At 40.8% G+C, this 71,615-nt stretch overlaps 3 protein-coding genes across 5 annotated transcripts; 2 read left to right on the top strand and 1 right to left on the bottom strand.

Moving 5' to 3' along the window:
- Window positions 1-15,857: 15,857 nt before the first annotated feature.
- Window positions 15,858-27,004, bottom strand: gss (glutathione synthetase). Its single transcript, XM_069660308.1, has 13 exons — window positions 26,920-27,004; window positions 26,049-26,190; window positions 24,730-24,875; window positions 24,494-24,569; window positions 23,375-23,514; window positions 22,834-22,950; window positions 22,280-22,360; window positions 22,042-22,119; window positions 21,835-21,904; window positions 20,110-20,304; window positions 19,853-19,934; window positions 19,378-19,567; window positions 15,858-17,763 (listed from the first exon to the last, which is right to left on the bottom strand). Exons 2-13 carry the CDS (start codon window positions 26,178-26,180, stop codon window positions 17,640-17,642), a joined length of 1,431 nt encoding a protein of 476 aa, XP_069516409.1. The 5' UTR covers window positions 26,181-26,190; window positions 26,920-27,004; the 3' UTR covers window positions 15,858-17,639.
- A 1,034-nt stretch (window positions 27,005-28,038) lies between these two features.
- Window positions 28,039-30,599, top strand: LOC138590134 (U8 snoRNA-decapping enzyme). Of its 3 annotated transcripts, XM_069660702.1 has the most exons (5): window positions 28,039-28,060; window positions 28,246-28,377; window positions 28,605-28,645; window positions 29,716-29,965; window positions 30,086-30,599. In XM_069660702.1, exons 2-5 carry the CDS (start codon window positions 28,246-28,248, stop codon window positions 30,329-30,331), a joined length of 669 nt encoding a protein of 222 aa, XP_069516803.1. In that variant the 5' UTR covers window positions 28,039-28,060; the 3' UTR covers window positions 30,332-30,599. The 3 variants fall into 3 exon arrangements, with proteins under 3 accessions (XP_069516803.1, XP_069516802.1, XP_069516804.1); XM_069660701.1 differs by having other exon boundaries at window positions 28,056-28,377; window positions 30,086-30,598; XM_069660703.1 differs by lacking the exon at window positions 28,039-28,060 and having other exon boundaries at window positions 28,327-28,382; window positions 30,086-30,598.
- A 1,727-nt stretch (window positions 30,600-32,326) lies between these two features.
- LOC138589334 (SLIT-ROBO Rho GTPase-activating protein 3-like) lies at window positions 32,327-70,876 on the top strand. Its single transcript, XM_069659575.1, has 24 exons — window positions 32,327-32,456; window positions 41,916-42,274; window positions 45,744-45,915; window positions 46,020-46,182; window positions 50,460-50,522; window positions 50,625-50,798; window positions 51,340-51,468; window positions 51,684-51,905; window positions 53,004-53,105; window positions 53,283-53,468; window positions 54,848-54,932; window positions 56,224-56,251; window positions 57,052-57,079; window positions 58,665-58,725; window positions 58,875-58,952; window positions 60,634-60,762; window positions 61,375-61,480; window positions 61,571-61,798; window positions 63,668-63,723; window positions 63,892-64,063; window positions 65,818-65,907; window positions 66,165-66,272; window positions 67,599-67,704; window positions 68,372-70,876. Exons 2-24 carry the CDS (start codon window positions 42,205-42,207, stop codon window positions 68,573-68,575), a joined length of 2,760 nt encoding a protein of 919 aa, XP_069515676.1. The 5' UTR covers window positions 32,327-32,456; window positions 41,916-42,204; the 3' UTR covers window positions 68,576-70,876.
- Window positions 70,877-71,615: the final 739 nt, after the last annotated feature.

The raw sequence follows: 71,615 nt of genomic DNA, 5'->3' as shown, positions 1-71,615 counted from the left end.
AGCAAAAGCAGATTGAACGTAATGCACCGTAATGACATAATCTCTATAAACAGACATTTGCATGCTAACAGTTAACAATCTGTTCTAGATCTAAAATTCAACTTGAGATAAATTCCCTGACGCGATGCCATGAAAGCCGTTCAGGGTTCAGATTTCCCGACTTCCTCAAATGCATCAGAAATAATCGATCCGACCTCCATTCAACAAACAAGCATTTTAAAAATAGTTTTGTTGTCCTTTTGAGGACAGACCTGACAAAGGTTCGTTTTTACTTTTTACTAATCTGCATCATGATGTTGAAATTTCAGCAAAGGTAAGACGCGTTAATTAAAGTCAATCACAAGAAAAACAGTTTCTTTGTCTGTGAAGAGAAAGTCGTTTATGGCTAAGTCAAGTAATCCATTATTTAGTTACTTTTTGATAAAAAGTAATACATTAATGGGGGGAAAAAATTGCCTTATTTCCCTTGTTGCCACAAAAAACAGAAAATCCTAGAAGCAATCACTCTGTTTCTCTCCTACTTCTTGGCAGGTAGCTGCATACCAGCTGAAGGTAAACACAGCTGTGTCAGTGCTCATGCGTAGCTAGCTAATTCAACCAGCAAGATAGCAGAGAGGACAGCGTTTATTTCATGGAAATATTCCCATTATTTTGAATTTTTGGGCAAAAGGGACAAGAACATCATCATGTAATTGTGTCTGGAGGAGTGCATCTCAGCTGTGAAGAGCTCGACATCAAATGTGAAGAAGCATCTGCAGCTAAACACAGCTCTGCAACACTGGTGGGGACTAAGAGCCTGTGTTGTATTATTGTCTTTGAAACAGCTGTGCCTAATACTCTATGCCTCTGCCCAATCCGCTGTTGGATTGTTAGCATGATGAAGAGCTGTAAAGGTTATATTGCTTCTATCATTCTTGTTATTAGGCTGCAGAGTTACAGATTCATATACATTCAAAGGTAGACATACAGTAGGCTAGACGCCGTCCTGACATAACCAACACGTGTAACAAGTCACAAAGGTGGTTTTTAATTTTTGGTAATGCAAAAGTAATCTAACGCGTTAGTAACCTACAACTTACGACAATAATTTCTACAATCCGGGAAGACAATGACAATGACATTAGTTAAAGAAAAAAAACAAGACAGACAAGAAGCAAGAGCAGTCGGAAAATCAAGCCAATGAGCTAATTATTAGTTTTAAAGATAGAAGCATCTGTTGTTATATTTGTTGACAATCTCTTTACATATTAACAATAATCAAATAATTGTAATGCTCTGACAAAAAAGGAACTCCCGTATCTCTGGCTGTCAGAAGCCTTTAATAAGTCAGCTAAATCATTTTTATTTCGGCAAAGTAAATGTAAATGTCTTACCTGTCTGAATACAAACATTTCTGTGATTTTCCACAATGTGTTTCTCACCCCATCAGACTTAAGACTCTAAACTGCGTCACTATCCCATTTCTGACAAATCTAAATCTAATTTACACCCCTTTTAGCTCAGTTTTTAGTCTCTACCAGCTCTCAAGGGAAATTTCTATGCAATATGTTCAATAGCAAGTCGCTAACTGTCTTTTGCTTGCTGCTGGGCTTGTAGTGCAGAGTGGGTAGTGTGGGCTTCTGGAAACAATGTTGATGCAAGTTGAGAGTTATTGATGTAAAAAAAAAAATGATTACGGCACCATAACATATATTGTTAAGCATTTGGAAATGAGGAAATTCATGACAGGAGACAGGAGAACAAATAAGCAACCACAGATAAGGTAAACATCCTCATTTAACCCCTGGAAGAAAACACACAAGACATTCAAGCTAGGTGGGAAATTAAGAGTTCTGAGCTAACACAGTCAACAGGCTAGTTGAAGCTTCTCACAGAACACACTTGAACAGCCTCTTCTCTTTTATTTGCCTTAGTTAAAACATCTTCAGTGAGTATTTTTCCCAGGCCTGGCTCGGAAGTGTGGGAGTCCAGGCGTAGCTCAGTGAGTCTATGTTTGTCTCCAGGATGCCTGCTGGGTTTCCAGGGTAGTGGGAGTAACTTGTCTGAGCCAGGGGTGACCCTAACTTTCTCTCTGACTAATTCCCTGAGCAGCTGATAGGCTGTGGGCGGGGGTGGCAGCGGATTCTTGAATCTAAAAGGTTATGGGAAGGGGAGGTTGAGGAAGCTTGGAAGAATGGATTTGGACAAAGTCACCAAAAAGGGTTCTGCTCTGCATTCATGATGAAGTTTGTTCCAGTTTATGTAATCCTTTTTCTTGCACCTATGTCCAATTACTGCACACTGTCACCATAAAGAAGTAGTTTTGTACAGCAGAGACACCCTCAATAGAGCTTAAGGATATATCACTCTTTAGTCTAAATGTTGGAGCAGGGAGGCAGCTAGCTTAGCTTAGCACAAATGCGGTAAGCACAAAATACAACTTGGCTAGCCCTGTCTAAAGTAAGAAATGTATCTATCTGCTTCTCAAATAGAAATTAACACGTTATATCTTTTTGTTTTAGCTGTAAACAAACATAAGTTTTGTTGTCAAACAGCAGAGACCCAGGAAGTCACTGCCCCTGGCCGCTAGCTTGACAGGCAAAGGCTACAGCATGTAACTCCCTTTAAAGCCACAGCTTGTCATCTTTACATTTTTTTCTTATAGACATTAAATAAACATGCAACAAATCAATATAAATGACGTATTGGTAAGATTAAGAGGTAAGGTTTTGGTGCAAGTCAAGCTAGCTGCTTCCAATTTTTTTGCTAAGCCATGCTTACTTCCTGGCGCTAGCTTAATAATTAGCATGCAGTTGTGAGGCTTTCGGCAAGACAGTGCAGTGTAGTGTAGCTTACACATTGGCTACATTGATGCCTAAATAATCAAGACAGAAACTCCTCCTTTCGTCAGAGTTGTTCGTCTCAACACGAGTAAACGTTGCTATTGGTATTTGGTTCCTGACTCGCCTAGCAAGGTTTTAGGCCTGAGGTTAAGGGAGTGGCTGTAGCCAAAAGGCTTAACAAGCAGGTTTGTGATCAGGTCGACCAGGTTGTCCAGGTTCAAATTACCTTGGGAGAATCTCGTTTGAGCTAATGACTTATGAGTTTCACCTGAAAAGCTGTTATTTTAACGGTCATGAAAACACATGCCGAATGAACAAACAGGAAATTGACGGTAAGTTCAAAGAGGAGAGCTCACAGTTTGTTTCCCAAAGTTGGCTCATGGTTTTTGGTGACTTCTAATCCTCTAAATGTTGGATATTCAACATAAATAGAGCAAAAACCTTAACTTATATTCTTTTATAGGGAAGGTGTCATCAGATGTAACTAAGAAGAGAAATAGGGTTTAGCAATAACAACTAGAGGGCTTGTCTCCGAAGACCCCCCATCTAAATTCTCCACCTCTCTGTGTGAACCTGTGTGGGGTTTCTTGAAAATTCAGAGGGAGTGCTGCATTCCCATTGGCTGACTCAACGGCTCACATACTGTGCCGGCTGCTGCCACGTCTTCTGAGGGAAAAGGTCAGCCTGCTTTCACCCACTGTGCCAGAAAGTGAGAAGATGGACACAGTACCATGAGATAAGGACCTATAAACACAATCTCAGTCACTGCAATACAATGCAGGGAGTCATGTGAGGAGACATCATGTAGTAACAGAAAACACAGCCTTTGTACACCGATCAATAATGTGGTGTAAACACGTGCATGTCACTGACCTCTGAGTCATGCTGTGTTTTTCACTGTCTTGCTGTGTTCTTTGCTTAAGATTTCCTTCAGCTGGAACATGTTTAATGAAATGTTCTTGATGTTATGGAAGGGAACACAGTGTATCATTGCCCCAAGCCACAATAATTCCCTTTTTGAACAATGTCTGAGTTTGCCAAATTAGACTCTGGTATGAAATGTACTTTCATAATAACCACCAGCTTTGCCAAGAGGCTGCAAGCAGTTACACAGCAACAGTGATAATCCACAGGCTGTGTGTGTATAAGACGAGAAATGAGATTACCCGGCCTGAAATGTAATTAAAGTTCTCCACCTTTGCACTTTGCCTTCCTTCTGTTCCCTCGCTTCCTGTCTGTCTCAACAAATATTTGTCATAACCTCCCTGCCCACATGCATTCCCATTAGCCCCTCCCTTTCACACTCGCTGGCTTCCCGTAAAGATGCTGCCTCACACACTTCCTCATTCCTGAAAAACCAATAAAGAACACTGATGTGGCAACGCTCAAGCTTCTGCTTGCTAGTACTGGCTTTACGGCCTTTGATGCTCAGAGAGTGTGTGTTTGGAAGTGATGTTGATGACCTGCATTTCTCAGAGGTTTTGTTGTGGATGTCACTCACGGGTGACTGATGATTTATGATTAACTTTGCTGGAGCAAGTGATGAAGCCGCAGTAAACAGGTTTTATGTGCTACAACCCGACGTGTCGTAATTCCTGTAAGGATAGGCCAAGTGTTGGAGAGACAAAGGAGGTAGAAATCTTCAGTTGTTGTTTGCTTACTCAATAGCAATATAGTTGAAGCCAGTTAGGTGTGATAGTGAGAAACTATAACAACACATAAATACAGGTCAAAGACAGAAAGAAAGACAGCCATCAAGAGAAGAGCTTGGTGATTGAGCATTAGCTACTTTCAGCAAGACTGAAGCTTGCTGACGTAAAACGGCTACGTTTTTCACCAACATTCACCACGACTGAGTGGGAGGGGAGCAAAACCAAAAGAGTGACACATAAGGAGATGATAAAAACATACGAGTTTGAAGAAGAAGGATCATTTACAAGATGCAAAGATGTCTGCAAATTGGAGAGAAGAACAGATTGGGTACTTTTAACAATGTAACAATGTTACAAATGAATTCAGGGGGTAACTCAAGGGTCAGTGCTCGGTCCCCTACACTTTTAACACCGTGTCCCGCCTCATCAGTGTTAATTTCGTTAACAAAAGTCATGAGAATAAATGTTTGTCAACGACCTCTTTTCTGCTGCCAAATAGCTGCCAAAATTAACAGTCCCTCATGAGACCCCCCCCAACATCATGATGTGTTTTCTTAATCTAACCATCTGTTTTTTTTTCCAAAATCTATCCAAGAACATTTTGTGCCTTAACCGAACAGTTTGTTTCATATTGACTGTGTTGGAAAGGAAACACAGACCTTAAAATGAGACGAAAGGGCACTTGAAACAGCTGCAAAAGAGTACCTTGAAAAAAACCCTGATGACACAACAGACGCGACCTTGTGCATCTATATGAGATGCCAAAGAGGGCTGTGAAAAAGCATCGTTATTTGGTTTCCTGAGGATGAGATAAATTGTGAATAACTTTTGTACGATATCATATGAACCTTGGTATGAGGGTACGTTAGATGCATAAATATCTCCCTTTTACAAGTATATCTTTATTTATATTTTATCAACAGACAAGTAAGGAGAAATGCCCCGACAAGAAGTCCTTTATTAGAAATTGATGGATGGTTACTCATTTCAGGGAAAGGCTGATATGGAGCCATCACATGAATTTAGAACAGTGAAGAGACAATTTCACCATAACTTCTTGGAAGGTCTTCATCATCAGGAATTGATTGACTCCCATCAGCCAATCAGAATCAAGTGTTCACCCAAACCGTGATTTAAGTGCTATGATTGTACAGGCTTACTGTAGCGGAGCACTCATCAAGCTGTATGAGCCAGCACATTTTAAACACCTTTGTTCCGCTCTTTAAATGACTCCTTTGCCAGCAGTGATTAAAATAATGTAATGAATTTCCCGCTCTCACACAGCGCAAGCTTACCGGCTCCAGCCAGGCTGACAGTAACTGCTGAGGAGGGAGAGCCTGTCAGTACGAGCTGCTGACCATCAATTACATAAAGCTCCCCTGCCTGTACTCCCTGAACTTTCCATTCCGCTGTTTGTTAATCAGCCATTAATAGCAGAGGAAACAGGGGATTGTGCGGCCCGCGGTTTATAGTAATGAAGAACTCGAAAAGGTACAAAAACAGGAACTGACCTTGACATTTCCTGCTGGCTGTTTGTGTGTGTGTGTGTGTAGGTGTGTGTGTGTGTGTGTGTGTGTGTGTGTGTGTGTACCATTCTACTTCCTCTGAGCCAAGTCAGGTGTACAGAGCTTAGTGTGTGTGTGTGTGTGTGTGTGTGTGTGTTGTTGGAATGTACATGAGAGTTCTGGGAGTTCCAATGTGTTGAAATGGTCTGTCACTGTCTTGAGTGCAACTGTCTCCATTCACCACAGTAGACAGGATATTATCATCGCACAGTGGTGACAGAGCAGAGGGTGATAATTAACTACAATCCTTGCAAATAGGCCTAGAAATCATATCACTACAGGTAGGAATGTATGCACACACATACCCGCCATACTGTGAGACTCTATTAACAGTGAATACAGAAACACATACAGAACATGCAGACGGTGATAATGAGACAGATGTGAAAGACAATACTTCTAAAAATAGACGTTAGCTGATCAGCACTTAGTTCATGTGTCAAATCACACATAAGCACAACAGTCTAATCTGTTGAGGTCCAAGCAGAGCACTAATGCAGATTATACAGGAAGTATTTTTTTTCAGATGTGAATCATACAGTTGCATAATGGTTTGATAACATATGTTACGCAGCAGGGTCACATATCAGGATCAAAAAGTTTCCTTATTTTTACGATCTGATTGTTATGATTTGTCTCGGGGGAAACTAAAAGGGAAACATAACACGTTTGCGGAATGAAGATAAAGAAAAAGCTGCCCAAACACTTAAAATATGGTTATTAAAAAAATGTATTTACAATAAAAAAAATTAACTAAACTAAAGAAAATGTAGCAAAAATCATGTAAATAGAAACAATAGACTTCAGAGGCCTGTGCTACGAAGCACAATTTGCAGTTAACCAAGTAACTTTAGCCTTAAGGTTCTCAGTAAAACAAACATGGTTTGGTCTGCCAGAGAGAGTAGGCGGAGCTAAGCGGCTGCTTTTCCGGTCTCTGCAAGTGATGCAAGTAAACAGTAATCTACTATGGCTGAACAAAAAAAGAAAAGATCGATGACGACAGATGCAACTTCAAAAATAAGTGAAAATCCAAAGAAAAGTGAAACACTTTCACTTTACTGTCTGATTTTTGATATGATATATACAGTATTCATCAAAGATATTCAGTGTGCTTTACCGATATACATCGAGCACAGGGAAGGATCGAAGCACTGAAGCCTTGTGCTTGTTGTACTTATAAGATATGTAAATAAGCCCTCTTGGGGTAGACAGTAGCTCAGTGGGATTTAGCTTGAGAACCAGCGGCTGGCTGGTTCAAGTCCTGGGACGGTCCAAGCATGGAATTGGGGCTGGTAGCTGGACGGGTGGCAGTTCCTTTCCTGTGAACTGTTGAGGTGTCCTTGAGCAAGGCACTGACATGGCGTGGCGTGACGGTCAACAGAGTGCAGAGACAAACAGAGAGCCCAACCACCCTGTTTGTCTGAAATCCAGCCACCTCACTAAACAGGTAAATAAAGGTGTTACTACCTAGGTGCTTATTACCAGAAGGAAATAAACCATGAAAGGAGTGCAGCATAAACTAATATTAACACAGGCATAAATAACATAATGGCTCCTACAGCCACAAAAATGCATCTATGCAACATATCAAATTTAATGTAAGTGGACTGCACTAACATTGCGCTTTTCTAGTCTTCTGACCACTCAAAGCTGCTTTCACACTACATGTCACATTCACTCTTTCACACACTGATGGCAAAGGCCTAAGTGCCGATCTCCAGTCAGATCTAAGCCCTTTCATACCCGATGGCTGTGCCACCAGGAGCAATTTGGGGTTCAGTGTCTCGCCCAAGGACACTTCGACATGTAGACTGCAGCAGTCAGGGATCGAACCCCCAACCTTCCTATTGAGTGACGACCCACTCTACCACTGAGCCACATCCACCCCCCACTGAGCCACAGCCACACATTAATTGTATTACACGGTAGTTATTATAGTCAATATTTGGTGTTCTAATAATGCAGCAGTGACATTATAGACTTCATTTGGGCATTTACAGTCTGTGATTTTTCTGCCAGTTGTCTTTCCTGCATTCAGTGGATTTCAGTCTGGATTACTGTAACTGCTTCATTTCATTTTTCATCATGGTTTGTAAAATATACTTATCAGCTGATGACAGACTTGTCCTTATGTGTGATTGATCATACGCTGCAGACTCCGCCCCTTTATGTGAACAGACTCCTAGAAACCATGGGTTGACTTATCGAATTGATAACCAGCGTTGTGTGGCACATTCTCCTTTGTTAGTGTTACTGTAGCCAGATAACCAAAAGACAACCTGGGTATGTTGAACTTGCTTCGTAGTACAGGCCTGTGATGAGTCTCAGGTGTGAGGAGTGTGAGGAGATCTCAGCTCAGAGAGGGTGTGGCAGACCTGCAACACACACACACACACACACAACACAGAGTGAGAGAGAGTAAGACACACACAGCTCCCCTCCTTTTTTGTAAATGTTTTATAGAAGTGATAATGAACCACCAATTGACACACAAAGCCATCATCTATCATGTTTTGCAGCCACTGCAGATGTGGCCTTGAATATGGAGGGTCAAAGTTCCAAGTTAAGTGCTGAGTGCTACCCTTTTATTTTCATACCAGTGTGAACAGCAGAAATTACATGTAATCTTAGTTTTTAAATTCTGATTTGTGGCACTTTTCAGTGCGTTCCTGACTTGAAAAGTCACACAGGAATTTATGCAACTTTTGCATCACTCTGCAACTTCTACACTTTCTCACGGAAATGGGTCACCCAAATTCAAGTTGTGAGAGTCTTGTGGTGGGGTGCTGCTGGAAGAAGTTAAAAAAAAGTCCTCAACTTCCTGAAATCTTGGATGACATCTGTTTGTGTTTCCTCCAGTTCTGGCCTGGACACATTCACGCACCCCTCTGTACAATAGTAGCAGCCATTGCCAGGAGTTACCAGAGCCTTTCAGTAGTGCCTTGAACTAAATTTTACTTAAGCATGTTCAAAATGACGATGTTGGTTGCATGGTTGTGCAGTGGTTAGCGGTGTGGCCTTAAAGCTAGGTTCCTGGTTCAAATCCCGTTTCGGATGTAGGACACACTGCATATGTTGAACTTGCTCTGTAGTACAGGCCTCTGATGAGTCTCAGATGCGAGGAGATCTCAGCGACATCTCAGCGGATGCAGGGGGCCTTTCTGTGTTCTCCCCGTGCTTGCGTGGGTTCCCTCCAGGTACTCCGGCTTCCTCCCACAGTCCAAAGACATGCTCCTTAGGTTCATCGGTGACTCTGAAATTGAAGTAACTCTTAAGAAGTGATTTAAAAGTAGGTAAGATGGGGGCCATCCTGACGATGGGGGGGGTTTGTTCCATAATTTGGGGGCCACTGCTGAAAATGCACAGTCACCCCTGGTTTTCAGCCTCGTCTTAGGAACAACAAGAAGCAGCTGATTAGCGGACCTCAGAGACCTCGAGGGGTTATAAACATGCAGGAGGTCAGAGATGTACTTCAGTGTTAACCCATTTAAAGATTTAAAAACGAAAAATAAAATCTTTTAAAATGAATACTAAAACGAACAGGGAGACAGTGGAGGGAGGCCAGGATGGGGGTAATGTGTTCTCGCTTACGATTGCCTGAAAAAAGATGAGCAGCAGAATTCTGGACCAACTGTTAGCGTGCAAGTAAGGTCTGTTTAACGCCAACATAAAGAGCAATACAGTAGTCCAAACGAGTAAAGACAAAACTTATCTGTTTATCCAATTTAAAATCACGGTCCATTTTGACGCCAAGGTTGGTAACCGTGGGTTTACTTTCATTACAATTAAGAACATTTAAGGCCAACCAGGCTTTGATGTCCTTCAGACACTCCAGCAATGACTTCAGGGAGCCCAATACCAATACCCATAATATGAGAATACCTAGTAGAACAAAGTCAAGGGCCACTGGACGTGTTTTAGATTCTTAAGCTTTGAATATATTAGGTCTTAAACTAATGTTGGACAGATTATTACCCGATGATGGCGCCAGATTTAAATTAACAAACAGTTGCCTTGAACTTCCAGTAATAATCAAACGACACTGACAATCACCGAACGATTCTGAGGCCATCCGAGTCTGACAGATGTAAACTAGGCTAATTGCCAAAATTCACGTCCTTTCACCTTGCATTCACCGCCTCTCTGGGACAAAAGTCATTACAACTCATCCTGAGGGGAAAATTAACATCTGTACCAAATTTCATGACAGCCCATTCAGTAGTTTAGAAATTTCACTCAAAACTACAAAAGTCTGACTCGAGGAAGCGCTGAAAGGAAAAGGTCAGGAGATCATCAAGATCAGTGGATTCATCACCTGGGGACCAAAAATGTCTGCACCAAATTTCATGTCTTCTTGGGATATGTTACTAAAAACACAAGCATGTCAACCTCATGGCTTTGATGTGAATGACATTTGTTTTTGGTGTCAACCTGAACTCAATCAAGTGACCAACACACTGACATCCCTGAAACCAAGTGATAAGGTCGGCTAAAAACAGCTCTATTTTTGCAGAGGATTTCCTTGTTATGACTTAATTTTGGCATACAATTACTTCTATGGGTGTTTCTTCTATTTAAAGGATACTATTTTATTTTAGCACAGCTATAAGTGTGATGCCAGTAATTCTGCTTCACTCATTACTGTTCTCTAGCATTCAGAGAGGAAACTGAAACACTAGTAGGAAATGGGAGTCGAGTCTTAGTGGAGGATGTAAATAGCTAAGGTACAATGACAGCCATGGGGCACATGTTCCAAACACTGACAGCGGTGCTTTTACTTCCAGCTATTCTTGCTCATAGGATGTAGTAAACGTGGTAGGAATGGAGGAGTGTGTGCTTTGTGGTGAGAAATAAACCCTCATGTGCTGCGTGTTTTCTCTTCGTCCATTTATGCAGAGCTATAGAGCACAAATGCACACACAGCAATGCGTTTTACAAGAAGCTGTTTTTGATTAACGACAGTCACACAAACACACGCAAATGTCCAAATCCTGCTGACGTCGTAGCTGCCCAGCCTTCCTCTCCGCGGAGCCCGGGCAGAGGACAGGGTGACTCTGACCCACTTCCATCCTGCCATGATGACCCAAATCGTGACTCTCTTCCGCTGCCCCACGCCTGAGCAGCACACGCTCTAATCCATACACTCTGCTTACACTTAACAGACAGAGGTCACTGCTTAAGTTGGCCAACGCTTGTGTAACTGGATTATTCCACTGTGAATGTTTGGTCTGGAGCTGGATTGTGAGCACTAAGAGCTGTGTGTCGGAGTCTCTAGAGATAACGTGGTATTGATTCGCTGGTTCCAAAGAATTTCTGCTGAGCTGCTTCCCTTTCCAGAACGTATAAATGTAATTCAAAGGAAATCAGGAGGCGCATAATGCAATCCATTAGCAGGCTGCTGGCCGCTGTCCTTGTTTGACTCTGGCTGATGATTTTTATGTGCAATCTCTGTAAACAATTATGTATGAACAGACACGAGTCTGAGAGTAAAACATGATGGCAGACGCTCAAGTCAGCATGTAACACAAAGAATTGAGGCTATCCACATTCGTCTAATCCCAACTAGGCTAATTGCCAGAATTCAGATCTGTAACCTTGCGTTCACTCTCTCGCTGGGACCAAAGCTTTGGAGAACAAAACACAGAGGTATTTTTTCTTGAGCTGTTCTGGCAGAAAAACTGCAGATTCCCGAATGTTTCCTGTGGGAGATCCTCGGGTGCTGACGGCTCTCACTGACAATGACCTCTGTCTCTGTTTGGTGACCTGGGCCCGGTGCTGGAATGTGTCACACTTTGCAAGATTTCTTATCATTAAGAAGACACAGAAAAACAGGAAGTTTTCTGGTATTGTTTGAAGCTGGATTGTTTTTGGATGTTATGCTCATTCCAGGATTATGATGGATGACGCAGAGGAACCACCCGCAGTAAGAAGCAGTGAGGCTTTAGGCCTTATGTGCATTATGACCACTGCAAATCGTAGATTCTGATTGGCTGAGAGTGGTATTTATTTTGTAACCACACAGTATAACCAGAACCAGTTATGATCAAGGTGTTTGATCTGTAGCAATACACACTTATTAATCTATATGTAACAGCAACAGTGAATCTGAAAAATGCATTTGAAGCAATACTTGAATCATAAAATCGTCTCAGGGCAGGATGAAAAGTTCTGCATGATTACTAATTAAGTAATGCACTGTTGAATGTGCATACACTGCTGACCTTCACAGTAACCAGGATGCACATGACTCACATGAACCCTGGTGCATTGTTGGCCTGGTATGAACTCTGCCGATCTGCTATGTTTATACTGGATAATGAAAATGCCTTTGGTTGTACTGCCACCTAGTGTTCAGCCATCTTTTCGACAACACATGTTTGGCTTAAAAAAAATAAATAATTGGAGCATTAAAAGCAGAAACTAAAAACTGGGATGTTACCAAATAAGATTATATGTGGGCAGATTATCACTGTGCAGCCAGAGATAGAAAGCAGACACATGCAGATCCTCAGACGGGCGAAGAGACCACAAGTTGGAAGTCTGAACAGGAAGACACAAATTATCGTGGCATCAAAGGGGAAATAGATTATGTTGTTAGTGTTTGACAAGCGAAGCTGAGAAAGAAATGTCCTTCTAAAATGTACTACATTCAATAACGTTAGGGACATTTACTTTGACCAATTAAACTCTGTCATAACATTACTGTTACATTTTGTGGCTTTACATGTATGTATTATTAAGGATTAGGAATTTATTAGGATCCCCATTAGCTGATGCAGAACATCAGCTACTCTTCCTGGGGTCCACACAAAACAGAAAAAACATGACAACAGATACAATACTGACGACAGAACAGCCACATGAAAGTGGATAGTTAGACAGAAACTTGACAACATTCAATTAGATCATTTCAGATTTAACAGCTAACATTCAAACTTATGAACACACACAAGTCATCTGAGTCATCATGCCTCAAGTCAAGTCAAGTGTCAAGTCATTGACTTGAAAGTCCAAGTCGAGTCTCATGTCATTTATTTTTTTGTCATCTCAAGTTGCAAGTCATCAAAACAGTGACTCGAGTCCACATCTCTGCTTAGTATGCATACAAAGTGAAATCCTACAACATATATATATATTTTTTTTTTTAAACAAAATATAACATACATGACCAATACATAACAAACATAACACACCAAGTCACATTAAAGTAAAGCACAAACACATAACATATTTATACACCAAATATTCTCAGGTCAAGCAACCCAAATTAAGTAACAATGTTTACATACTAAAAGAAGTGAAGATTGTATAGATAAGGTAAAAAAATAATAATAATAATAGTAATAATAATAATATTTAAAAAAACAAAACTCAATCCATACAAAAAAACAATTCTAATCATTATTATAAGAAATTTAGCAGTCTGTCAGAAGGATCCTGTCCAAAAAGGAAAAATAAATAAATGATAAAATAAAATAAATTACATTTCCTACAACATATTCTTATTGCTATTCCTATACATAGAATGTCCAAAATGTTGTTACAGGCATAGGTCCATTAGCAATTTGCATTAGCAATTTAAGCTGGAAGTGAGTTCTATGCAACCATGGCTCGATACAAAACTGTGCGTTGCTTTGATTGTGTTCTAGATTTAGGTAGCATTTAACTGTGTAGCGACCTCTGGTGGCATGTCTGGTGGGGTAGGCATGTGTGTTAGAACTGAACGTGAGTTGGCAAACAATTAGGAATTTTCTAAACGTGAATGTTTCTAACAAAAACAAGAAGTGATGCTCTCAGCCTCTCCTCAACTTTCAACTCAACTTTTCAAATGATGTATGCTGGAAAATTAGTCAGCCTCCATACACTCCTACGCGTGAGACAAAGTTAAAAAAGGCCCTGTTTGCCTCCCAAGGATTTAGTTTCACTATGTTTTGCATCACATCCTCTGCGTGCTGGTGCCACATGGCATACAGCTGGTGCCCTTTTTATTTTTATTTGCCTGTTCCCCTCAAACAGCCTGAGTACACCACTATCTGGGATGCTCTGAATGCTCAACATAAAGACAAGTGCAACACTGTACTCCAGCAGGGGGCAACATTTATGGATTCAGCTCTGTTTATTTAGACCCCAAACATCTGGCATCCAGGCATCTTTTAAAGCTGCTGTGAGGAACTTTCAGTTTGTGTTGATGTTGGTGCCCCCTGTGAACAAAGCCGTACCTCTTATCTTGTTGTTGATTTTGTCTTGTACATGCTAAAGTGGTGTTTTTTAACAACAAAAGTATCCTGCTTTCTTTAACAATCATATGTATCACTCACTTTAAACAAAGGCAACGTGCAGGTAATCGTTTCGTCTGACCCCTACCCCCTGTCTGCCGTTTCAGGCATTAAAATAACTATATCAAAATAATCAATCTTGTCACTGATGGTCTGGTTTGCTTTTGTAGGTCATATAGAGTGATCAGAATTAATTTCAGTCCCGTTTCATAACCAGCAAAAAACTCCTCACAGGGGCTTCAAGTCTCCTTTTCCATCTCAAGATGTAACGGCTATTAATGCTGGCATCACACGAACCCTGCCACGTCACATTCTGTGACTCAGACACTGCTGGTGTCAAAGATGACAGGAAGAGGAAGCAGCTTTCTCCTTCCAGGAAAAGTAAAAAAGATTTCCGACTTTGATGTCTGACATAACCCAGATTTCTGACATTAGACTCCACAATGCTCAGAGCACTCTGATATCTCCCCTAATGGACCAAGATGCATATCTAAACCCATCAATCATGTCCCATAATATTACACAGGGAACAGTGTGACATTGAGGGAATTACACTTTTTTTGTTTTAGAGTTCAGTGAGAAGATCAATACCACTTTTAGAATGTATGTTTATATGAGAAATACAAAATGAGTGTGCTGAAACTAAAGAATGAAAAACAAGCTCTTTGATCAGCACTTCTGAAGCTCACTATAAACTCGTTGTAGGGTTTTTATGTAATCCAAACAGTCATCTTTAGAGGTGCTAATCAGCATTACTTTCAGCTTGTGGCTCAGTGGTAGAGTGGGTCATCTCTCAGTCAGAGGGTTGGCGGTTTGATCCTCGGATGCTGCAGTCCACATGTCGACTTGTCCTTGGGCGAGACACTCCAAATTGCTCCTGAAGGCGTAGCCATCGGTCTGTGACGGTGCGTGAGATAGATCCTGGTGGGCAGATTGGCACTTCGCAACAGCCTCTGCCATCAGATTGTGTGTGAAAGGGTGAATGTGACGTGTAATGTAAAAGTGTTTGTGTGGTTGGAAGACTAGAAAAGTGCAATCCATTTAACAGAGCCAGCTATTTCCCTTTGCTTTCCATCTTTATATAAAGCTAAGCTAACCTTCTCCTTGCTGTAGCTTTATATTCATCACACAGACATGAGTGGGACAGATCTTCTCTCCGTCTTCACCCTTAAATATCAACATATTCCTGTAAAAGACAAGCTACTTCTTGGGCGCCGCTTTAGCTCAGCAGTTAAAACGCACGTCTCATGTATAGAGGCTCAGTCCATAATGCGGTGGCCCCGGGCTCGACTACCACCCTTTGTGCCCTTGCCGCATGTCCTGCCCACTCTCCCTTCCCCTGTTTCTGACTCCACTGTTCTCTCCATCTCTGAAAGGCCAAAAGAATCATCTAAAAAAACAAAAAAATAAGACAAGCCATTTCTATGAATTACATTAATAAAGAATCAGCGGTGGTCTAGCTACTGTGTTTGAAATGTTTGTGGTGAGGTTACATGAGTCGAAATGGAAAGAGCAGCTTCAAAGAGAGAGTTTATTCTTTTATTAACATGTTGAGGAATATTTTTTTGGTCCAGTGACATTTGGTTCTTTATTTGCATTCATCATATATTAACATTTTCAATAAAGGTCTTACTCTATTGCACACACAGTATTAATCCTAGAATGCAACCTGCCCTATAATAAAACAATTTCTTTCCAGTCTTAATAAAACCCTAAGAAACATATGAAATTATAAAAATAAACCATAAAATGGTGATTAGCTGCTGAGTTCTTTAAACCGTATTTCATGTATGAGAGGTGCCACAATAATAAATTATTAACTACTTCTACGTTAAATGATTATTTGTAATTCAAACTTTTTTTTTTAATGCTTTTGAAAATGACAGGGCTACTGTTAAACACTGGTTTTGTTAAAGCACCAAAGTGTTAAGAAATCACAGCAAAATGTCACAGTATCTGTATGTACACTACAGTTCACAGGTGTGGATTCACCTCTTTTAATGACACTTTTCTACCAACTTCAAAATAGATTTAACAGTTAAATTCAGACATCTTATGTCGTTTTGACATAAGAAATAGTTTGGGGCTTTAAATGAAGAATAATGGTACTGGTGTGATTGTTAAAGGGCTCTTCTATGACCTAAGAGCATTAAAGAGCATTTAAAAAAAATATATAGAGTAGTCCTCTCAGGCATCTTACTGTGTTGAATCGAGCTTTTGAGGCAGGTAATGTATAACATTAATGGTTTGTAAGTTGTCCAAATCATAATAGCTCCAGTGATATCGTCAAATAAAAGATGAACAGCAGAAACAGCTGCTTAAGGACACTTGATTTTGTTTTCTTGCCTTTCTTCTAAACTCAAACTGTTAAGAGATTATAACTGTTATTCCTGTTAAACCTGGACCTCCCCTTTAAAGTTTTTGCCATTCTAATAATTGATTTCCTTAAAGAGTTGTACATACATGGAAATCTGCACTGCAGTTAAAACTATGGCAACAGTTACAGAGTCTGATTAAATCCAATTTTCCAATAACACAGTCAAAATTGAACATTACAGTAAACTGTGTTACGGACTGTTAGGTTGCTGAAGGAGTGTTGGATTATACTGCAATATGTTGTAAGATGTTGAGCCACCGGTCAGTAACCTACTGGGAGCCTTCACTGCATCAGAGAAACCCAACCTAATATGTTGTAGTAACACAAGTGAGCCACAAGATGGCAGTTCAGTCCCGCTTTAAGAGGTTTGCAATGTTTTGCTTCTGTCGATGCAAACCGTATGTTGTATCAAAAATAGAGACTTATTAAACTATTAAAAGATTTGCTATATTAAGATGACAAATGAGAGATTATGGCCTTAAAGTTTATATCTGGCCCTCTCTTCGTGTGCGGTAAATGAAGGTTCCAGTATTTAAACATCTGAAACCGTACTGAGATAGTAATTATATCTTCAAAAATAAGGTGTTTATATCACTTAGTGTGTAAACTTCCTAAACCGTTGATTATATATTTCAGCAGCATTCCAACATGATATCAAAAACTGTCAACAGACATGGTCCATAAACCCTACCTGAACCACTGATATTGGTAATAAAAGCAGCTGCACTACAAATATTACAAACACATTGTTTTTACTGCATCACCTATAATACAAGGAGGAATCCTGAATGAATGATAGCTTCATGGTTTTGAGCAACACCTGAACCTAAACTGCTAAAAAATGTGAGGCACACGTCTGTTTGGCATTATTTTCATGTGATATGCCTTGAATGGTGCAACCTTGATCTCAGTGTTGTCCTTTAGCCCAGCATGTGGAGTGCAAACTGTCAGACGAGGAGAGGATTGTCGAGCACAGCAACCCCTGCAGCGACTCCTCCGTCTGAGTGTTCAGAACTCTTGGTCCTCAGCAGATGACCCACACACTCGTTCATCACCATGTCTTTACCTTGCCTGTGAGGAAACAAGGAGAAACATGCGTTAAGACAAGTTAATGTTCGATTGAGTAACCAAACAGTTAACAAGCACACACTCCTCTGACTGATACTATAATGGCTTCACTTTCAAATTGTTATTGTCACTGGGGTTATTTTTTAAACCTGGGCCCTATTTTTGAAGAGCATCTTTTTGCCACTGACAGGCTCAGATTGTTTTAAGAAGTTTTAACCAATAATGTGGACGGTTCTCCAAAGAGAGATGCCTCAAAGTGAGATGCTTTTTGGCGTTTGAAAATTAAGTTAACATCGCTCCTTTCTACGCCACCAGACCCCACTGACAAAAACAGGGATTTTACCTTGAAGAACACGTTGCACGAGTTGCTTTCCTACAGCTGGCTCGAGAAATATTATGAGGAAATAATATAAGAAATATTGCGTTGGATCGGAAAAAAAACATTTAAGACAAAAAAAAAACAAATAACCATACAACAAAAACCAATGGAGGCAGTAATTGATTGGCAACTCCTGTGTTCTGCAAAGTAAAATTACAGTTTTCATTCATGGAGTCTGGTGGCTTCGAAGAGAGCAATGCAACAGCCAAAACTGTCTGTAATTAATAGTCATTTAGACCCCAAAATAAGTCTATTAACGTGTTTTAAATAGGTTATTTTAATGTTTAGCCGTTTCTAGGCATTATGAACACTCATTCAAAGCTTTGTTTCTGGTCACATGGCACATGTTTATCCAATATTCACTGTCTTAAAGCTTTGTTATTTGTGACCACCAACTCTGGGGGAGAAGATCAGGCTTTTAAAAAGGTATAATAAGTAGGATTTTTCTTTGCATTTTGTCAACAACACATTCTAACTTGGCCCCTCCTCCTGGGCTCTTCATCACCAGAAGGTCACTCTCACTCTCTTGTGCGAGAACACCGACAGCATCACGGTTACCAATGCTCTAGCATGCTAACCGTCGTTTTGCTTTGTGCTAGCATGTTAGCTTGTTCTTCCCGGTTTGAGACACCTTTCTGTCCCACAGAAAGAAGGCTAACTCTGCATCACTCTCTCGCCATGTTCGCCGGTCTGAATGGGGCCCAGCTGCTAATTTGAACTACTCCCACACTCACCTATACGCTGTGATTGGCTCAGGGAACCACAACAGCGCCCCTCCTGAAAACGCCTCGTGCAAAGCAAAACAAGAGAATAGATGTAGAGGGAAGGGTCTCACAAGGGTCTGCACACACACTCACCAACACACATGTATAGAGGCCCAGAAGTGAAGATTTATATTATATTATATTTGTGGAAGCCTATATTTTATTTTACTTGGAAAATCCTACTTATTATACCTTTAAGCTGTTTCTGAACAAGTTCCACTACATAAACCACCTAGTCTCTGCCTGTGTCTGTCTGCTGTACGGTGTTAAGCAGGTAGTGTTTTTTTTTTCTTTTTTCCTGGAAGCAGCTGCCTGTTGCTGCCGAGAAAGAGACTGAACAAAAACAGCTGAACAATAAGTTGAAGCTCGTCATTAAGCTTTAAAAAGCTGTCTACGAGTTAGTTCTGAAGTGAAAAATCTTTAACAGTAAGACGATTGCATCTTCCATTTACACAAAACGCATGTGCAAAATACCTGACATATGCTCCGAACACTCCCAGTTCACTGAGACAGTTACTGATGACTAAAGGAGCGTCTCGTCTCATCAGGTAGTTCTGCACCGGTGCTGGGTGGATCTTATCCATCAGAATATAAGCCGTCCTCTCTGTACTCTCCTTCACCTCCTCCAGGACCTGGCAGATCTCTGATCCATAGATGTTGTTACCTGGGGAAAATGATGGTGTAATTATTACGCGAGGAAAAACCTGATGCCTTACAGGGTAGTTCAACATTAGTTAGATAACTTATAAGTTAAGATATCTAGTTAGAGCCGATGTGTCATTTTGAATTGTATTTTACTTTTACCTGAGACTGACTTTTAGTAACTTAAGCTACACTCTCATTTTCTGAGACATTCTTCCCTGTTTATGTAAAGGTAACCAAAGTGGCTGTGGTTTAAGGATTTGCTGCATGGGGAAAATTAATTTCTAAGATGTCTCTGACATCATACCTCCTCCCTCTCGCTGAGGTTTCAGGACAAACCGGTCTGGTGCTGCCAAAGCCATTGCTACCGTCTTGTCACCCTCTGGTCCCTAAACACAGCAACAACAAAGACACAAAACAGGAATTAAAAACATGAAAGCCACAATCCTGAACATGAGTTAATTACAGCTTTATTTAATTTCATGTTAATACATACTGTGAGCTTTAAATAGGAAACCAATATAAAGACATGAAATAACTGTGCAGTTTGTGTTATTTTCTCACCATGTCCAGAGTGTAGAGGCCAGCGAACGTTTCTCTAATCAGCTCCACTGCTTTGGGCTGATCGGGGAAGAACTTCTCCAGGACTCCAGGTCTGGCGAGGACTTGCTGGACCTTCTTGGTTCCAGCCAGGTGAGTGCTGATGTCCGGACATTTCACCGCCCGGGAGCGCTCCATCAGAAGGCGAGCATCCCAAGTCTACAAGTCAAAAAACACAAACTTATTTTCAACTTCTGTCGAGAATGTTGCTATGACCCAGACATTTTAACTAGCTAATATTTCAATACAACACATACATACATTCAGACCAGCCTTAATAAGCTAAAATACAGTGCAATAAGATGCCATGTGATGAATGCAAATCAATCATGAAAAAGTCTTTTTAGTCTGTACTTTACATATTATCTAATGATTCATACAAGACACAAACAACAATCAATCAAATGGCCTTCAAATTCTACAGGTAAAACATTGTTTTTGGATTCAGATTTACTCCATATTATCACATAGGTCTACTGTAGATGTTTTACTCTAAAGTGGGTGTAGCCTCCTGAGACCCGAGCTTTTGTTTGGTATGCATTTTTAATTTCTCCTACCTTTTGGGGATTAATAGGACCTAATAAGTATAAAACCTAAGAATTGTCTTTGTATTACATTGGAAAAGTCCCAATGTCCTCATGTGAGTACCTTGTCGTAACGGTGTTGTAGCTTGTTGCTATTGATAAAATTAGTCAAATTTGTCTGCCATATCAAGCTACAACTGTTAATACGCATTAAATAAACAAGTTTTTTTTTGTGACCACAGGGTGATGGACAAAGTTTCCATGAATGCGACCAAAGGGTCTAAGTTTCGCAGAATTAATTATTATGGTGCTGTGATGGAAGCCTGTGTCCCCTTATGAGGATGCAGGGTCTCAGGAGGCTAAAGATTAGCAATGCATGAACAGACACATCCCCTTCGTTCTTTTGAATGAGGCTGCTAGTTTCATGTACAGCTATGGTAACATAGAGGTCTCAGACAAAAAACAAAACAAAAAAAAAACACACAACAGGTGGGAATTTGAGGCAAGCTTTTGAAAGGGGGGCTGCTTAGGTCAATAAAATAAGCCCAAGCAAATCCCCATACCACCCCTTGGCACTAACCCTAGTTTAGGGTCGACTTTACAACAGAGCTTTGAGGGGCGGGAGTTTCTGATTTTTGAAGATGAAGATGTAATTACATTTTCCTTTGCACCTTAATTAAAATAAGATATTCCAAAAGATTTTAAAATGTTGCAAAATGATTTAAGGTAAATAAAGAACTTTTCATGTCCTTGACTGGTGGGCCGGGAACATGTGACCCCGTGTTTACAGCCCTGACAGAAGAATGAGGTAGAGGACAGAACTCACAGTCACACAGGGAGTGTTCACACCATTGAACTTTAAAGCTGAGGTAACAATGCAGAGCATGCCTTTAGGGTCTGTTTAGCAAGCAGCTGTTAACTGGTCAAAAAACATTCCTCTTATTATAAGTTACTTTAATTACACGCAAACAACAACCAAATGAGAGAAGTGACTATTCTGCCAATCAAGTCCAATGTGGCAGAATAATAAATATGTCTATCAGACTTAACTAAACTCTTGTAGGTTGCGGGGTCTGCATGAAAACATTATTCTGCGTCTTGTCTTTACTTCATATTGTCAGTTACTAAAATTACTACAACCAGGAATAAAGATTGAAGTGATTACCTGTTCAGAAGTGTAGTTCTGGGGCATGTAGCCATTCCTGAAGTACACCACTGCAACCTCTTCACCGTCACTGAGAAAAGGAACATAAATGCACAGTAAGTACAACTGATCCTAATTATTGCTTTATGTAACATATAGTTTGAATTTATGAGTGAAATATGTTATACCATTTATTCAACTACACTTAACAGAAAGAAACAAACTTACACAAATAGCCTCTTGTCTTGATCAAGGGAACCTGATTTACTAACATCGTCAAACCGCTTTCTTTTTGTGGGAATGTCTCTGAAAGAAAGAGATGTACGACATCGCCTGGTTACAGAAAGACCCATTTTCCAAACAATTCACAAAACAGACAAACTACTTGAAAATATTCCACTTGGTCAGGAGGCATCAGACAAAGAAATGCTGGTTTCCATTAAAAATCCTCTGTACTCATGCTTACCTCTTCCACAGTTCGCTCTCAATGTATCGCTGATCAAAGATGTTCCTTTGGCTGTCTTCAACCAAGAACATGACGACTGCCCTGTGGAGACAACAATTGCTCTTGTAAAAATACTCTGAATGCTGCTACTTTAATCATCTGAATGCTGCTGTAAATAATACTGAACTTGCTTTCTAAACAAATAAAAATCAGGCTGGACAGTGTAGTCTGGTGTAACATGTGTTAATGAGTGACATATGGTTGCTACATACAATATATGCCTTTGTTTTCAAGCACATGATGCCAAGCATATACTTATGGCAGGAAAGGGTATTCCAACGTCAGCAAACATTAAACCTACTGGACAATTTTAATGGTCCCATCCACCATAGGTTTGTGGTACTGGTTTGGTCAGATTGCATTTAAGCACATTGGGAAAATTGAACCACAAAGCTGTTTTAATCCTGCCTGTTTGTTATGTGAATCAAAGCTAAGTAGATTGTACATTGAGTGTATGACATGACAAGATGTGTAGCTGAATAGGGCTGCATTTAGAGGATATAATTAGTTCCTACCTCTCTGATCCATACAGCTCCCAGGCTTTGGCAACAGCCCTCGCCAGACCAGCTGCAGGGTTGTTGTCCAGGATGCGCTGGCTCTCCTCCTGTCTGCCAGCCACCTTAAGAATGTGTCTGTCAACATAAAGAATAATCTGTAATAACTGCAGTGTTAATCACTTCAAATTATGTTTCCTTTCTCTCTAACTGCATCTTAAATTCACTCTCTGTCAGTTACTTGTTCATTTCCATAAAAACTAAAAACACACTGTGGTTTGATTAGGCAAAGATTATGTTCCATTTATTTCAACACACAAAAAAAATACTGCCTAAAGGGCCAACCAGACTGTATGACATGATTTTCTGTAGACCAAATCTGACTGCCTGGAGCAGCTTTTAGCCCTAGTTTATGACCTGTTTTGCTGATCACCAAAAGTCATCCCATCACATTTGTCATCCCCAGCTATATAAATGTTACATGCATTTTAGTTCCACCACTAACCTCTTTATTTTTTATCAAACCTAAAAATAAACCTTTCTATTCTAATATCAGACTTACCTGTGTACATCTGGTGTTCGTGATGAGAGACCTCCAAAACTGGCAGCAAAGGTGTTTATTTCTATCTGCTTCAGGGACGACGACCCGTCCTCCCTCTGGTCCAGCATGTAGTCTGAGCGGTTGAGACCCAAAAATATCGACTGGGAAGAAGAATAGAATGAGACTAATTAGATCACCTAAAATAAATGATCAGGACACATGGCTTATCTTTTATTCCTTCATATTATACGATGGTAAATCTATAACTTTGGGATTTTGGACCATTTACCAGACAAACAAGGTGCTGCAGAAACAGAACTCACATTAAACAACTTTCATGGGCATGGTTAATGATACATTTTTCGGAGCCTCTCCTTCGCCCCGAAACGAACAAGCCGTTTTGCCATTCAAAGGTCAGACCTTAGCCACGATTAGCTGACAGTATTTGGAGTGACCACGTAGCCCTGCCCCCACATGTGCAATCCCACGTGGGGGCGTGGCCGTACTGCACTGTCACTCCAAAGTTGTAGAAAACATGGCTGCTCTAGGATCAGTTATTCGGCCTTATACGTACGAGCCAGAATCGGCAGGAGGTATCGGAATAGTAAGATGAAATCTTGACAACGACTTGACTACAAGCTAGTAGTAGCGAGAAGGCCACCTGAGGTGAACGGCGGTGAATGATGGTGAATGACGATTGGTCGATTTCAGCAAAAGCAAGGTTCTACTTAGAAACCTGCAGCTGTTCTGAACGGCCCATTTCAGAGGCGACCTTCTTGTAAAAATGTAACTCTGGAAAAACACGGATTTATGCAGTTTTCACTTTTTCACTGTGAACAATAAAAAAATGAGAACCCATGTAAAATATGAGAATATCCATTTAAAAGATATGGCCCCTTTAAATTGAAAAAAGGGGAAAGTAAATTAATTATCATAAATGAATCATAAGTATTATTTATTGTGCAAAACACATTACATTTTGGTTTTAGTGTATTTTGGTGAGCTGTGACATTGTTGCACTTACTGGTTTACTTAAAAGCCAAATTCATGACGCTTGCTTTCCAGTGTATTTATATCTATATAATAACAAAATGAGTAAGAGCGAGGGCCAGTAACTCATCAGATTGACAGAGGACATACCTGAGCTCTTCCTTCTTTTAGGATTTGTTGGTGGATCCTGAACAACCTCCCAGTGAAATCATCGACAGCAACAGTGCTAGAAACAAAATATATATCACTGTGTTAAAATCCTGAAAATGTTACACAACTTGCCACAGAATTTAACTATTAAATGGTAATTAGGAGAAGTACTCATACAGTAGTTACATTTCCAAATGACTGAGGATACCATCATTATTGTAAGGCTAACATGCTACCTTGCCAGAGCTTCCTGCAGAAAGTCTGGGTCCTGGCTGATCTTGTCCACCAGTGTGTTGTAATGGTTTTGCACAGCCAGAGCCTGGAGGAACACAGCCTTAGGCACAGGTGTGGGGAAGAGCGTAAATGGAGCGTAGGTCACCAACTGAAAAACACATAATAGAAATGTAAGACAATGCTGACAATATAAAACCATTCAGCAAAAAACAGAATCACAGGACATGGCATGTGAGGAATGTAAATAAACATTTCGGCTAAAGATCCCCGCTAATGCAAACAAAAGCTTAAAAAAATACCTCTCTCCAATCCGGTGGCCTAAAGCGGGAAAATTCCTAACATGACTTCACATTGACACGCCTGTTTCAGTTGCAAAGGCTTAACCGCCAACAGTGGTATGGAGTCATTTCCTAGCTAACTGGCTGTGGTTCACTTGTGTGTGTAATCACAGTTCATAAATATCCAAGTTCATATCTTTTAAGACTAGAAATTCTATATTTTCTTAGAAAAGTGTCCATGATCCCTTTTTAGACAGACTATGAAACATTGCTGACTCTAACAGTCTGTTACAGTAATGGCCTACAGTCATAGGTGTACTCTCCTGAAGAACAGGTCCGACAGAAGCTTCATATACATAAGGGAGAAAAGTCTCTCAGTTCACTCGGAGGTTGCAACACCAGAGTATTTTGGCATTTAAGGCTTACACAATCATTTTCAAATTAATTTGCAAATTTTAAATTCTTAGAGAAAGAACTTCTGTGTTTTCCATAAATTTTCCACAGTGCACAGCTCAATACATAAAATGACAAGATATTAGGATGAGACTTCTCTAATGTGCCTTTGCTGTAGATTTATTTATTTATTCATTTATCCATACAGTTAGCATAACAGAGAATAATATGAGAATATGGAGAATATAAAGAGGGAGTGCTGGGTCTATAACTAAACTGTTTGTACAAGTTACGTTTCCTTCTGAAAGGAAAAAAACGTCAGCGAACAGACTTTCTTTCTCTTTCTAAATCACTGCACAAGTTTCATTATGAGAAACATCCCTGGTCCCTGAACTGGCATACAATTGTAAGGAAAGGGAAAAAAACACTTACAGACTTCCTTTCATGTGAAGAATAGTTTCACTTTCTAAATGGCTGAACAAGTTCCATTATGAGAAACAGCCATTGTACAATGTAGGCCTACTGAATTATGTGGAGAAGGTCTCTGAACTGGCATACAAATGTTGTCTGCCGGGCAGAGCCACTGTAATATAACATTATTATAATCTTTGAAGGTCAAATAAAAAGATGCTTATGTATTCATTTCTCACCTCTGAGGAGTTGGGGGTCTCCTTGATCCTCATAAGCACACCCTGAAGAAGTGCTGCATCTTTTGCCACATCTGCCAATTCTTTTATTAGTTTAGTATTCATCATCACCTGGTCTGGTACGCCCTGGGCCATTTTGATTTACCTGAAATATGAACAGAAAAAACATTGAGTAAATTCCCCTGTGATGTATTCACAGTGGAGAGAGAAATTGAACATGCAGTTTTATTGGACTTTAAGCGAAAATACTACAACTAATCAACTAAACTTTATAGCTTCACACTCAGTACTAGAACAAAAAATCTGTTATTAAGATGTTGATCATCAAAACAATTATGATTAGGGGTGCACAATATTATCGGCACTTATAGGTATCTGCAGATTACGCCCGATAAAACAATGCTTTAATTATGCCTAAGTGCCCAATGATCCACAAAAAAAGCTTGACGTAATGCTACATTAACTCGGCACGAGTGTGCATTGCCTGCACCGCACCTCTTCCTGAATTTCCCCCGGGGCATCAATAAAGGACTATCTCATCTTATGTCTTCCATAAAGCGTGAAAAAGGGTGCAAGATGTCTGCGGTATGGCGATATATTCAAAGTTTCCGAAATGGACAGCAAGGTGCAATGGTTGCTCAGCATCGGTCATGCGAGGAGGGATCAAATCTCCTTATCCAAGCCGGTCTAAGTTGTATGAATATTAAACTTTAAATTGAAAGAAAATGTTACATACAAATAAATATGGCTTTTGTACATAACCTAAGGTTAACCATAACTTTTAGGCTAGCAGGTTTCTCCTGTCAGAGTTTTGTCTCCTTCGATAGAGGTTTGCAAGCACAATGTGCAGGTCTGTAAATGCAAGAAACATTACCTTTTGAGGTGCTCGTCTAGTCTTTCTCCCTCTTCAAGGTGGATGTCGCTGAAATATCAACACAGTCGCCTGAAATGTATGAAAGTCCACTTCTGCGATACGCCTACCCACGAGCCATTGCACATTTGTCTGTCGGCAGCTATTATTGGCTGCACAGGAAATACTTGCTTTGTTTAGCCAATCAGAGAACAGTACGTCACAAAAAAAAGACCTTTAGAGGTAGTGACGGAACCTGTGTTTAAAACGCTGACCGAAGAATGAGACAGCAATTTAGTTGAATTAAAAGACACATACACTGTGAAGAGGCAGTCTTTTGGGTGTACAGGTGGGCTTTTTTGTGACACGTATTTATTGTGCTTGAATCCATGATAGCCTATAAAGTCATAGTAATGTTGTTTGAGAAAAAGAAAGGTACACAACACTGTCATGATTTATTGTTCAGACCTGTTTAAATAAAATCAAAGGGCGCCGGCAGTTATGGGCTAGATAAAACATAAAAACATAATAAATAAAAATTGAAATAAATTATATTGACTAAAACGGTTTTGCTCTGAGCTGCAGCCACATGAACCCGAATTTCAAGTGTATTAGTGTAACATAAACAGAACTGTTACAACGAATATATCTAACAAAAAATAATGTAATGTTTTAAGTATAGCGGTGTAGAGGTGTGTCATGTTGACAGAAAGAGGAATCCCCTTGAATGTTTTTTTTTTTCATGTTTTTTTGGATAGCACTGATGAATACATTTAAGAGAAACATAATTAACAATAATTATTGTAAATGTATTACCACCAGCTCTTCTTTAATTTCAAAATGCTAGAAAATGTGGTTAATAACGATATTATTATGGAATGATAATGTTCAAAATTAGAATAAGACAAAAATAAATGTAATGATTAGTTACAATAGGACAACCATATAAAAGTACATTTAACAAGTACCTATGCAGTGTGAAATATGTGAATTATTGTAAATCTACACCAATACAAATCAGTCTTGGCCAGGCATTTCCCCAGCTGTCAGCCTCCTCCACACCAGCAGAGGGAGCTAAAGCATTTCCAAATTACAAAGAACTTCCTTTAAGCTTCCTGGTTGTAGCCTTCCATAAGGTTTCTGCAAACAAACCCACATGCTTTAAGTCAGTAGGTTCAGTCAGTTCTGTGTATCTAGCATATGAGGAAGGGGTGTAAAAGAACAAAGACATCACTTGTATTCAGATGATGTTACATTAGCAGCATATGACAGGGGGCAGCCATGCAGAGTGATCAGTTAGCACTGAACTGTGTGTATAATTTTGCTTTGTTTATGTGTGTTATCTTGTAGATGGCGAGTGAGCAGCTGTCGAGGGAGGAGGCGTTGGCGTGTTCAGGCTGCAGGCATGCATGCCATGTGATGGTCTACTGTGACACGAAAACTCAGCTGTTTGGGAGAATTCCCATTAAACATATCATACTGGTGAGGTGTGTGTATGTGTGTGCACATGCATGTATTTAAGTGTGTTAGTGTGGATGGAGTAGTGTATCGATGGAAATGATTGAGTCCTTGTACAAGTGATGCACATCTTTGCTTTCAATGTTCGTGCCTGTTTGCATAAAATCCTGTCTGTCCCTTAGCACGCGCATGTGTGTGTGAGAGTGTGAGGATGCAGCAGTGTGTCAGTCTTACTTTGTCACTTCCCACAGATGCAGATGCGCTTTGATGGTCTGCTGGGTTTCCCTGGCGGGTGAGTTATTCCTGGTGCAGCTTTTGTTTTATCCTCTAATGTGAAAAAGGTACGTTTAGCTCAGGTTTGTAAGTCTCTTTTTGTTCCCAGATGAGCCCCTTCAAATGGTGTAAACCTTTACAGCTTAGAACAAACATTAGGACAAAGTCAGTGGAATGCTTATTCCACAAAGACAAACAGAGATATATGCATGACATGTTCTTCTGAAGGTTCCTTGCAATTGCCAGACACTTACATATTAATACAATTCAAGCTCCAACACAGTAAAATTCTCTAATGCAGCAAGTAGAAAAGACCAAACCATGATGACATATACAAATAGCATGAAAACTGAATTAACAAAGTCAGAGGCGTGAGAGTGCAGTCTTTGAGTGCATTTTAGCAAACGCACTTCATATTCATAAACCTGCTTAGAAGTAGTATTTCGGTAAGTGAATAAATTACACTTATAGCTGGGAAGGCGATTAAGTTTGGAAACATTTTACGTCACTAAATCAATGCCCTGACACATAAAATATCTAGTAACTGTTGCTCTCACAGGCACACTTTTGGCTTAAATGTAGTATTTTCCAAGCTAAAGCTGTCCAGCTAAATGCACAAAAAGGAACGTCACAGAAAAGTCTTTTGATACAGTAAACAATGGCAACCATGTGCTTTCTTTAAAAGTTATCTGACCTTGATTGACAGCATGCTTTTATAACAATTTTAAAGAACTACTGTCTTAAAAATAAAAACAAATCTGACAGAAAAGACTATAAACAATAGAGGAGGTTATTCTACAGACTGGCCTTACTGCGGGGATACTGTAGAAGGTATCCTTTATGTTTTCTTAGACCATGCACTTAACTCCTTCTAAAGTTGTTTTTCAGTGTGTGTCTCTACATTGTCTCTTTATGTATCTTTAAAGATCCAATGTCTTGTGACTTGGCTGTTACTTGATGCAGGAGAAGCTGCAGACTAGAATCCAATGAGCTTTTCAACCCACTTGATTTATATACTTCTGCACATGAGGAGTCACAGGAGAGCGATACAGCTGACACTGACCTTTGACCCCTCCTCCCACACCTCAGGCTCGTTAACCCACAGGAGGAGACCCTGGAGGCGGGGCTCAGCAGGGAACTGTTGGAAGAGTTGGGCGTGGCACTTCCAATATCAGTAGAAGACCATGTTGATGCCTGCTATGCCCCTTCTTCTTCCCCCTCCTCCTCCTCCTCCTCCTCTCGCCTCATCACTCACTTCTATGTTAGGAAGATGGATGAGGAGCAGATTAGGGAGGTGGAGAAAGCGGCTGCATCCACTGCAACAGATCACGGACAAGAGGTAACGTGTATGTGTTTATGTCCTTCTCCTTCTAGAGTGACTGATTGCAGCCATTTGCCCAATCTCATGCTCTGTTCCTCATCACCTGTTTTCCCTCTCTCCCTCTCTCTCTCCCTCCAGGTACTAGGAATGGTCCGAGTCCCGCTTTACGCCATGAAAGGCGGGGGAGGCCTCGCAGCTTTCCTCTCGCACTCTTTCATCGGCAACGCTCGCTCCCAGCTGCTCGACTCTCTGCTGCGCCTAAACCTGGTTGCCCCTGAGGAGTTGCACAAAGCCCTCGCACACTCTTTGAAGATACACACACACACCGCAGATGACCTGAAAGCGGCCCTCGCGCTGACTGAGGCGAACAGGAAACGGTTTTGAAAGCACACCTGCACATGCTTCTGCACATCCTCTCCAGCATGCACGTAGACGCAGTTTGGCCATCGGCAGTGTTCGCCACAATCCTTCTCACAAACTTAATCCTGCACACATACACACACACACACACACACTCACACACCCAGAGTGTCATACTGATCCTCAGATGGTGACTCATAATTGCCTACTTTGCATCAAACGGTTTCAAGAAAACATCAACTGCTTCAACGTTAATGGAAATAAAATAATTTGCACTCCATTATATTCCAACTTTTTCTGTCATTTTACGCCTCTTGTTAATATCAAACTGGAAAAACTAATTATATTATATAGAAGCAATTGTTATGGGTATTAAAAAATCCTGCATCAAACCTTTTTTATATCTAGCCTATCTAGACCTTATTAGTAATTTGACACACATCGGCATCCTGCAAGCAGGGCGTAAGTGCCTTTAAAACCCAACATGTGACAATAAATCTGAGTTTATTGGCATCACACGGGGTTGTGCAACCTTCTGTGGTACTGCATAGGCACCTTTTTGTACACTACAGCCAAGATCAAGAAGCATCGTTGTCAAAACAAACACTACCTTTCAATCATGTTGAATCTGCTCTCTGTCTTTATGCTGCTCACATTTTAGGTGCTTCTATTTGTGAAGTATAAGTGCGGCAGCGCTGGTGCAATCCAAGGATTAATTACGTCCGTGACATACTATACAGCCTACGGGCGAAGATTTGATTCCGTTTAAGTGTACCCTCGGTGCGCATAACGCGCCTGCACCAGATGTTAGTAACCTCATTCCCAGACAATATTGCTGGCAGAGAGCAAAAGCAGAGACATGATGCTGCCCTAATGTTCATGATACCTACTGTAAGTGTACAATATGAATCCGTCCGCAATTCTTTATTTTTCTGCTGTTGAATCAGCCTGTACAGTGAAATACAGGAGTTTAGCTTTGATTCATTCACCTTGCAGCAGGTTTACTATATTGCGTTCAGTGAGATAAATGCACATCAATAACTGATCGCTGGATGCAGTATGTTGCAAAAAGACGGAATGAAAAGATGAAGGGCGCTTAGAAAAGACTCATCTTTTATTCATCTTTATGATACAATCATTTTTCTAGACTCATTGCATTTTACAAGGACATTTACATTCATTTATAATAACTACAGATTGAGCAGGTGTTAGTATAATACATCATAAAAGTGTAATTAATTTCTGAAAGAGCAGGTGAAGAGCAGTGTGATCTGCTGTCTCTCAATCAAAGTGTTTTTTCTCAGCTGTCAATAGGAAAAAACGCACCACATCCGGCTCAACAGACAGGATGCAAAGGAGACGCTTAGTACGAAACACTGCTGCGTGTGCATGTGTTTCTGCAAGTCTGTGCCTCTTTTTCGTGTGTGTGTGTATGTGTGTGTGTGTGTGTTAATGCAGCAGCTTGAGGACATGACTCCTCAAAGCTTGCATGTGTGCGTTTGTGTGTGTGTGGAAACGGTTGCATCTTGCATTGGAGTGTGTAAAGAGAAAGGATGCTGTCATGTGATGGTGTTGTAAGGGCGAGTAATACAAGGTCATCAGAAAAACATTGCGAGAGAGAAAGGGATGGAGAGAGCAAGCGAGGGAGGGAGGGCAGTGCAGGAGAGAAAGGATGGATGGATGGAGTGGGGGAGAGAGAGCGGGAGCGAGGGATGCTGAGGGAGGAAGACAGTATATTCATAGCAGCAGCGGTATTTATAGCCGCCGAGAGGAGAGGGGGGAGCAGGGGGCGTGGCTTAGGTTGTGGCTTCAGCAGTGCTACACAAGGCAGAGAGGGAGGGAAGGGGAGGAGAGAGGCAGCTCTGGCGCGAGTGAGAGAGCGAGCGAAGGGAGGTTATTTGGCATATTTGGCAGGAGAGGGAAGAAAGAAAGGAAGGAGGGAGGGCTGTTTTTGAGTGTGTGTGTGTGCCTGAGAAATGAGAGGGAGAGAGAGAGAGAGGGGGAGGGAGGGAGGGGGGTACTGAGCTGAGAGAAATCTGTCAGATTCAAACACACTGCTCTCTGTGTGTGTGATAGAGGGAACGAGGGATGAGAGGAGAGGAGGAGAACTGACGAACAGAAAGAGAGACACAGAGGACTACAAAGTGAGGTATGTACGGCTGTCATGCCGCTCGTGAATCCAATAACAACCTGTGTGTTTATATATGTGTGTGTGTGTGTGTGTGCATGTGTAAAACAGCATGCATGCTTGTGTACATGCGTGACTAAAGTAAATATGTCTGTGTGTTTATATATAGTTTAGTGTTTTTAAAGGGGACACTATTCACTTGGGGATTTCTAAGTGGACAAATGGATGTGGTCACTGACAGTCAGTGATATCAATTATGTAATATGTGTGCACCATTTTCAGTGTTGTTGCTCAGTGTGTGTGTGTGTGTGTGTGTGTGTGTGTGTGTGTGCGTGCGCGTGCGTGCGTGTGCGTGCATGTGTTTACATGCTTCTGTAATGATGCTGAGGTGTTTATGTGGCTATTGTGTGGAGCAGAGCTACAGTGCCTTGACCATATGGGGTGATTTACGGCCAATGTAAATATAACTCAATACTCCTGGGCTTGCCCCCCCTCAACCCCCCGCCTCTTCTTATCAGCTAGAATATTGATAGCTAATTCTGTTTTATATAAAGAGCAAATGGTTAAACAGACCTCTCATCTACAAAGTAGCGTTTCCTTTGTGCTGTTGCTTTTCAGTGTAACAACAAAGACTGTGACGGTAATGTAACAGAGCAGCCTTGTCTAAGATGTTTTTGTGCTAAAAGCTCTTGTACTGTAGAAAGGGTTTGTTTCATTTGATGAGCTGAAGTTTACCTAACCCTAGAAGGAGCTCTAGTGTCGGCATCAGGGGCTGTTTCTTAAACATACAGTATGGTATTGCCAAGAGTATAACTGTCTGTTGACTTGTAGCTGAGTGTCAACATTGATTTTAATCATGGCAATGCAGCTCACAGTATGAAATACTGCTCTTTTAAAAATCACCCTCTGAAAAACAAGTCCAGTCTGGTCTCAAATGATGGTTGAACCTTTTTCTTTCACTGCATCAAAACACATAAAAAAAGTCAGACTGTTCTTCCCTCAAAATGTGAAGCAATATGAGCGTTAACAAGGACCCGGTGGCTCAGTCCTTTAATTTAGGTAAAATGAGACAAAACACAGAGTAGAAAGACTTTCTATGCAACATTAACGGTGAAGAATTTCGATTCTAATCCACGACACCTTCTGTCAAATTCAGCGTATGTCTCTTTCTATTCTTCGTGTGCGCTGCAAAAAAAAATCTGGTGTTTGTAGCCTACACAGTCCTGGCTCTGTAAGTGGGCCACAAACAAAGTGGCTTAGAGCGAGTCACACAGCACTTGCCCACAGACATTCAGCTTACTTATAGTCTGCCAAGATATGCTATTGCTGTGATGTTAACTTTAGTAAGCATGAGCACAATGAGCATGTTGTGAGTATAGCCGTCTCGAGCAGGTGTGTTAGCTGTGGGTCGCCATGTTTCCCTCCCTGCATGTTAGCTTAACAGCAATTGAAGCAACAGTTAGCTAACCCAGAACCTAGCTTACGTAACACAATACGTTGATGTTCTCTCTTGCATGGAATTTATCTGTTAAGGTTTTTAGAGTCACAATTTAGGTTGAACCTTTTTTTTCACTGCATCAAAACATCCCAAAAATCAGCTTTTTCTCAAAATTTGAAGCAACATGAGCAACGTTTACAAGGACGAGGTAATATTTGGGGAGCTCAGTCCTTTAATTTCGATAAATAAGACAAAACAGAGTAGAAAGACTTTCTAGGCAATATTTACGGTGAAGAATTTCGATTCTAATCTACACCATCACACGAGTGTTGCGAGTATAACCGTCTTGAGCAGGTGTGTTGGCTGTAGGTCGCCATGCTGCCCTCTCTGCACGTTAGCTTTGCAAGAGACGCAACAGTTAGCTAACCCAGAACCTAGCTAACGTAACACAATACTTGCTGTTTTGATGCTCTCTCTTGCATGAAATGTATCCACACAATGTTTGTTAAGGTTTTTAGAGCCACAATTTATCATCAATATACACAATTTAAACTATATTTCTTCAGATTGCATACCCCACCTTTTAGTATCTAAAGCAGGGGTGCCCGATCCTGCTCCTGGAGAGCTGATTTTAATGTTTTGCTTATTATCAATTCCCAGAGAAGCTTCAGTTGATTGATAACGAGCAGATCATTCAAATAAAGTGTGTTAAAGAACGAAGAAATCTAAAACATGCAGGAAGGTAGCTCTCCAGGAGCAGGATTGGGCACCCCTGAGCTAAGGTAATAGTAGTTATTATGCAGAATGGGCCTATCAGAATAAAATATAGGGTATTATGTTAAATGCATATTTCATTATAATTATCGATGCAAGCTATTACTAAGCTGTCAGATGCAAATGTAGTGTGCTAAAAAAGTTTTAAAAAATGCAATATTGGTACAATACAATATCCAAAATGTAGAGTAGGCTAGTAGTACTACTAGTAGTATAAAGTAGCATAAAATTAAATAATTTATGTAAAGTATATCAAAATTGTCTTACACATGAATACAGTATTTTGAGCACATATTTGTATTACTTTCTACCCCTGTAGTTTTCACACATAAAACCTGTTGTACAGTATAACCTGAGGTCGACACTAGCATTAGAACTAAATCTGAAGTTTTGAGGAAAATGCTGTAGAGCTGGTTTGCTGGACATTAGGAGCATGCTAACAGTGCCCAACTGTGCTGTTTCATTTGACTTTTTTACACATTTTTTCCTTCCGCCAGGATTTACAGGTATGCATTCCACAAACATAACCTGTAAAGGATCCTCTATATAAAACTTAACCACAGCAGGCCCCAAGAAATGTTGACTGCAGTGGATTTTTTTTCTGTGTCCTTTGGCTTTAATTTTGCAGCGCTGTCTGGTGCCAAATTGTCCTCAGTGCTATTGCAATTAGGTACCATGCCAGAATCTGAAAGGCACCTTATACTTTTAGCAGAATATACTTATCAAGCTACATTGCCAAACACGTTTAATGTCCACCCTTTTACTATAAATCTACACCTTTAAACTATATGTGCATCATTAAGTCATTGGCATTATATGCAGTTCTTTACTGCCACCTTGAAACTAGTCTTCCTCCTGTGTGTGTTTTGGCAGGATGAGAACCAGGATTAAGCTACTGCTGAAAACTTTGGGCAGGATTTGCAGGTACAGAGTAATTCTGTACAGATGGTGCGAGAGTAAAAACCTCTGGTAGCGACTATGATACTGTTTCCTGTTTGTTACGGCAGCTGCAGCACAAGCAGTCGAGAAAAGCTACAGAAGAGCGTATAGAGACTCTGGCAAGAAACAAACTTGACATGATGAATCTGAATTTTGCTATTTTGCATAGCTAATCTTGCATCGCCCTAAATCTTATGACACGTTCTAAATGAAACCTGGGGCCAGAGCCGCTATGACGGCGCTCTACCTGTTGTAGTGCAATCAGGTTGGCTTTATGAGCTGCATTCAGATTTGCTTTGCAATCTAGCAACCAATGAATGAGCTGACTTGTGAATTAGCTTCCAGGCTTCAAAGCAGATCACTTCAGTTTCTGCAGTAGCATGCCTTTGGGAATGTGCAAGCTTTGAATTTAATTGGTCGTGTACATTTCATCTGAAAGCGAGCCAATGTAACTCATGAAAGAAGAAGTAATACTTTCTTCCTCTCATAAATGAAAAGTTAAATTTGTCAGCAATAAATTAAACTCTCACTCAATGTATCACAGTCAGGGGTTTTGCTGCTGCAGCCATATTTGGTCTGGTCTGACCAGTAGCTTCAAGTTGCTAATGTAAAAAACTAAACATAGATATTGCTGCATAAATGACATTAAAGAGTCAGTTCACTGTTTATGACTCTTCTCTACTTGAACTACTGTTCACTGTGTTTTAGCATTTAGCATTATGCTGTTATCCAGCTGTTCAGTAAGAGTTTCTTAGACTTTAAAGGATTATATTATATATTTTATCTAAATTAGGGTAATCTCTATTTCTACATTGCCATGTAGAATCTGTAGGCAGGGACATGGAATTTAGGGATGGGAAGTGTTCAGGTTTCCATTCGTACTTCTCTTGCAGTCCGACTTATATTGACCAATCACGTATCAGCAGGCTGTGTGGAGAGCAAAAGCGCCGTAATTGACATCCCAACTCCCATCAGCGGCTATCTGACGATGATTCAGCTTCTTATTAATCTCTATAAACAGACATCTGCAGCAAGTTCAGCTAACAATCTGTTCTAGATCTAAAATTCAACTTGAGATAAATTGACGAAAGCCATTCAGCGTTTAGATTTAATCAAATTTCGAATGCATCTGAAATTATCTATCTGACCTCCGTTTAACAAACAAGCATTTTAAAAGTAGTTTTCTTCTCCTCTTGAGGACAGACCTGACAAAGCTTCATTTTTACTTTTTACTAATCTGCATCATGATGTTGAAAGACCCGTTAATTTAAGTCAATCACAGGAAAAACGGTTTATTTTTCTGTAAACAATGCAGCACGCGGAAAAGGAAGTCTTGACTTGAAGTCGTTTATCGCTAACTGCTGGCCCAGCATGTGCACTGTTGTCCCCAGAGGCTATATTGTCATCAGACTAGCCAATGGGATCCGAGATTGAGGCTAGGGTAATAACGAGACAGATTTTAAATGAATTCACAATACATGAAATTTAATGGCATGTAGCTAAGGGGGGTGAGGAAATAAGAGAAAGTCTTGTTGTGTATGAAAATGCCTGGTATCAACAAAAAGTGGAGAATGGTTGTTTTTGTTATATTTCTATCTGCAAAGAGACATAATCAAAGATGGCTCTGAATTCAGCGTCCGAGGGAGGAGTTAGCTAGGCTAATTGTACTGTTGCACATTGAGGCTAGCAAGGCAACGCTCTATGATTATAAAGTTACCGTTAGCATTAGTTGAAAGATAGACACTATGATTTTATTATCAGTGTCTGTGATATTAAAGTATATTAGCATGTCAGCAAGTTAGTTTAGATGATAGTTATGCTTTAAAGGTATAATAAGTAGGGTTTTTCTCTGCATTTTGTCAACAACACATTCAAACTGGGCCCCTCCTCCTGGGCTCTTCGTCATTAGAAGCTCACTCTCACTCTCTCCTGCGAAAAGACGCACACCCCGCCGAGCTAACACCAACAGCATCACGATTACCTTTGCGTTAGCATGCTAACCACCGGTTATCTTTGCGCTAGCATGCTAACCGCCGATTAGCTTGTCCTACCTGGTTTGAGGCACCTACCTGTCTAACAGAAAGAAGGCCAGCTCTGCCTAGCTCTTTCGCCATGTTCGCCGGTCTAAATGGGGTCCAGTTGCTCATTTGAACCACTCCCACACTCACCTCTACACAGTGATTGGCTCAGGGAACTACAACAGCACCCCTCATGAAAACGTCCTGTGCAAAGCAAAACAGAATACATCCAGAGGGAACGGTAATACAAGGGTCTGCACACACACTCACCAACACACATGTATAGAGGCCCATAAGTGATGATTTACATTATATTATATTTGTAAAAGTCTATATTTTATTTTATTTTTCTATACTAATTACTATACTTACTATACGTTTCTTACTATACTGTACCTTTAAGCTTAAAGATTGTGTTTGAGTTAGTCTCACCAGTGGTGAGGTGTTGCTGTTAGATTTGGTTTGTCAGAGATGCTAGCAAAGCAGAAACGTCACATTGGTTAGACCTCCTGTTTTAATGTGAAAATGTGAACTGAAATAAAAAAGTTTACTGACTTCACATAGTTTTATCTCCTATGTATGTCTTATGTAATCTCCACAGTCATCTTCCTGCACATGCCTGTTGCTGTAAGCCCTGTGTCATGGTGACTTGATCTATAGCTGGAATGCATTCGCAGTTTTGCCCAACATATAGAAGAACACACATTTTTTGTGACTGTCTGGGGTCTGTTTATATGCTAAAAACTCCTTACTTAGTAAAAACTTAATTTACACAGCTCTCTTACAAGAACTAGTCATTTGTTCCAAGTTAAGATAACACAGCAGAGTGATTTTGTCATACTAAGGTGCTCTCCATGCAGACATTATGCAAGCAATTTCACAATCAGGGTAGTACTTGTCAGGATGGGTAAACTGACTTTGATGTGTAAGATAGGTGGAGTGTCCCTTTAATTAAGCGAATCATTCACTGAAGGCAACTGCGACATATCTGCCAGACACTGTATGTCCAGTGAAATAACTTCATTCGAAGGTACATGACCGAGCCCAGCAGCTGTGGCTCCACCGTAAACTGAAACACATTTTAATCTCCTGCTGAAACAATTTCAGGTCATGATGAGGTGTAACATGTAACTATGACAGCTCAGGTCCTGTCTGTCGTCTGTTATTACACTTCATGTCAGTACACTTAAGGTACATCCTACAAAATAACACAGTAAGATACAGTTTGAGTCATTCTTTAGGGCTTTTATTTTGTTATATGCTTTGGTTTTCTAACGAGGTCTATTCCAACCTTCCAACTGTTTACCTCCATCTGCTCTGTTCTGCAGCATAAATTACATCATGCACCTTCTCTCAATCATGTTTGTGTCTATAAGAGCCTCTCCAATCAGTCTGTCACACAAATAAGTGTCACACCTGACTCTACCTGACTCGTGTTGAGAGCGCTGATCGTACAGCTGTTGCACGTCTGACAGCATAGATTAGCATACGATCATGTTCGCCGCTCTCATGCATCCTTTCAACATTTCAGTGCTTATCTGCGATCATACCGCGCTGATAAAGATGCTTTATGCTGCTGAAGCCTCATATTTCCCAGAAGTCATCTAGTCAGGATGTGAGATCATCTGGCCGAGAGAGCCGTTAACACCCATGCGTTTTTTTTGTTTGTGACATTTTGCACTGCGTTAGCAACAGTTTGGCTTTGTCTCAATTTTGCAGGGATCAGGAGGCAGCTGTTGAGAAACGATTCAGCAATTTTGAAAATAGAGATACACTTCTGGGATAAACATGTCACAAGATAAGGTTCTTTACAGTAACGGGGTCAATGAAGCACACTGTGGTTTGATCTAAGCTGCGTCAGGAAATCCCCATTCAGTATCGGCCAGAACCGCAAACACAATATCCCTCTTGTATTACTTCTGCGTAGTGCTTTTTTTCTTTCTTTGGTAGACATTAGCAGAAAATCCCCTTGAACCAATAAGGCTCTATCACACTATATCTTCAATGTACTTTATATTCACCCCGTGTACCACATGTCCTCCTGCTTTCAATGACCTTGACTTTAAGTATGAAACCCTGTTCCCAGATAACCCCCATCCCTCTGCCCTTGTTGCCCTTTTTGCTTCCCCCCCTCTTTTATCCAATCGCGCTCTCTCTCTTCTCCCTGCTCTTTTGCTGAGTCTCTCCCCACCCCTCCCCTCTCTCTCCCTCAGATCATTTTCATTCGCTTTGTTCTATGCAGATTAAGGTCGCACGTTGATGAAGGCCTCCGGAGCCTCCAAGGTCTCGGGGCCCTCACAGTCTCATTTGCAGATATCTGTCTGCATTTGTTCGCCGCTCTTCTCAATTTACTTTCTATTTCTGTCTCTGAAGTGTGTCTGGATCACATCCAACACACAGTTTTGGGAGAGGAAATGAGAGTGCAGACTTAACAGTGCTTCTTTAGTACTGAGTTGCACTGATACGCAACATTGCAGGTCTTTCAAAACTTCCCCTTTTGAGCTTCAGGAGGTACATTAAACCAGGTCAGTTATTTGACCACATAAAATCCAGGTAGTGTTGGAGTGAGTGTTTGTTAGGTTTCAAACAAACCCAAGTTGTTGCTCGAGGCAGATTGAGGAACAGTGTTTCCAGTGACATCGGCACACGTTGGCACTCATTGCAGAGATATGAAACCTGTTGAGAAACTGACACAGGATGTGGGAAGTGAAGTTGCTTCAGAGTGTGGTGTGTGTGTGTGTGTGCTTTCCTGTCTGTGTGAAAGTAAAAAGCAAGAAAAACTGTGTTTGAACTATTTTTGTTTTTTTTATGTTTTAAGCAGACTAAGACACATCCATGCAAATGCCTTTGTGTTAAGCAATGGGCATGCAATGTTGTTGTTTGCATGTAGAACTGTTTGATAAACAAGTAGTTGCAGTTCAATGGTTAAATTTCACTGGCTTCAAAAGTTGCTTTTCTCATTCAGCTGCATACAAGACTTTTGCAAAACTGCATTATAATGGGTAGCCTCGGGGGGGCAATAAGCAAGCAATAACCTTGTTCATCCTCGATAAAAGCATTGATAACCAATTTTTTGTTGCTTTAGTGAAATGTAGCCTGTTAACTCCCTCTCCTAAAAATGGAGTATTCTGATTACTTGCCATGGAAGTGCTTGCGCCTAAATTAGGATCCCAGCTGGCAAGGGCTTTGTACCCGAACAAAAATGTAATGACCAACTTTTTTAAGTCAGCTCAGAAAGCTGCTCCTAGCCAGGCTTAAGAGACAAACTTGGTTAATCTGACTGACCAGGAAGTAGCTAAAGCAAGCGAAGGCACCACCACAACCAGACCACATCCTCCTCTTAGAAGGAAGATGAAGTGGAACTTTTCATTAATAGCAAAGACTTCATTCATTTTACTTTCTGAAATAATGCCTCTGTTTATGCAGCTCCTGTAACTTTGCAAGCCTCTCAGTTTATATATATGTGATATAGGAGAGAGCATGTCGACATAGTATGCACACTCATTGACAAAAATTAAATAAATGAGTTTGTGGGCCCATTCACTGGATCTTTTCAGGGGCCCAGCCATTTCTGTGGGCGGTCTGCTCATGTGATTTAGTATTACACTTCCATAAAGTTTGAAGACCTGTAAAGACAGATTTTTAAAAGTAAGGTAGAAATAAATGCAGAATCTGACTGGAGCCACAAAAGGGTTAGGGTTAGTGTTTCTCCTAAATGAGTGCAAGGAACAATCGAACCCACAAAGCAACTCTGAGAAATTGTTATTTAACCCAAAGTAGGACCCAGGCCAGCTTCTGTGGGTCTCCAAAGAGTATACACTACGTCCTGCTGAGACTCTTCATCCCTCATATTTGACCTTTTTAGAAACCATGTCATGCTTGGTACAGTATGTGCACAAGAAATCATGGAGACATTTGCTTTTGTATTTGACCATTACCTTTATGGACATCTCCAACCCCCGACCTTTAGGCAATAAATGTCGTTCATTACCACTGTTACTCATCACCTCTAATCTTCCCCTCCCCCATCCTTCAACCTCCCTCCCTCACATCCCCATCACATTGCCCTCTTACTGTCCATTCTACGCTCTGCCCCCCATCCCTGCTGTCCATCCTATTAAATCTCGCTTCTCTGGTGTCACTGTCTCTTTCTGTCTTGTCACCCTGGCCTCATTCGTCCCGTTCCTCTGGCTCTCTCATTTTCTCATTCTGGTCTCAGTAAATCTCCCTGTCTTGCCCCCTGTTGTCCTCTGGTAATTCATATCCTCCCCTTCTCTTACCGTTATCCTCTCTTCCCTTTCTGACGCTCAGGCCAGCTCACCTATGGATCAGCATTCTTATCAGAAACCCAGGGGATTCCTCGAACATATCGACCCGACTGACATCCCCGCAGAGAGCAGCAGATCAACACTGATGCCGATGCGTCACACGCAGCTGTAGAGCAACCAGGCCAAGGGGTCAGGGGTGAAAGGTCACGGACTGCAGAGCCGGAGCAGGCGCTGAGGTTGAAAGGTTTCGGGAGGGGGAGACTGAGGCTACGAGAAGAATCGGGGTTAAGGAAGGAAGGTCTCAGTGACAGACGAGAGTCAAGGGGTCAAAGATGATGACATCACATGGAAAGCTGAGGAGGGAGAAGGGGAGTCTGGCAGAGTACGAATCGCAGATGAAAGGTAAGACGCTCCAGATGTGCCTGTGTTCGCATCATGTGCTTGTCTCTGTTCATGTCTGTGCCCCTTATTGCACTTCTGATGTGCATGTGCACTTACCTGCATGCATGAATGCATATAAGGCATGTGCATTCATGCATGAATGTGTGCAGTTGCTCTGCAGCCATCCAGCCATAGACTCTCAGTGGCTGCGTTTGTGCAGTTATTACAGAACAATGTTGTTGCCCTAACATGCCTTTATTTAATATGTTTCTTTTTAGCAGCTGATTCATGAAGGCTTTTGTCTGTTTGTTGTATTTTGGTATGTTTGTGATGTTAAATGTCCACGTCTGTTTCTTTTCATTTTTTATTTCTACCCATCTTGACCAGGACTCTTGGCCGAAGGGATAGTATCTCAGTGTGGATAAATAAAGCATCTTTTAGTCTATTTATGTCAAAATTGTGACATAAAAGTTACTTCTTTTGTCCAACCAACCGTCCAGAACCCTAAAACTCTTCATTTACTATTATAAACAACGCAGAAAAGCAGTAGATCCTTACATGTAAGATGCTGGAACCAGCAAATGTTTGACATTTTGCATGAATAATTCCTGAAACGATCAATCTGTTATGACATTTTTTGGCAATCAATATATTTTCAATCCTTTGAAGAGACGAATCGTTGCAGGATGTATCTCCATCTTTGCACAGGATCCTTTTGATCAGAGCATTAACATCAGGATGACTAATATTGCAGTTAAAGATTCTCACTTGACAGCAGCAGTGAGTGTTTGTGCTATATGCTGTGTCTTTGAGGATGCATGCCGTGGTTGGGTAGCACTCTGTACTGTACTACAAGGATGTATTTATAGCCAGTATTAGTGATGCTGTCTCCTCACATCCAGTCAGCCTCGGGCTGTGTACTCAAACAGAGACAGAGAAAAGGAGTAAAAAGAGGGAAAGAGGGATCGGGCCGGCCCGGGGTCGGAGGGATAAGGGAGGAAGATCAGAGAGAGAGGGGAGAGCAGGTAAAAAGGAAAGAGGGAGAGAGGGGGAGAGAGCAAAGAGAAGGATGATATTTGAGAGCATGATGTTTGTATTAGCCTTTTCAAACCAAAGTGCAGCGCTGGGCCAAGTCACTGCTGGCTGAGCTGTGTTTGCTTACAAGCCTGTGTGAATAATGTTAGGTTACGTTGGGTTATTACATATGAGCTGTGTATAATAATCTATAAAGTGATGTCAATTTACTCTGCTAAGAGGGGCAATCACACCTCCAAATCACAGTGTTTTATTACCTGTAATTCGTTTCCCCAGGAACTGTGACAAACGGGAGAATATCCAGGCTAATGTGTGATTAGGGAAGAAATTGTCATATCTTCTATAATTAAATAATTCGATTATTGTGAGGATTAACTATTCCTCATGGAGCTAAGTTTGTCTCCAGACACCATCAAGTCCACGATAGGTCTAAAAGTACAGCAGTTAGAGTTGTAATTGTGCAAAGTTTCATTTAAGATTAATACACTGTATCCATACTGTACCCTATATGGTTATGTGTGCATGCATCTGCAAGCAGAAGCAGGTGTGATATGCATGAATAATTCTTTGTTAAATATTTATTATCGTGCACAGAGGCTACAGTCCTCGACGTACTGATCGCAGGTTCGACTCCAGGTCTGCTGATCATTTGGTGCATGTCATCCCTCATTCTCTACTCCCCACACTTCCTGTCTCTCTTCAGCTGTCCAGTATCATAAAGGCAACAAAGCCAAAAAATAAATTAAAAATCGTTATTTTTAATTCAAATATAATAAAGTTAAGATGAAATCCCTCCTGAATGGACATGTATGCATACAAGTACATCCACATATGTACATATTAGGTACTAACATACTCATGTATGCATATCAGTGCGTTTCATAACGGTTATTTACTTCACAAAATAACATTCTTATCCTTTCCTACACTTTAGACTCTTTTCTGTGATCTTGCTGCACCTTGTCCTGCAGAACTGTTGTCTATCTATGTGCATGTAGCTTTTATCTGTGAGGTGGGGCTGCTCGATTATAGCAAAAACCATTATCACGATTGTTTTGGTCAATAATTGAGGTCCTGATTATTGAAAACGATTCCTCATTGACTTTGGAACAGCAACCATTTATTTAACTTTTTTCTTCTTCTTCTTTCACAGTGTATTTTCTTGAACTTCAAACATTATTCAACTGAAAAATGTATTAATATTAAAATAAAGTCATAAGCAACTCTGTGATTGAATTTTAGCTGATTAAACACATTGCTCGTGTTCCTTTGTGGTGCAGACACCACCGTGTAACAAATCTTGCTCAACATTTGTTGTTGCTCCTCGTCAGACTCTTTGAAACTAAAGTTTTTCCAAACAGCGGTTACTTTTATCTTTCTTGTTGACCAGAGGATGTCTCTCTGTCATCTTGGCTCAGACTGAACTTACATGCCGCTAAAGCCTGGCGAGTGAGTGTGCTGAGGGAAAGAGTGCGCTGGATTTATATCACAGGACAAAATAAGTGTGTCGTTGCGGAACAAATCATTTTAACTCAATCTATTTTTTTTAAATAATTGTTGGAAGACAAAATCGTAATTGAGATTAAAATTCGATTAATTGAGCAGCCCTACTGTGAGGGGGTCACAAGCCAAAATGTTCTTAAAGCACTGATTTTATCTTAATCAATACATACATATGTATTTTAAAACATTATCCAATGTTTTTAATGTCTAAATCTTAATATGTAATGTAACTTGTCGCTAGCTTGAAGCTGTCTGAACTTCACTTTTTCAAGGTGGTGCAAGATAACTAATTCAATCTCTCTGGCTCCTGTTTTATTGCCACCAACAAAATGTTAATTGCACATTGTCATTTTACTAATTTTGTTTTGGAACTTTCTTATCTTAATTTGTATAATAAGAAAAAACCCATGGGCCACTGGTTGAGCTCAGTCGGTATAGCAGACACTCCATCACAGTTCTCAACGCAGCAGCCGCTGACTCGACTCCCGCTCTCGGCCCTTTGCTGCATGTCCTCCCCCACTCTCTCCTCCCAGTATTTCCTGTCTCTCTTCAGTAAAGGCAAAATAATAATAATCTTAAATGCAAAAAAAAAATCCCAGTTACAAAGTTTTTTATCTTGGTGAGATGGAAAAGCAGCTTTGCTAGGCAACAGGCCGAAAAGTTGATAAGCACTGCTGAATTGAGCAGTTAGGATTTCCAAAAGTGAGATAAGAAAGGATGTAATAAGATAAGAAAGGATTCCTAAAGTTAGCAAGGATTTTCTTCACTTACACAACATTTATAAAATCTTATCTCAGACTCTTCCTATCTTAACTTAAGACAGGAGATAAGAAAGGAAGTGTCTGTGATACAGCCCCAGGGTTATAAACACGTATTTGCTTAAACTACATTCCTCCTTTTTCTCTCTATGTCTATATGTCTCTCTCTCTCTGTCTCTCCCTGTGTGTGTCAGACCTGCGGGCCCAGCTGACAGACCAGATAAAGATTTTAGACTCTCAGGTGGAGGTGAAACAGCAGCAGCTCTCAGACCTCTCAGAGTTTCTCCGCCGTCGAGGAGACATCGAGGCTGAATATGCGCGTGCCCTTGACAAACTCACCGAGAGATTCACCCACAAGACCAAGAAGTAAGAGTGTGTGTGCACGTGAGCCTGCATGTATCTTTTCTATTTCTCGAGTGAGTCTGAAGGGTTTTATTTGTATCTCAGTAAGAATGTCTGTTTTTCTCCAGGAAGGAGCAGTGGGGTCAGTCTGTGTGTCAGGTCTGGTCTGTCTTGCTGACTCAGACTCGTCTGGAGAGCCGAGAACATGCAGCACTGGGTGACACCTGCTGCAACACGCTCACACAGAGATTGGCACACAGCACAGAGGACACACACCGCCTGCACAAACGGGTGAGTCGATGTTGGTGTCAGGTCGCATGCATGCAGAAACAAACACAGAAGAGACAATTCATTCAGTGAAAGTGCAGTGTCAGTGTGAGTCATCACACAAGTCCTCCTCCCCCAGTGTGCTAAATAATCCATTCAAATCCAGTCTCATTTTGAAGGTCATTATCCTGTCATTGGAGGTCATCATCCTATCGGTCCTCTCAGCTGACACAAAATTGTGCTGATGCGTTTCTACGGCTGTAACCAACTCATAACTTTATCACTCGAATCAGATTTGGCTGTTTAATAAGAAGCTTTTTACACACCACATCAAACTCCTACATCAGCCGGCATTGGGCTCATGTTTTAGCGCACACAAAACATGTGTGACAGCTGTGGACTGTACATTAAAACACTTCCAGACGACTAATTTCTCAATGTTTCAAGGCACGTCAAAGTCTTTTTTTGTTTTTACAATATAATTTCACTGGATGAAGGATTTTATTTGGCTTGAGAGCTTAAGTTAGCAACAACTTAGCTTGCAGCCAAACTAGCAGCCTAGCTAGCAGTCAAGCTAGCCCCTACAAGAGCATCGGAGAGACACGTTCTTTTTAACTTGAAACAGCACTTTGTTTAGGGTGACACCTTTGAGAAAATTTTATTGTTGTCATCGAGTGTAGGAACCTCACAAATGATGATAACTTAAGGAATCCTAACATAAAAACGAGCTGAGTAAAGTCAAACAAGCTTGCGAAAGCTCCGCTCACAGCGCCTCCTGGTGCTTGCAGAAGAGCTCTGGGAAAAGGCTGATTTCTTTTTCTTGTTTTCTACAGGAAATAGCAAAAAGAGGGATTTTCAGTTTTTTTTCTTTTATGCTTATTAATTGCCAGGTCTATTGGTCCTGAAAAGGGGGAGACCTTTGCAGTTCATTCGTTTCCCAGCAAACATCTTTTGAACGATGAACCGTGAAGTCATTTTCAGACTCAGTTTGTAAGGTATACAGCCTGCCATTGTGTTCTTGCATTGCTCTATTCAACCTTTACTTTAACGCAGCTAAAAAAACTAAATTGCAGAGTTTTGACAGACAAATGCAAGCTGACTGGGGGCTTATCAACTGAATATTGGAATCATTTAAGTTTTATCTTTATCATTTTCAGTGCTGAGATGAGGCAGCATATTATCTGACACTGAGAACAAAAACTAGGCTGAACGTTGGTGAAAAACGGCCCACTGTAAAGAGCAAGGACATTTTTGCAGCTTTGACCTTTGTGTACTTATGCATAGTTACAGCTGTGTCTGACAGAGGTCCTGTGGTTTAGGTTAGGTTAGGTAACTTTATTTGTACTTACAGGTAGATGTGGTTTACTATGAGTGAGTGGCCTCCTTTTATACGCACAATCAGCAGCACAGGTCAGACTTGGTAAACATAACAGACAAAGTGACGACAGTGCTCAAGACAAAATAGAAATATACCATCAGTAAAAAAAAAAGTGAAAAAACAAGACAAGATGAGAATATACAGTACCACCAGTCAGTGAAAGTACATCAGCAAGAAAAAGAAGTGACTGAAAAAAATCACTGTACAAATCACTACCACTACAAACCAGTGGTAAAAACCATTTAAAAATGTTGCAGGATTCCCTTTAAGTCATATTGAATTTGTGTTTGAATAAAGTAGAGATGATTTCACTTACTTTTTAGGACTTTCTTGTCGACTGTCAGCAACAGAATAAGCAGATTACTTCCCTTACATCAAGTCACACTAATAAACAAGTGAAACGCTACAACACCGTCAGCTCTGTATCCTGTTAGAAAAGCCTAAGACTCTATGCATAAATTCATAAACATGGATCTTTTTTAGGTGCTGCCGGATTAATTTTGTAATACAGCACAACACTCAAATGACTCCACTTGTTACCTGCCAGCCTGGAAAGCTGAACAGACTGTGAACAAAAATCTCCTTATAAACCCCCTTCATGTTTTTTCTGTTATCTGTCTTGGTGCCGCCGTGGCATCTGTAGCCTCATTCATTTAAAAAAAAAAGTGTATATACTCATCCTGCTAAAATTACTGGCTGTCAGACACGCTCTCTGTACCTTCTCAAAGTTGACAAGTGAGCAGAATTTTAATGAAGCCACAACAGTCACTTCAGAGCAGCTAAGAGGTGTTTGTTAGGCGTGATGCCAAACAGAGCATTACCAAAATCACTCTCAACACCGCTTCACGTCTGTTAATGCCGCCATCAAAGTCATTCTGTGCATGTGTACTAATTAATACTACAAGTAGCCTACATGTGATAATGGCTACATTAGAATAAATACAAAATATAATTTTTCAACCAGAGAAATAAAGTTCTTGAAAGTAGCTAAACAACACAACTGCAAAGTAATTGCAATTTTCAGTCGTGCTTATGTGTTTTGAGCGGAAAACATGAGAGGCAAGTGAGAAAACTATCTTAAATAAGACCTGATAAGACATGAAAGCAACGTTAGATAACCTGTCACACACAGAATACAGTAGCTACAGTGGCACGGATCTCGTCATGCCTTGCCGATATCTCTAAACGGATGAAAGAACGCTCCTTCAGCTCAACCTATCCAAGACTGAGCTCCTTGCCATCCCAGCCAGTCCCTCTATGCAACCACAGATCAATATCCAGCTTGGACAAATGAACTCATACCCACTAAGTCTGCCTGGAACCTGCTGGTACAAGCTTTCGTAATATCACGCATTGACTACTGCAACTCCCTATGTGCAGGCCTTCCTGCCTGCACATTCAAATCTCTGCAGATGATCCAGAACGCAGCAGCACATGTCACTCCACTGTTCATATCCCTCCACTGGTTCCCAGTCACCGCTCGCATCAAATTCAAACGCGGTTGCTCGCTTACAAAACAGCAACAACAACAGCTCCTGCCTACCTGAACGCCCTCATCCAGGTCTACACTCCCTCCCACCCACTGCGCTCTGCCAATGAGAGGCGCCTGGTACTCCCATCACAACAGGGCCCTAAGTCGCTAACTAGACTCTTCTCCTCAGTAGTCCCCCGGTGGTGGAATGGGTTACCAAACTCCATTCGTTCCGCAGAGTCCCTCTCACCTTTAAGAAGCTACAGACCCAGATCTTTCATGAACACATCCAAACTCAATGATATTGATGGTGTGATGATAATGATATTGAGGATGTTTTTGATGTTGATGAAAAAGTACTTCCTTACGCTCTGTGCACTTCCTGTCGGCTCCTGTGTCCGATCGCACTTGAAGCTGTTTGTTGCCGTTTATTGACTTTGTCCTCCCCTGTCTTGATCGTAACTTGTGTGTTAACTCTCAGATGTATGTCGCCTTAGACAAAAGCGTCCACTAAAAGAAGTCGTAACATTGTAACATTGTATCTTTATGTTTTGCGGAAATTAAAACTCAACAAAAAGAAAACATAAATGCTTTCAGTCCAATATACAACATGCACTTTGTGGCTGAAACACTGGAAATGTTTCTGTACACCTTTTTTCATGGACAAGAAAAGTAAAGTAACTTGGAATGGCTAACTTGCAACCTTATTTTTTACCTGCTAAAAATTTTTCAAATAAGAAAAATAAGTGACTCATAAAAAAGGTTTAAGACAAACACTTTTTTAACCATGCATCCATTATCTTACCACTTATCCTGTTCTGTGTCGCGGGGGGCTGGAGCCTTTCCCAGCAGTCGTTGGGCGAGAGGCGGGGTTACACCCTGGACTGATTGCCAGTCAGCCACAGGGCTGACACATAAAGACAACCTTTCTTACTCACACTCACTACTCCAGGCAATTTAGAGTGATCAATGAACCTAACGAGCATGTCTTTGGGCTGTGGGAGGAAGCCGGGATACCCACAAAGAACCCACAGCCGACTACTTTCATACTGAAACTTAACTACCGAATAACACTTTTTACAAATGAGTCAGACTACGTCTAGATACTTTAAAGCTTACACTCATCTTACTTTTGTAGCTAGTCACTACGTTAGGAGGAAGAACACACACTCGCTGTGGTGTCGCAGGTTCACACACTGCTCTCTCCATTACTCCCAACTTCTCTGCCCGTTAGTCCCGCCCCTTAACTAATCACATTATCAGAAACGTGATGTCTCTCTACATTGACCAATCTACGGCAGATAAAAAAAGCATAAGCAATATAATCTGTTAAACCCCGTGTTGTGGGATGTACTTTTCAACCAAACTATTAAATGTATATCCTCAAATGTCAAATTATTGCTTTTTAAATAAAAAACATTTTGGTCAAACTATATATTTTCTTAATTGCAGAGCAAAGAAGTTGGCATCCAGATGCAGGACGAGCTGCTGAAGGTCACCACTGAGATGCAGATGGTGAGCCTTTCATTTTCTTATGTGTAATAATGCAGAATGATATTATTATAGTGTCCTCATGCTGGCACTGCTGACCTGGAGTTCCTTTTATGTGACATGAAGGCTCTGAAAACGTACAACCAGTACCACACAGACTGTCTGATCGCGGAGGGGAAGCTGAAGGAAGCCGAGCGGTTGGAGGAGAGACACACTGGCAAGTCAGCGGAGCTCGGCCTCGGCCAATCAGGAGGACAGAGGCGGAGTTCTGTCAAGAAGATGGAGAGATTGATGGAGAAAGTGAGTGTGTGTCTGCAGTATGGTGTGTGTGTGTGTGTGTGTGTGTGTGTGTGTGTGTGTGTGTGTGTGTGCCATTTGTTACACATGCAGTGGGGACCTACATGTCACATTGTGGGGGCTCACCTTCCTTTCTTTGGGGTAAAAACAAATATCATTAAATTCTGGTGTGAATACTTGATGTAAGGTTATGTTGCGGTTACGTTTAGGTTTAGGTTTATGTTGGGCTAGTAGTGGTTGTGGTCGAGGTTAGGGAAACTCTACAGGAAATTAAAATCATAGCAAGGCCCTCTGAAGTGATCTACATACAATTAATGTGTGTGTGTGTGTGTGCGTGGGTTTGAGAGACAGAGAGATAAAGAGAGGGCAGATCACAGGAAGTCTCGAAGAAAGGTTTTCCACAGAACAAACCATTTCCTGTTGTTTGTCTGTGTGTTTTTGAGGTGTATAAACTTTCTGTAAATGCATTAACAATATCATAATGTGGTTTTCATGTATGTTATCTTCTCTTGTTTTGTGTGTGTGTGTGTGTGTGTGCGCACAGAGGCATGGCAGGGTGCAGGAGACCCAGCTGAAGTGTACCAAGGCTCGTAATGACTACCTGCTGAATCTAGCAGCAGCCAATGCAGCCATGAATAAGTACTACCTGCAGGATGTCAGCACTCTCATCGACGTAAGAAACACAAAATTCATGTCGTATGCTTGTCTCAGCGTTTTGTGTTTTTTTCTGACACTTTCCTGTTATTTTCTGTGGTAAAGAATTGGAATAAGATAGTTTAGAATTCTGAAGCAATCAAAGATGAAAAATCCTCCTTTCTCTTACACTTCCTTTTTTCCACATCACTACATCATTTTGTCCAACAATCTCTTCTCCCTCCGCCCCGGCAGTGTTGTGACCTGGGGTTCCACCTGTCTGTGGAGAGGATGATGAAGTGCTACCTGACCAGTAGGTGGCGTATTCAGAAAACAGAGGAGACGGGGCTCAGGCAGCTGGAGTCTGCCGTGACGTCCCTGGACCAGGGTGGAGACAGAGATGCGTTGCTACAGCAGCACGACTCCGCCTTCTGCCTCCCATTTAGATTTAACTACCATCCACATGAGGGAGACCAGGTGAGATCGCTGGACCTTTGTTACAGTGTATGGTTTTAAAAATATGGAAGATGAAGCCTAAATGTTACCTTTTGATAAACACGGCACACATCTAGCACACACTGTTAAGTTGAATAATTTTGGACATACAAAATGTATTTCATTTAAGTGTCTTTTACCAAGAAGATTATCATGCAGTTTTCTGTTAATAATGGGACCAAGTGGATAGGTAATGGGTATGCTGTAAGTAGCTTTACTAACTGAAGGAGCCCTTTTTTATTTCATATGTCGTCTTTTTTTAAGATTATGTTTATGCCTTTGCCTTTGTTAGATAAGTGGATAAAGTAAGACGTATGGAAAGAGAGTGAGGATGATAAGCAGCAAAGGGCCGAGGGTCAGAGTCAAACCCGGGGCCGCTGCTTTGAGCCATAAGCTAAACCTGCACCCCTTGCAGCAAAACTTTAACGCATAAATTAGCAGGTTGTTCGCTAGTCCTCTGGCACATGTATTGACACTCATTGACCTCAAGATGACACTGTAATAATACTTTTTTTCTTTTTAGTTATTTTGAATAGTGGCTTGGCCTTTCTTCAAAATTCTTTCAACATTTTAAAATCTGAAATCATCTGCGTCTTGAAAGTGTCAGATAGAAGCTAAAGACGAAGCTCTTTCATGAACACCTCTGACCTTAATGATATTGATGCTATTGATGATGATGATATCGAGGATGTAGTTTATGCTGACGAGGATTTTCATGATGATGACTATACTGATCTTGTTGATGTTGCTGATGATGATTTTTATTATTTGAAAAAAAAAAAACGCCCTATACACTGATCCTAATATGTTAAAGAAATTTGCATACTAAGCTACAAATGTAGTCGTGCAAAATGCTTCATTAACGTACTCTTGCACTAGATTAATATACCTCAGCAGAGAATCAGCATGATGTGACATGATCCTGTGACATCCTGTTGCTTTTTGTACATTTATATCAAAGTGCTCATAAATGACTCCTGAACTCCTCTGTGTTTTTAAAGGTAACCTCCGTACATCCCGTTGTTTTGAACTTCACAATTCCCTCACGGTGTCACATTGTAATCTGTCTGTGTGTTTCAGGTGTGTGAGGTGAGTGCAGAGAGCCAGGTGAGGTACGAGCTGGAGACCCGGTTCCAGCAGCTTCAGTCCCGACTCGCTGCCGTTACCTTGGAAACAGAAGAGGTCAGCTGATTATTCTCACAGCTAGTTCTACATAATGATGTGATTGTCTGTCTCTCTGTCACTCAGTCAATGTGTGAGCAACAATGTTAAGTTTTACTATAATGAACCTTAAAGGACAAAAAGTTTCACCAGAATGTCTTAACTCAGTTTTACAAATTAATTCATTTCCCTCTTTAGGTCAGTAAAACACTGAAAGCCACTCTCACGGCCCTGCTGGACACCATGTGTGAAAGCGACAGTAACCCCTCCCCCGACGTGCCCAGCAGCCTATCACATGAGCCCCCTGGAGGAAACACTGCCCAAAAACTTACCCTTGCCAAGCGTCGAGCCAATCAGCAGGAGACAGAGACCTACTATTTTACTGTGAGTTACTGCACTCGGCAAAGGGGGATATGTTTCTGTTACAGCATCTTCAAAGGCATATGATAATGTCCAACCAAGTCTAAACCTCATATTAGCCAGCATAAAGGCTCCTGACAAGATTCTTTTTTATAGTTAGATATTTTCTCTATGCAGTGGTGCACTCATCATTAATATATTTACTCCTGACATATGAGCTTAATGTTTAGAGTGAGTGATGGCCTTTTGAACGACAAATGAAATGTTGTGCAGCAGCGTTCAAGAAACTGTGCTTCAGTCATGAAAGAAAAACCAATGACTGTATATAAAGATGGAAGACCTGTCTCCCCCTCCTCTTGTTGTTCAAAAGTGAAGCCAAAATACCTCCAAAGTGGGCGCTGCCATCTTGTGCATTTGGAGCCAGAGTCTGTGCAGCACAGATCGGCTGGTGGAGCTGCTGTATTAAGGCCAGTTCAGATCAATGATTCGCAGCGAGACTGGATGCAACTGCCAAAAGAATTGATGTAACATTGATTAATAAATGTTGAAGACAGAGAGTTTGGAAAGAGAGGATCTGGAGCCGTCTTTGGCTATTGCGTCAGAGACAGGGTGCCTACGCTAGTTTATGCTGTTTCCTGATTGGCTGAAGTGAAATAGCTACATCATTCAGTTCTAAAACTGCATTTGGAGATTGTCAAAGCTTTTGCAACTCCACGCAACGGCTTCAGACGCTCTGCAACTAACCAGCTCACACCGCTGCAATTTTCTCTGCAACATTCTGTTTTAAAACTGTTTTGTCACGTTGCGAATCATTGATCTAAACTGGCCTTTAATGTGCCACCCCTTTCGCTAACCAAGACACACATTTAACTTACCGATAAACCTGCAAAGTTGTCTCATGTCAGTGAATTTAACAGCAGAACAGCAGCGTCTTGTGTTGGTCTGAAGCAGACCTTCATGTTTATGGAAACTTTAATGACTGTAATGTTTGTGTTAGTTCCGTCTCCTCTCACTGTTCCTCCTCTACTCTGCTACAGACAGAACACTGCAGGAGTTGTATTTGTCAACAGAGCTGTCAATCAACTTTTTTTATAGCATCAAATAACTAATTCAAATTAATATTGTCAGCAAAATTAACACTTGGACATACATCGGCATAATAAGAACTAACTATAATGACAGAAACCGTGTTTGAGAAAAATGTATATGACGTGTATTTTGATTTTATAGTTTGACTCATGTCCCATCTGTTAACATGGAGGAGGCGGGCTTTATGACCTATACTGCAGCCAGTCAGCAGGGGGCGACAGAGATGTTTTGGCTTCACTTTTAGCTTCATCTTTTTATACAGGCTGTGGGGAAAACTGTCATACATAACCATTTTGTTTGATGCTTTGTCTCAGAAAGTAAAGGAGTTCCTCATCAGCAGCTCTCTGACCTTCAAACTTCAAGCCAAACACGACCTTCTACAAGATGCCATACAGAAAGGTACTCTTAGATTACAATGATAGATGATATGAAGGACTAATTAACTAAATCACTCTTTGTAGTATATAGAGAGTCAGTGCTTTCTGAGCTTTTGAAAGTTTAAAAGAGTAATTTAGCATCAATGTAACATTGTCAAATCACAAAAAATATTTATGAAGAATCAAAATTGATGGCGATGTGAGAAATTGGTTGTAATTCATCCTAGATATTGTCTTCCTTGTTTAAAATCTGGCACCTTACTTACCGACAAGACAACATGCCAACAGCTTGATGGTAGATTTTGGTTTGTTTTGCTCGTTGCTGCTAATCTAGCCTTGTGTGTCTAGTCCCATCGGAGGCTAGGAGTGGGCTACATTGGCCTGGCAAGCTCACTTCTATTTTACTCCATATGCTCAGATTTCTTTAATAGCTGAACTTGTAGTCTTCAGCCTCAACCAACACTGCCTATAGTGATATCATTTAAGGCACATTATGATGTCACACCGCCCTTTGGAGCCACTAAAAGCTTCATACAACTTTGTTATAAGTTTGTGGTAGTAGTATCTAACACTTAGAAGCAGACTTTGATGTGTGAAGTTGGTGCTTACCCTCTAACAATGCTGCACAGTGTTGCCAGATGTACGATAACTAACGGATTTGTACGATAATTTTGCCCTCTGTACGATCAATAATGCCAAAAAAGGCCAAATGTACGATAATTTTGAATAACTTTCAAAGAAACCCACAATAACATTTCAGCGATGCATCTGTGTGTGCAAGGAATTTATGCAGAGATGTGTATAGCTACTTCAAAAACAGTGCCAAACATGTGGCACAGCTAAAAGAGTTTCAGGAGTTCTGTCATGTTGAGCCTCATAAGCTTCCATCACAGACCTGCTGGCTCTCTCTGCACCAAGTTGTCAAGCGAATGCGCACACAGTGGGACGCTCTGAGGCTTTTTCTTCACCAACCCGTGTAGATATGGTGCTTTTATTTTGAAAGGTAACAACAGAAGGAATGATTGTGTAATGGGCGGCAGTTGACTCTGTTGTGTGATGCATACAGTTACCGTCTTGTAAAAAGGACGGGACCTCCGTGTTGTTACACTGATATGGTCCACAGTTTTGCAATTCAGTGTGGGATTTCGGCCCTTTATTGTTTTTTTCATATGTACGATAGTTTTTGCTAAAATACGATAATTGCTTTATTTTCAGTCTGGCAACACTGATGCTGCACATTGTTTGCACCAGTACTCTGCTTGACTCTTAACCAAACTTCACTTTTTCACTTGTTTTCTGTCTTTTTCTTCCAGCTGAGGCTGTTGACAGTGACCCCTCCAGGTAAAGAGATGAATTTACAAAGTCAAGAATAAAGAGAGTGTGACTGAGAGAGGCAGAGAGACATGGAGAGAGCAGAGAGGACGAGGATACCACAAACAAGATTAATCAAATCTAAACCAAAAAGCCATTTCTGGCAGTTTTCTATTAAGTATTAAAGGTTGATTTTTGGAAGGGAAATACTTGGCATTAAGCATGTTATTTATTATATTTCCCAGAATGCAATGTGCTCGGTCAGTGCGTGTTCGGAAGTCCAGACCTGTTTCCCAATTCTGCCACACACTCTTCACCACAGACATAGTGTCCTACATACAGGTAACACTCACACACACTCTCATGCAAAGTAACAATGAACTGAAACACACCTTGTTTTTACCTCCTTTGATTTGCTTGCTGCACTGCACTGCTGTTCAAACCTCCCAAGGAAACAGTTTAGAAAATCCTGTTACACTGCAGCTGAAGGACTGGTGGGGGATTCTCACAGCACATGCACACACTGACAGTCCATCCCCCCAGTGTACTTCCTGCTGCCTTCATGTGTATGTGTACGGTCATGCTTATAGCTTATTGCTGGCTTTCTCTCCTTTCAACCCCCCCTTTATCTCCTCCTCTCTGGTGAAAAGGATTAAAATGCACTGGCCTCTTTGCTGCCTCCTCTCTCAACTCCTCTATTGAGTGTGTGTGTGCTTATGTGCGCCTCTTCCCAATGCTTCCTAATCTTTATTCCACTTATTTCTTACTCTGCCTTCTCTAATCTGTGCTTTCTCTGTGTCTCTTCTTTGCTGTGCTTGGGCTCTGTGCAGGAGAAGAAGGAGAATGTCTCGAACACAGGTACCAAACCCCATCTTTGATAGCACAGGCAGCCTGGTTGGCTGCTTCCCACAGTGATCAGGGCTGTAGCTATCATTGAGTATGCTGAGGTCATGTGTGTGGATCTTTGTCTGGGCATATTGAGTTCAGTGGCCCAAAAGGGTTTCAAGAACAACTCAGAAAATATAACAATAGAATAACAAAGTACGACATCTGTCAATACATGAAATTTAACGAAATACAACATTTCACATGTATGTCATTTCGCGAAACAAAAGATGTCAGGCAACACGACATTTTAAAAAACATTATAATTTCAGAAAACAAAATCACCTTCAGAAAATTCAACAATGAAGTTTCTGCCTGGCAGTAACTCCCCTTCAAACAGTGTTGTACTGAAAGGGGGGCGGGGGGGGGGCAATCGCACCAACTGGCACCCCCACGTTTAAAAAAAAAGCAAAAGTGCCCTCATGGATGCCCCTGTAGTGGATAAAAAATGCCCTCTCAGGTGCCATTCCAATGCATTAAACATAAATATAAAACATAAAGTGAACTCTGCCCTTCCAGTTGATAAATCCTCTGGGACCTCCACACACTCCTACATGAGAGACAATGTTGAAAATAGTTCAAAATGTCCCTGTTGTTTGACTCCAAGTTGGAGCCCGGAAAGCACGTTAGCATGTTAGCTTGTTAAAAAGTTAGCATGTATAATTTAAACGTATATTTAGAAAGAAAAAAAAGTATGTTTGACTACACACACAGACAGTCAGGCTGTCTCGGCTAATTCACTGCTAATACTATGTTTAAATGAATACAGAGATACAAGAGTGGTCTCAATCTTCCCATCTTACTGTGGGCACGAATGAAGACGAATTATTTTATTGATCACACAGCTCAATAAGGGGTAGCGCTGTCGCCTTACAGCTAGAAGGTTCCTATCAAGTCCCGGTTCCAAGTCCCAAGGTTCTCCCCATGAATGGGTTCCCTCCGGGTACTCTGGTTTCCTCCCACAGTCCAAAGACATGCTTGTTATGTTCATTGGTGACTCTAAATTGCTTGTGGGTGTGAATGCGCGGGTGAAAGGTTGTCTGTCTCAATAGCCTTCTTTACGGGTATGCCACCGCGACGTAACAAAGCTCTGCCATCATGCTGCCTTTGTCTTTTTACACAAGATCAAGCAATGGCGGCATGAAGTCGCCCTAGTGTGTGTTTTTACATTGCATTCCGGTGTTGTTCTGCCTCTGTTAGATCGATAGATAATGGAAGGATGGAAGTGTTCGAGAAACTCTTTTGGTGTCTGCGAGGATATTGAGGGGTCTCTGACTCATGGCCTCAGTATTTCAAAATCCTTGTTACGGCCCTGTCAGTGACATCCAGTATTTCACCTGCACTTTGTATCAACCAAACACATAAAAAGCATGTAGTTATTCTCTCTTATAAACCCTTTTCTTCTGTTTAATCACTGTTTTTCTTGCATTCTATCTGGCTTGACACATTTCTTCCTCTTGTTATGGCTGTTTTTTGTCCACCTCCTCTTTCCTTGCATCTCTACCTGCCCTCTCTGTCGGTCTCTAACTCTCATCTCTCCTCACCTCTTCCTGTGCAGAGCTCTGGGCAGCAGATTCCTGTGGTGGTTGAAAGCTGCATCCGTTTCATAAACCTTCACGGTGAGTCAGTTTTTATGACATTAGCAATGAGCCATGCTGAGAGAGCTTTGGACATAGACACTGCGTAAGTGGAGGTTTTTTGTGTGGAACATCATGCATCTATGACCATGTAATGTAATGTGAATGTGTGTGTGTTGTGTGTGTTTCAGGCCTACACCATGAAGGGATATTCAGAGTTCCTGGGTCACAAAGGGAAGTTAACCTCATCAGAGACGCATTTGAGAGAGGTAAGCGAGCCTCTGAAATTGCATCACCTTGCATAAAAGTAATTATTTTTTATGTGTTTTAATAACCGTATTTCAGGTTTGGATCCAATACTCAGGTCTTCAGCCTCTATAAACTCTTTAATGGATTAATGTCTATCAAAAGATCTCCTTACAAATTAAATAAAATCAAAGGGTAAGCTCAGCGGAAACTGCTCACAGTCATAACTGTATCCAGCCTCTTTACCTGTCCTTAATCCTCATAACATATGGCGCACCCAGGTGGTGAATGTGCTAATCTCAGGCCTCCTCCTGTAGGAGTAACACTTCAATATGGTTGTATGCTCCAGTGAACATAAAGACGGGGTGAGAAGCCAGTTAAGGATAATGACCTTGTCGCTGCTCTTCTTCCTTCTGCTCAACAGTTGGTGTCTCTGGTGTAAAATTCTGAGCTCTAATGGAGACCTCATTAGAAGCTAATTTAAAGTTACATTTGAAAATATAATGTTACTGATAATTTAACTGTTTGTCTTTCACAAGTTTTTTATAACCTTTATCCATAATACCAGATTTTTTTTGGCTAAGTTGACAGAAAAAAGCAGAAAAATCAAAAGCCTTGACTCGTACACGGCCTCCCACGTAACTCCTGAGTGACATATCTGTTTTTCAGAAGCTACTCAACTTCAACTTTATAGATATAATCTCGAAGATCTCAGTTTCATTCTCTTTGGCAGCACCTACAGCGATAAACGGTAATTGCGGGAGCACACTTCCCAGATATCCAGACAGTGTCGCATGTGTGACCTCCACGGTTGGCTCTGACTGTTTGCCTTCATCTGAGCGTCCAATTTGTTTCTTCTTCTTTGGATTTTCACTTATTTTTGAAGTTGTATCTGTAGTCATCGATCTTTTCTTTGTTTGTTCAGCCATAGTAGATTACTGTTTACTCGCAACACTTGCAGAGACCGGAAAAGCAGCCACTTAGCTCCGCCTACCCTCTCTGGCAGACCAACCACTGCTGGGTGATGGAAAACTGGGCGCCGCTTGTGATTTTTTCCATGAAAGTCGCACCAGACACCCAGTCCATAATACTTCAAATGCAAAGGCTTTCATCAGTGGGCCATAGGCTCAGTCACCATTGTGTTACTTCATTCGGCGATAGATAGTGACTTAACAGACATCTATCTAACTGAAAATCTTCAAGATTATTACTTAAAGTTTAACTACTTACTGTCTTCGTCTGCCTGCTTTTTGGTGCAAGTCATGTAGTGTACAGTGAACTTTTTAGAGCTTTTCCACTGAAAAAAAGTTGCAAAAGGGAGCCAAGAGAATGCAGTGAAAATCAGCCAAAACAATGAGCTCAAACTGAATCCGTTGGTGTTATAAAAATGTTGATTATAGCTCCTTTACAGAAAAGTAAGGAGTGATTTTTAGATTTGATTATCTCTTTTTCAAGTAATGATTATTCAGGATTTGATGTTTACTGCTTAAATGCCATTTATCAGATTCCTATCGTCACTAGTGCGTCACTCACTGTAGACATTTTGCAGAGCACAATTTTACTTCTGATAGCTATACCCTGTCCCCTTTTTCTGCCACAATGCTGCATTTTACTATATGTCTTGTTCCTGCATGAAAACGTGTGCTTCAGCCTGTGTTCCTACACGGATACTTTCAGCTCACATTTCTGTTTGACTCCCTGCAGGAGACGATCCTCTGTCTGACAGTGAGTGTGACCTGGACTCTGTGGCTGGCGTGTTGAAGCTTTACTTCAGGGGCCTGGAGCCTCCTCTCTTCCCTTATGACAGCTACCCTCAGCTGCTGGAGTGTGTCCGTAAGACCCACCTTATATAACCTCCATGTCTGTCTATGATTCTGTTTTAATTACTTCTGCGTTCGTGCATCTTTAGATTTCTACTACCTGATTTATCCTCTCATGTACAATATAATGTAGGTAAATCTTTCTGCATAGGGATGAACCTGCTAATTTTGAGTTAGCTCATTGCAGCCTCAGTAAAAACATTACAAGGTGATTGCACTTTCACTGATGCCCCCGTCACCTTCAAATATTTATTACCGTCTTTTTCGCTCTCTGTTTTTATCTCTCTCTCTGTCTCCTTGTTTTTGCTGCAGGTGCTTTTTGTTTTCCAAAACAGAAACTCTCAGTTACAATTTGCATGGCTTATCCTGTGAACCTGCCTGCAGGTTCACACCTCATAAATACTTCAGTGGCTTAATAAATCAGCCCAGCCTCCTTATCTTAGTAGTTTAAGTGCTTGTCACAGCATTTCTGTAAGTTCGAATTTGGGTTGATTTGTGCGACTTCACAGTTTCTATCTGCTTCAGGCTTGCAGAAACTGTAAAAACAACAAATAAAACTTGTTTTAGTCGTTTAATCTTTGCTTTGACTGGTCTTTTTATCTTTTTTTATCTCTGTCATGGTCAGAAATTGAGGCGGTGACGGAGAAAGCAGCGCAGATTAAAGCAATCATTTCCACCTTCCCACGGCCTCTCCTCATCGTGATGCGTTACCTCTTCGCTTTCCTAAATCAGTAAGCCACAACTTAACCAAGTGTGTTTTACCTAACTTGCGCCGTTGGAGATAACATGATCATTTATTTTGCATGTGTGTGTTTTCCCAGTGTGTCTCAGTACAGTGATGAGAACATGATGCAGCCCTACAACTTGGCCGTCTGCTTCGGTCCAAGCCTGCTGAGGGGGTTGGAGTCTGATGATGCTGTTGCTCAGCAGCCACAGGTCAATGATCTCGTCAAAACCATGATCCTCCAACATGACAGCATCTACCCCGGCCAATCAGAACTGCCAGGCCCTGTCTATGAGAAGCACATGACTCTGGAGCAGGAGTACTGGTGAGGGATAAGTGGTCATTAATATTCATGTGACTGTTGCTGTTGTTACTAAATACTTTGACAGTTACCTGTCAAGTCAAAAATATTACTTAATATATCTATTTAAAGTAATGAAGTTACTTCTGAATAATCACAATGGAGAGTAAAAAGTTTGTTTTTTTACCACTTCAGTGTACAAAATAAATCACAACAATAAACTGTATGTAAGAAGTGTACGTAGCCATCATGACATCATCCTTTGGTATGTGGACTACCACAGAGAGAGGTTATGAACCACTGCTAGTGCTAGCTGAGTTTAAAGAAGAAAAAGACATACTTTATTAATACCAGAGGGGAAGTTAAATTTTTTCACTCTGCTATCAGAAACATGCTACACACACATAGGCCCGACATACACACATGCACAAACAGGACACAAGGGTACCTCGACAGGGAACTGGGACCTCTCCAGCTACCAGCCCCAGTTCAATGCTTGGTCCAAACTGGGGCTTGAAGCTGCCACCCTCCAGTTCCCTCTCATGTCCCTACAGACTGAGCTACTGCCTACCCCCAGCTACTCTCTACCCCTTGCAAGCTGCATTTTTGAATCCCAGAAACTGTAATATACGTAAATTGGGATGCTACTTTTAGCTGGCGGAAAACAGGCAACAAATTTACACATAAAATAAAAAGCTGACACCTCAGACTGTATTTAAGTACAACCACACACTGATGGGGACATTTTTCAGGCAGCCCCACTCTGATACATAGCCTGCTTTCTTAGCCTTTTTTTAACCTAAATATGACCATAACTTACAACATGAACTTCATGCTGTATTGAAAAAGACTTAAATTCTGATTGTGACCTAAAGGTCTTAAGAAAATGTTTGCTGAGGTAGTAAATCAAGTGAAAAGTTGGGTTATTTTCCCATAAACTTACAGTATACAGTACATACATGTTTGCAAGCAGTCGAGTTGCCCCCTGCTGGACGTAAGAGAGACTGCAGGTTTAAAGCACTACTGTATTAGCTCCCCTTTTAGACCCAGAGGCTACGTCCGCTACTGACATAAAGTTTATCATAACAATATATTGATATAATCATTTTTGCTCGCCGACTTTGAGAGCACTCGTTCACAAAGTCGGCATTAAAACTTTATGCTAAAATATAGCTGTTAATTTCTCTTTAACACTCTCTGTAAATATTTAATACTGATGTTATTTATGATGTATTTATCTACATTTTCTAATGTTCTTATAAACTTCTACTACTTTTGGTCTGGTATGAAAATGGTCTTGATGCTTTTGCTCAAATCTGATGTTATGGTTAAGATATTTTTTGCTTTTAAATGCCTTCTTGTTTCTGTCCTTGGATGACTTGTAGTCAAATAAATGACTTGGCAGCAGCTTCACATCGCTCCAGAGATTTGTTGGTCATGTTTGGGTTTCAAACTCGGTCTGAGATGGTTCCAAAATATGAAGAGCAGCTTCCCCCTCCGTTCCATTTTCATGGCTCTTCTTCTTGAAACATAATGTTATAATATGCCAAAGGCTTCTCTGTGCAGCTTGCAATGCTTTGTGTAAAAGCTGTGTAATACTATTGAGCTTATTGCTCACTAAAATTGAACACAAGCCTCCAGCCAATCGACAGTATCCATGAAATCTCTTACATGCCGAAATCAGCTCATGGGGACTTCAGTAAAACTTAATGTTTACAAGCTCGGTCGCTTGATTTCTGAGGTATAGGGTCATTCTAGATGTCTCAGCCTTATGTGAAATTACATAAGCAGAGAGGGGTTCTGTAAAGAGAAGCTGTGGTAAGACAGTCGGTCTGTGTGTTAATCAGAAGAGGAACTGTGCATGACCACCGAGATTTTTCTGCTTGTCTGCAGTGAACCAATCACAGAGGAGGGAGACGGAGAGTCTGAGCATATGCCGAGTGAGGACGGTGAGTACATACAGTACAAACACACACACACACACACACACACCAATCATACTGTATGTTTCCATTAGACATAGGAGACATTAGATATAAGATATATTAACAAGAAAGATGAATAAAAACATTCAAAGGTCCATTGTAACTGTGCCTTGTGTTTGTATGTGTGTACAGAGTGGGAGGCGGTAGCTATGTTCGACTACGTGGCGAGATCCCCCGCAGAGCTGTCCTTCAAGCTGGGAGAGCTTATTATCCTTCACAGCAAGGCCTCGTGTGATTGGTGGAGAGGCGAAGTGGGAGGAGTTAAGGGTCTCATCCCTCACAAGTACATCAGTGTGCTGGATGGGTGAGTGACGTTACTTCAAAGCATTTACACAACCATTGTCGCCATATTCAGAACCATGGCCATGGATAAGCCCATTCTGAATAAGTGAAGTGGACTGTGAAATATATACTGTGGAGCCCTCTTTGATTCAAATTTTATAAATCTAGGGTGCTATGAGGCTGCAAGAATTACTTTTATCTATTTTTCATCCAAGCAATACTGGTTGATTGGTGGATTTTTGTTAGGGTATACGGTAAACTGGACATCCTAAATGGTACATCACTCAAGGACGGTTTCTCACGTCTTGTATTGTTTGGTTACTGATGCGTATTCTTGTCAGCTCCCGTTGGATTGTGTCGTCACTTTCTGTTTAAGCTAGCAAATCCATAACCTAAAAAATTGTGTATTCACCAATTCTTTTCCATAACCCTTGTATCAAACCTACCAGAGCAAAGTTGTTTGGAGATTATATAGAAGGGTTTGACATTGTGGGTGATAGACGTTAAATTCCTTCTAGCATAAAGTTAGATGTTTATTTTTGTTCTTAATTGGGAGCGCATAGAAACACCTAGCTTAGTTTGTCCAAAAGTAAAGCTGAAATGTGGTTTTATTACTATTACTGGACTATTTCTCAGACAGGCACTTCCTGGAGTCTTGTATTTACTGCGCCCCTCCAAGAAATACTCCAGCATACAAACGTCAATAAAAAACAAAACTTGTCAGGTTTTGCATGGGTTAAACAAAACATCCATATTATATGTAAATTTTTGAGGTTTACCTGTGTTTGCAGGTAGATTTTCTTAAATTTGGACGGAGCTAGGCTAGCTGTTTCCCTTTGTTTGCACTCTTTATGTTAAGCTAAGCCAACCATCCCCCGACTCCTGGATCCAGCTTGATATTTATGAAACAGACGTAAAACTTTATAATAAAATGTACAAATGCATAATATTCTGCCATGAAGGTTAACATCTGCTAGTGTGTCAGGGATTTCAGCTTGTTTTCACTGAAGAAATAAAAATAGCAGTTAAAGGGACAAGTGCTGGAAAAAATGATTTAAAGAACTGAATCTCATCTCTAACGCTCACGCTCTGAGAAAGACCATGAGTGTGTGTGTGTGTGTGTGTGTGTGTGTGTGTGTGTGTGTGTGTGTGTGTGTGTGTGTGTGCGTGATGGATCACACTGAACAGGTGCCTTAGTTGAAAAAAAGATGTGGAACTTCTAGTTTAGGCAACCTCAGAACAAGTATTTTAACATTACTTTTATATTCTGTGCTCGTCTGTGTGGGTGTTTAAACTGCATATCAAATTCACATTGCCCTATATATACATATATAAACACTGCACAGTTAACTCTGGCCATAACAGTCAGAGTCTCAGCTCATGTACCTCTACAGATAAAGGACACTTTGATTAAAGATTTGATCGTTATAAAGAACACTTAAAACCATCGCATTGATTGCATTGAAGTGACAGTGGCTTAACAAACTTTAACATAACACATATCACAAAGGAAGTGCGTTTGTAGAGGCTTTGCTATTCATTGTGATATATTTCAAGGAGTTTGAATAACTGTGTCCATCCAGTAAATAATTCTGTCTCATTTTATTTGGAAAAGATTCTGTGTAACAAAATCTGGTCACATTTACTCTGGCTTCTGCTCCTTCCCACAGTGATTTTTGTCGTTTAACAATGATCCCATTTATAAACGTGTACTTGTTGTACTTTCTGTCGTGAAATATAAGCTTTATATATCTCTCTCTTCTTCTTCTCCCTCAGGTCAGAGCGAGGGAAAAGAGAAGAAGGAGGAGGAGGAGGCAGCACTGGAAACCTGACAGTAGAGGATCCACAGACGGAGAACACAACTCGGTATACAAATACAGACACACACACACAAGAAGACAGACACACACTTGAATGCACACACATACTTGAATGCACACCGCAAGATATAAATGCACTCACACCACCAAGCACATGTAGCAATAGATGTCGACAGGCGAATACACACAGACAGACAGAAATACTCATGTTCACATTGTTGCACACAGGACACACATGGACAAACTCTTGCACATGAATGCTCAACATGCGAAGTTACACTGCTTGTGTGTGCATCTTGACAGGATGCGGGTGAACAGCGACAGTGCTTCGTTGCCTGGGAGACAGAGAGGAAGTGAGGGGAGCCCGAATCGAAAACCGCCAACTTCCCCTGCAACACGACACCTGCCAGTGTAAGACTGACACACACCTCGGACACAAAGCATGTTCTGCATTATTCATGACATACAATGTGCTTGACCCGTCACTTAAATATATTGACAGCCTCTGGAGATATTCTGTAGGTGATAGATATTTATGTAGAACCATTGAGCAAAAACGGAAATAACAACATACATCTTTGCCATAATGATACTTTTAAGCTTTTGCAATCAACGTCCTTTAACAACGGATCACATGACTGTGATACAAAATCACCTGACTCTGTAGTTCTGCTCAGCTCTACACATCTGTTTAGTGTCTTTAAGAACTAATATTCACTTTACAGCTCACAAATGTACCGTTTTAGCTCACTCTCACCGAGCTCATCAGCACATCAGCTAAAGTTAGCCATTAACTAATGAACTCATGGCGCATTAAGCAGCTTAAGAGCAACATATTTCACTCAGGAGTTGGAGGAGACCAAAACAGAGCTAAAATAATTAGGACAATTTTGATTAGATTCAATGAATAGAAAGACGTCTCCAAATTAATGCTAATGTCTATCCGTCCATTTCATGTGTATAAAGGCAAGTGTTTCTCTGTGCTATTAAGTTCAACATATTAACTTATCAGTGTTCTGTTCAGTGTTACATTTCCTGTTTCTGTTACCCACAACTGTGCAGAAAAATATGTTGGGTCAGACAGTCCTTTTAAAATCTGCAGGTAAGTCTTGACACTTTCAGCTGCGTCAGCTGTTAAGTTACAAGAAGTAAAATTCTAATCGTATTTTTGTAAATTTATGTTATAAAAATAAAATAAAAAGGCCGGCAGTTCAGCTCAGTGGTTAAGTCGCGCGGCCTGTGTACAGAGGCTCTAGCCTTCGATGCGGCGGCCCCAGGTTCACGTGTCATCCCGTTTGAAGTTACAATTAAATGCAAGTCCCCTGTAGGTTTTATTTTAGGATTAAGGCAAAGATAAGGTTAATGTAGAACTTCTTAGGACACTGTTTTGAAGCTTATCAAAAAATAAATTAAAAATATGACGACACAACCCAACGCAAGCCGAGGATGCGCATGAGACACACAGACATAAGGCATTACCTTTGGCTGACTAATTTCTTTAAGGACTCCTGTTTTTGCAGATGCCAATTTGTTGTGAAAAAGTTATAATAACAATAAAGAGAGCACGTTGCACTTGGACACTTTCCATGACTTGATATGGCATGAATAAGTCTATAGTGTGTGAGAGCATGTTAATATAAAACATTAACCATGGTTCAAAACAGTTAAGGCATTGAGAAATGAGCATTTCTATCTTTTTATTTCTCTCCCTCATCTCTGTTACCTTTTGTCTTTCAGGTCTCAGGAGCGAAGACACACTTTGGACACTGTGAGACAGGCTGGCTTCAGACCCACAGACAGACCTCCAATTGGTCAGCTACCAGACAGAGCACCAGTCGACAAGGTTAGTAGTTTGTCCATCTGAGGACTCAGACTAACACATCCCCTGTGAGACACTCAGGTCTTTGTTGTTGTTAATTCTGTTGATGCAATTACTTGAAATTCAGTCGACTCAGTCGAAGTCTGTCATAAATTTTGGGCCAGATGAAGCTTGTAACAAAATGAGGCTCTGTTTGAAAAGGCTGATTGAACAAATCTTTTAGATAAATGTGCTGAATGCACTCAGAATGTGAGTTGAATATTTTGGCTGAATTTGAGAGAAGTTTTTGTGTCTGGGAACGTTGTCAATTCGCCCCCTTCTAAAAGTCTTACGTGGGAAGCTGGTGTTAGATTAGATCATATCACATTCATTTAGAAGTCAATGTCTGAAAGCATAAACAGTAACAATAACATCCCAAACTTCATGCAATATAACTGTAAATACAGACATCAAATCTGACTCTGACTCTACATTTAAGAAAACCTTCTTGATGAACTTGAACACAGCACGAGTGCAGCATTTTGTGCAGTCTGAAGTTCTCACTTGAACGGGACGGGTCCATTGTTTAGTGGGAAATATTTTCATGGTCAGGCTTTACCAAACAAGCATCACTGAGGCGACATGTTCATGACCTTCAATGTCTCTTGTCTCTCTCCCTTGCTTTTTGCGTCTCCTCCTCTCGCTCTCTCAGGAGATGATCAGCCGTCAGATGAACTCTGTGTTCAAAGAGCTCCTGTCTCGCCAGCCTCCCGTGCAGCAGTCCGCCCTCGCCACCCCTGCCGTCCCTGCTCCCTCTTCCGCCTCCTCCTCTTCCTCTCTTCCTCAAGCCGCTCCGGCTGCCAAAAAAGTAGGATTTGGCCTCAGAGGACGGGCCCTTTTCAGACCGGTAGACTAAAAGAGAGGAGAGGATGACTGTAATTATTGATTTATTGTTTGCTGATGCTGATGATACATTTGGTGAAGATCTTGAGTTATTTTTTTGACAGGTGTATAATATTTACGTCTCTGCCATCTCATAGTGCCACTAGTCTCGGTGCCGTGTTACTGTATGTCCAGTGTGTCTGTTTTCAAGCTGGTTTTTGGTCTTTTTGTGTTCTGGTCCGGTTTTGTTCTCAAGGCTTTAGCAACTTTTGGGAGAATCAGGGATGTGACATCACCGGTGATACCACCAGACTGACTTTTTTAAGTGGTTGCCATACGACAACATCAACAAGACTTACGCTGCCCCTAGTGGCAGATCTGAGATAAGTTTACCCTTAAAATAACATTAAAAAAGAAAACTGATCTGGGGCCTGAGTGCCTTTACATGTTTTACTTTTTACATTGGTTTCACTTGAAGACTTGATGTAGTTTTAAGTCTGCATTTTGTTTAAAAAAGGAGTGTGATCTGTTTATGTTACCCCAAAGTGTTCAATATTAAATAGTACAATTATGACCAATATCACTGCCTAAATTAGGTGAAATATAAAATGAACCAACATTTAGCAAAACTGCTAAAATTCCTCTTATCCCAAATAGTTATCACTTTATTATTTATTTATTATTTCAAACATTTCATAATTCTACTGGATGTTATTTTTATTTCAATATGGATTTTTTAAAGGTCTCTTTATATATCATAAAGGCAATTTCACATATTATGTCATATCAATTATCTTGAAAGTGGTTAGCAAGCAAAACAATTGCTACCAGATTAGCCACTTAGCCACTGTTAGCTAGAGCAGCAACAACTCTTTTTTTATAGTATATACATATTATAGTGTATAATAAAGATGGGTACCGAAACCCAGTATTAAACGGGCCCCGGGGCTGAATTATGAAATACTGCAGTATTGATAAACCGCCGACGTTATCGACTCTGCTTTCAGTACTGGAGAAATAAAGAAAATAAATTTCCTGTTATTGCTACAAAAACGTTCTCACACATTTAATCTAACCTACCATTTCTAATTTGCAATAACATTAAGACCTTTGTCTGTGATGCATATTCCAATCCAGAGGAGAGATCTCTCTCATGGAGCCTGTGTGCGAGGGGCTGGGGCAGCTCTATCGTATGGGGGAAGCAATTGCAGTCATGTTAAGCTATGTAAATAACAGGAGATGATTGTTTCTTTGAATTAATGCTGTCTTTATTTACAGTAGCAGCTAGATAGTTCAGTCACAGTTATTTTGACATTATTGTTGCTCTCGCTAACAGGAGTGAACTGGCTAATGGCGTAGTTGAGCCTGCTAGCTTAAGAAGCACGGGGCATTTGATTGGCTAAAGGTGAAAAAGTGAGATAATGGGGGGGAAATGTTCTCATAAAATGTTATTTCATCATATATCATTAAATGATCAGGAATGTTTTCATTTTTCATCATCATTTGTTACATTGTTACAAATTATTGTTCCATTTTTATATCTAAAACAATTTATTCATGGGAATAACTATTTCATAATTCGTTTTTTATTGAACATTTTGGGTCACAGATGTTAGCTGTGAAAACTGTAAGCAGTAATGAGGTTAGTACTTTCTAATGGCATGCAGTATTAGCACACACACATGCACACACACACATACATACATACACAGACAGAAAACATTCCCCTTCATATGTGATATACGGCCCGATATATGCAGGCCAAAACTCAGGGCTTTTGCAGAGTTAGAGACGAGCTAGCTCAGGTTTGGTTTCGAAGGAATAAGTAAGAGTTTCTCACTCAGGGCTTTGGTTTACTGACTCTTCAACTGGAAACTGTGCCCTAGCCTCAAGAGCCAAAATGGCCCCCTTATCAGAGAGGATTGTGACTTCCTCTGGTTTAAACTGTGAATGCAATGTTGATATTCTGGAGCCACGATCGAAACTCTTGTCTCTTTCATCCATACATATTGGCCCCCCTGACTATATCTAGCACTATCCACAGGTCCCATTCAAATGTGTGTTTCAGGATTTTTGCAGGGAGGTGTACGATTACTTTGACTCCAAAAGCATTTGAAATGTTTTTACATCAGTCATCTCCTCCTTGTCGTGTTTCAGTATTGGCAACATGGGAGTTGAATCCTTTTTTTATTTTTAAATTAATTCTGCTTCTATGATTTAACACCCTGTTATTCTGGATCACTGTTTGATGATGTCACTAAATTTACTGTGTCCAATTGTATATGTGGTGAGAAAATATGAATCCAATAAAGATGATAAAGTGATGAATGATGAATCGGTTGTTGGTGTGTTTAAAGTGCATAAATGTCTGTATTCCTGGGACACATCTACAGATGACCATGTGGGGGCAGCTGCAGCATCTACTGTGGGACTTTTGCTCAAAGAGATCCAGCTCCTTGTGCTGTAAGTGTGAAACAATAAGACAATCAGTCATCACTGTCCTCCTCATTCCAAGCTTACTCTGCATGATTTTAGACCTGATTTTTCCATTCACTATCACTTCTTTTAGGATCACTGACAAAAGCCCTGTATCAGAGGCAAAGTAGCACACTCTCATACTGATGATCTTTTTTTATGTTATCTTATTTTATTAAATTAATAATCTCAAAGTTTTTCATTTAAATAAATGTCTGTTAAGTAACTATCTATCGCTGAAGGAGGTAACACAATGGTGATGAAAGCCTTTGCATTTGCAGTATTACAGACTGGGGCTGTGTTCGAAATGCCGTACTATATACTACATACTATACACTACATGCTATATACTGCATACTGCGTTCAGCGGTAGTATGTAGTATGGAGAAGCTTTGCAAAATCATTTTGCAGGATGCTACGCCAGGCGGACGTAAACAAAAAACGCCGCTTCTTTAGCTAAAGCGCCCCCTTCTGCTGGAATGCTGCTGCTGTCCGTCATTTCAACTGCTGCTGTGACGTTCCAGCACTTTGCATTGTGGGATACAGTAGGCGAGGTAGACTGGTCCGATGCATACTGGGAGATTTTCTCCGAATTAGTA

The sequence above is a fragment of the Semicossyphus pulcher genome, unplaced genomic scaffold (genome assembly GCF_022749685.1).
Source record: "Semicossyphus pulcher isolate SPU_LCO1_2020_fin unplaced genomic scaffold, fSemPul1.0.p SCAF_13, whole genome shotgun sequence".
Classification (NCBI taxonomy): Eukaryota; Metazoa; Chordata; class Actinopteri; order Labriformes; family Labridae; genus Semicossyphus; species Semicossyphus pulcher.
The sequence above is the reverse complement of the archived record's forward strand: the minus strand, read 5'-3'. Positions and strand labels throughout refer to the sequence as shown.

Coding starts and splice junctions, on each gene's coding strand:
- gss (XM_069660308.1), bottom strand. CDS start 26,180: ATGGCCCAGGGCGTACCAGACCAGGTGATGATGAATACTAAACTAATA. Junction 22,951..23,374: donor CGAACACCAGATGTACACAG/GTAAGTCTGATA, acceptor TTATGTTGACAG/ACACATTCTTAAGGTGGCTG. Junction 19,568..19,852: donor ACCTCAGCGAGAGGGAGGAG/GTATGATGTCAG, acceptor CATTTTCCCCAG/GTAACAACATCTATGGATCA.
- LOC138590134 (XM_069660702.1), top strand. CDS start 28,246: ATGGCGAGTGAGCAGCTGTCGAGGGAGGAGGCGTTGGCGTGTTCAGGC. Junction 28,646..29,715: donor CTGCTGGGTTTCCCTGGCGG/GTGAGTTATTCC, acceptor CCCACACCTCAG/GCTCGTTAACCCACAGGAGG. Junction 29,966..30,085: donor CAACAGATCACGGACAAGAG/GTAACGTGTATG, acceptor CTCTCCCTCCAG/GTACTAGGAATGGTCCGAGT.
- LOC138589334 (XM_069659575.1), top strand. CDS start 42,205: ATGATGACATCACATGGAAAGCTGAGGAGGGAGAAGGGGAGTCTGGCA. Junction 53,106..53,282: donor TTACCTTGGAAACAGAAGAG/GTCAGCTGATTA, acceptor TTCCCTCTTTAG/GTCAGTAAAACACTGAAAGC. Junction 58,726..58,874: donor CCGTTTCATAAACCTTCACG/GTGAGTCAGTTT, acceptor TGTGTGTTTCAG/GCCTACACCATGAAGGGATA.